At 42.1% G+C, this 72,089-nt stretch overlaps 1 protein-coding gene across 2 annotated transcripts; it reads left to right on the top strand.

The window, feature by feature from the left end:
- Positions 1-40,191: 40,191 nt before the first annotated feature.
- Positions 40,192-65,387, top strand: ARGLU1 (arginine and glutamate rich 1). 2 transcript variants are annotated; one of them, XR_009536646.1, is made up of 5 exons: positions 40,192-40,788; positions 48,806-49,031; positions 50,831-50,955; positions 51,314-51,397; positions 64,551-64,566. XR_009536646.1 is itself a non-coding variant. In XM_060128761.1 (4 exons), the coding sequence occupies exons 1-4, from the start codon at positions 40,442-40,444 to the stop codon at positions 64,713-64,715; spliced, it is 822 nt and encodes a 273-aa protein (XP_059984744.1). In that variant the 5' UTR covers positions 40,200-40,441; the 3' UTR covers positions 64,716-65,387. The 2 variants fall into 2 exon arrangements, 1 of the variants encoding a protein (XP_059984744.1); XM_060128761.1 differs by lacking the exon at positions 50,831-50,955 and having other exon boundaries at positions 40,200-40,788; positions 64,551-65,387.
- The last annotated feature ends 6,702 nt before the right edge of the window (positions 65,388-72,089 follow it).

The raw sequence follows: 72,089 nt of genomic DNA, 5'->3' as shown, positions 1-72,089 counted from the left end.
GGGAATTAAGACTTTCCCAGGAACCGGTCTTGATGGATCAGAGTAATGGCAGGTCTGGGCATGAGCAGGGCTGAGCAAACAAAGGCCAGCTGTCAAATTACAGGGTCGAGAAAAGCTGAGAGAACTCAGACTTGACTCGAGCCAGTGTCTCTATCCAAAGGGACACAATTCAGCTGTCCTTTCTGGGCTCCTCATTTGATATTTACAAATCCTGTGAGATTCACAAACCAGATACTGTGATCTTCAGCTTAGAGAGAGTTTTAAGTGACTCATCCAGGGCTGGTCCAAAGGCAGTGGCCAAAGTCAACAATAGGACGAATGCCACGGGAATGGGGAGACAGAGGGAAACACTCACCTTGGTTCAGTTGGTTTCACACACATTCACTGAGAATCAAGGAATCATTAGACCCAGTGCCAGAAAACAAGGGCCCAGAGTAGCAACAGAGAGGTGTCTCTCCCTGCTCCCAGGAAGAGGGAGCAGATGTGCGGGAATTTCGGGAGGGAAGTGAGCACAGGGTTCAGTGGGTGACCTGGAGTGGGAGTGACCGACCCAAGCCAGGGGGTCAAAGGAAACTGCACGGAACCACTGGCAACGTGGTAGAAATGTGAGGAATGCAAGAATTTCCAAGCAGAAAGTGGATGAGGGAAATGGAGACAATAGTGTGGTCAGTCTTTGAAAAGAAAGGAAAGAGCCACAGACCCTGAAAAACCATTCGTTTCTGCTAACTGGGGAGCAAGGCGGTAGAACCCAAGCTGTCATGGGAGCGGGGGGCCAGACGACAGAGGTTGCCTGCCTATCGCCTGCCCCAAGTGAGTGTTATCTGGGGGTCACAGGAGCCAAAGGTGAGTGATGGGCAAGGAGGTCCTGGGAGGCCAAACAGGGGAAACCAGAGAGGCTTCAAACATCTTGCATCGGACAGCGTTTCCTAGAAATGGGCAGAGCTCTCTAATTTGGAGCTCAAGGAAGGATCCTGCACTGGAGAGTAGCTTGGTTTTATAGCCATCTTAGTGACTCATTTCTGTAGCCTTTATTTCATCAGTCAGGCAATCAATTAGAAAATTTCGATCTGTGTTATTTGCTTTAGAATAATATGGTAGATTATCAATACCTCTTAGCATGTGTTTTAAACATCAACTATCCATAGTCCAGAAAAGTGCAAAATAAGTACTCTAAATTTTGCATTAATTTGCAAATCACCTTCTGAAAATATTATTTACCAATGATTTTGAAATACCTACAATGTGGTCTGTTTTATGCACGCGGGCTTTATCTTAGGGAATAATCTAGGTCATCTACTTTAAGCACCACAGTAGGAAATGTATAATTTGTATTTTATTGTTTTATTAATAAGTCTATTCTCCATAAATTGTTTGTTAGATCTTACAGTAAAGGGAAGTTGCGACAAGCATCATTTCTCACTGTTCTCTACCGACAACGTTTTAAGTCTTATTTCTCTCTACTATGATTAAAAATATACAAATGATTTCATTTATTGAAAAACAACTAAACTATGAAATCTAAATAAGTAAAAAACTTTCAATTATTATCATGCTAAGTCTGGCAAATATCAATCCCAATGTGACATCTATTACTCAGATTAATACGTTGTGTCTATTTCTGAAATTGTCTGTTGTATCAGATTATAATCAAGCAAATCTTTGAGAGAAAGGTTTGTGTGTGCTGTGTCTTCTCGATGAGAAAGGCCATTTCCCATGCTCCAGAGACTCACTTTGGGATGTTTTAGCAATGCAGTTTTTGCCATCCCATGAATGGGCTCATCCCATTCAGATGACCCCAGAGGCGCCCCTTTCTCCTGGGTGGCCTGGTGGCGTGCGGCTCAGTGCTCCTCCAGGAAAGACTTCCCGGGTGGACTGTGGAGAGTGTGGACAGCAGCCTGGAGACCTGCAGGACCCACTGCTGCTTCGACTGTGGCCCCGCTCCTGCAGTAGCCCTCAGCCAGTGGGCAAGCCCCCCACAGGGATACCAAGCCCCACTAGTAAGAAATCTTTGCTCCAGGGTTCCATACGTGTTAATATGTTTTCACTTCTTTCTTACCGCGAGTTTGTAAACTCCACGAAAACAGGAACCACGCCGATTTTATTCACCCGTTTTCACAGCAGGAGCACAGCTCTGGGCACCTAGCGAGTGTTATGGACTGAATGTTTGTGTCCCCGCCAACACATAAAAATTCATATGTTGAAGCCCTAGCCCCCGCTTCTGCCACAATGTGGTAGTATTTGGAGGTGAGGCCATTGGGAGGTGATTAGGTTCTGATGAGATCATGAGGGTGGGGCCTCCACAGTGGGATTAGTGCCCTTATAAAGCCTTTCCCTGTCCCTCTCCCTTTCCGCACACTTGCACCAGGGAAAGGCCTTATGGGACATAAAGAGGAAGAGGGATGGCACCAGAACCAAACCTTGTCTGCACTCTGATCTCGGACCTCTAGGCTCCAGGACCGTGAGAAATAAATTTTTGCTATTTAAGCCACCCTGTCTACGTCGTTCCAATAGCAGCCAGAGTGGACAGCTTCGCACTGGATCATCTGATGACTGTCACAGCTCCGTTGTGGTCTGCAGCTCTTCCTGCCCCACCCTGCTTGCCCCCTCTTACGTAAGTAACAGAGCTCACTGCAGTGCAGAGCCTGACTGTCCAACCCTGCACAAGTGGTGTCCCTCCCCCAATAAGCCTAACGGCACTTCTCACACCACCCTTGAAAATATTTCAGCAGCTTTTGGTCAGGATGACGATCAAAGTCAAAGCACGGCGGGGTCTGGCATCCCTGCCCTCCAGCCTCACCCCTCTCACCCCGTTTCTGTCTCTCTGTGCTGCTGTATGCGCCACCCGGTGTTGGCACACGTGACTCCTTCTCCTGCAGTCCTCTGCTTCTCGTCACTCTCTCTTTCTGCAGTTAAACTTTCACTCTCCCTTCAGAGCTCAGCTCAAATTATCCCCGCTCAAGAAAGCTCACCCTGACTTTGCTGATGAAGCAAATTCTCCTATTATTCATTCTCTTTCTTTAAAGTTTTTTTTTAACCTGTGTTAACTAATTTTGTTTAACTTTTTATTTTCTTTTGGAATATACCTGATTAACAGTGTTGTGATAGTTTCAGGTGTACAGCACAGTGATTCAGTTATACATTTTCCCACTTAGGTAGGTTGTTACAGAATACTGAGCAGAGTTCCCTGTGCTGTACACTAGGTCCTTGTTGGTTATGCATCTTAAATATAGCAGGGTGTACGTGTCGATCCCAGATGCCCTAACTACCCCTTCCCCCACACCCCCAACCATAAGTTTGTTCTCTAAGTCTGTGAGTCTGTTTCTGCTTTGTATCATTTCTTTTTAGATTCTGCATATAAAGGAACCAGTATCTCCTCTTAGAAACACTCCAGTTGTTACTTTGATGTTCATCATTACAATCGGTTCCCTTAGCGTTTGTTTCTCCCACTAAGTTGTAAGCTCCCAGAGGGCCAAGGGCAGGGCTCCTTGGTCCTGCCGTTGCTGGTTTGCTCACCATGTCGTCTCCAGTATGAGGAGCGATAGCTGACCCTAATTAAATGCTCAAACAGCATTTGCTGAATAAGTGAACGAATAAAATTGTATAATAATCATGAAAAGGCTGAGGTTCCTCCATGCCAAGTTCCATGATTAAAAGATGAGAAAATGTTGTTTGGTTTCCTTTCCGTGCTTTTGCAAGTCTTTTTCCCAGTTTCTCTTCCTGGAATCAGTTAATAAAATGAACGAGTATGAGAGCTGAACTCTGAGATCCAGCCCTAAACAAAGTGCAGTATTTGTAAACATTTAACCCAGGACACCATCCCAAAGAACCAACGTTGGCGTGAATCGCAGCCATGTGGTATGGACCTGTGGGGAGCTTCTTTGTGGGTTTTAATTGAATTGGGAGTTGGCGGTCCCTCCCTACCACAAATAGAAATGTTTTTAAACCTCCAGAAAACTTCCACGTTTGAACCAACTCTCAACTTTCACCCCTTCCTACTGCCAAGTTCAGAAGTGAGAAAGTGCCTCATGCTTGACTCCCAAAACTCAATTCTGTCCTAAGCCGGGCTTTTCTATCCAGTATGGTGGCTAAATAGGTCAGCCATTGACTTAAATTTCCCATCCCCAGGTCAGCAGTATTGAACTCATAAATCCGCTAGGAAGTATTAGCAATTCAGAAAGAATGAACCATTTCAACAGGAACGCATTTCAATGAGGAATCAGAAATGCCTAACATCAGCAGGGCTAGTGAGGCCTATAAGCCCATAACCTGCACATCTTTTCAACATATGAGGAGCATGTGATGTGAAGAAAAGGATGAAACTGTAAAGATCTTTATGGCTTCATGTCCCTAATAATAAGCTCCATGCAGGCAAATATTTTCACCTGGGTTATCCATAGCCTAAAACAGTTCCTGGCACATAACGCAACAAATATTTCTGGAATGATGAATGAGTGAATGGGCAAATGAATCAAACACTTAGTAAGTTCCAGACATTTTTTCTAAGTACCTGACATGTAGCAACTCACTTCATCCCGACGACCACTTTATAAGGTGGCCACTATTGCTCTGTCCGTTTTCGGATGAAGAAACCAGAGAGAGAGGGGAAATACCTTGTGCAAGGCCATCAAGCTTGAAGGTCGCTTTAAAGGGTGGGCCTGGTCCCCGCTATGGCCAGACCACAAAGCCAATGCTCTCCCAGGCAATGGGCCCAATTCACACCATCAATGACACCCTATGGCTCCAAGTCTATGTTTCCACGCCATTCTGACACCCAGTCCCATACGTCTTCCCAGATTTCTAGGCGTGGAGAACACTAGCCTGGCACATCCTACTACCACCCAGTGAAAGGAAAGGTTGTCTACTAATGTATTTTCTCTGCTGAGCTGAGTTACCCACCTGCGAAGAGTTCTATTATGCAGAGCAGGTAGGGGCGACAGGTCCTCGAGGCTGAAGGAGGAGCAGCTGCCTTTGCTGAGGTCTGTTTTACATATTTGTTGGCTTCACTAGGTTGTGCCTGTGAAACGGGATCACGGCTTCTTTTTAAGACCTGAGTAGTTATGGCAAAGCCCCGGGGCCTTCGTCCTGACCTTGCATCCATGCCATTGTCTCCGCTCTTCGGGATAAAGCATCTCCCAAAGACAAATGCCCTGCGTTACCCCACCGCTTCTTGTAAAAGGACTTCTGCCTTCCTAATCTCCCCAGCACAGATGACAGCAATGGTGACCTTTAACAAGAACGTACAGAAGGTTCACGGTCAGCAGAGAGACGGAACCATGTGTCACAGTCACTCCTGGAACTGGGCACTCAGACCTGCAGGCCCCACCGGACCTCAGCATTCCTGCCCAACCCGGGGTGCCCAGCTGAGGGCAGTCACTTCTACCTCCATCAGTGGAAACTTTGGTGGCTCCAAACCTCCGAGTCCCAGAGAGGTTTCGCTCTCCCAGTCTCAGGCTCTCCTCAGTGAGAGCAGCCACAGCTATTTCCCCCATGGTGGACCCCGTGGCCCCCCCGCTAGTGTCTAACTCAGAAGGTCTGTACCAAACAATGACAATAATTCACAGAGCAATACCCAAAGTCTGTCTGATTCAGTTTTAAATAACACCACGTGTGGGAACCCTCCAGCCCAATTCCAGAAACTGTGCTGAGCCCAGTTCCATGGTTTCCATGCCATACAAGGGGAGAAAACACCAGGCCTGCTGGTCTCTCACACCAGGGTCCAGTTTTCCAACGTACCACCTAAGTGCTTAGGGAAGAACTCTCTCTCTCTCTCTCTCTCTCTCTCTCTCTCTCTCTCTCTCTCTCTCTCTCACACACACACACACACACACACACCCTCTAAGAACAAGCAAGGATTTTCAGATATAGAGCACTTTAAATCATGGTTCAAGAGGCAGGAAGAACATTATATATGACTCTGCAACAACACAGTCTTGGTAAAGCCTACAACTGACATTACGCAGCAGAACAGTGATCCACCCGCACAACACACCTGCCTTCACCTTGTGCCGGGCGCTCAGCGCTGTCCAGATATCGCACCCCCTCCCCCTCCCAGCTCACTGGGCTCTCTGCTCTCTGACCTGTTTGGTGTACAGTGGTCTCTGAATTCCAGTTTGGCTTGGCCAGTGAGGAGTCCAGAGGGAGACTGGGAAGAAAGTTAAGATTTTTATCCCTCCAGCCCCCTCCCCATGGGGTCCCCTGGAGCTGGCTGTATCCCTCCATCCTCCAAAGGCTATTCTCTCTTCATGATTCTCCCAGGTCCCCATAACTACCCCTCCCCTTGTCCCTCTGGGTCCAGGGGTGGTGACAGATCTGTTTTATCAGCACTCCCAAACAACCCACCCACACCTTTGTAAATGGTCCCTTTAGTCGACCCTTCCTGAATCACCCTGACTTGAGATGCCAGCCATCTCCTGGCAGGACCACTGACTGACACAAGGGCTTTTCCGGAATAGAGCTGTATGACTGAAAGAGCTGGACATATTCAAGCAAACGACGAGTCTTCTAGTAGTTTCTGAAACTACCAAATGCTTTAAGTTCCTGGAGGGTAGCATTCCTACACCCTATCCTTTCTCCCCTTCTATCTCCACCCAACACTCTCTTCCTTGTGCTATAGCTCGGCTTTTGTTCCCAAACACAAGAAAGAAAAGTGTCTGAAAGTGAACAAGTCTTGGCACCTATAGGCAAAATATAGTATTATACTTGTTTTCCTATGAGCTGGAAAAGAAACAACATGAAAAGAAGAGGAATGTTATTATGAGCCGGACAACCTCCATCCTGGCCTTTCTAGGCTGATGTTTAGGACTTATTGCTTTACAGTTTCTGTTTCATAGAGAACATTGGCTACAGGCGTATTTCTTTCCTTTCTAACCACTTTCTTTTTATATATTATTAAACACTTACCCCTAGACCAAGGTTCTATTGCATTTTTAAATTTTAATATTTCTCAAGTGATTTGAAAATGTCCACTTAGAGCAATGTTAAAAGGGCCCATAGATATTATAATTATGGTACTCTTAACAAAGGAATGGTAATTGGCTATCTTATGAAATACCCTTTTGGGATTAGGGAGCTACATGCTGTATTGAGGAAATAGTCAAGAGAATCAGGAGTAAACAGTCAGATGGATGCAAAGCAGAAGTTTGGGACAGGGTTCGGGAAGGAGGGTTCTAGGCTCTCTGTGGGTCTGGTGATCTGCAAGCAGACTTGGGCTCGGTGTCTGGGATAACTGTCCGCTCTGAATGAACGTGGTCTGCAAGTATACATCTCCCCGTTTGTCTCTCGGTGGGAAGGGCAAGCTGGTGGTGGACACAGCGGGGAGGAGCCTTCTGCTTCCCTCTGGGGGTCTTCCGTTCTCCGGAGAAGGTTTATGCAGGTGAGTGTCCAGAGCGCCCAGGGCATTGATTTCCCACTGCCTGGAAACCATGTCTACCCTACTGTTTTCTGTGCTGATTGATTGGGTTCAATCATCAGAACGGCCTCAGAAGTCACTAACATGATCTTTGCCTCCTTAGTTTTCAAGAGACTGATATCACCTCACTCAGTGATAGGGTCCCTCAAATCTCCCGGTTCTACTGGGCCCTGTATGGGGCGGAGGTGGCATCAAAGCCTTCACCACCACCACTGCCACTTTCCCTTCCCACTAAGTCAGAGAAGCAGGGTGGGAGGCAGCAAGGAGGAGATGGAAATACTAGGATGGCAGGATGAAAAGAGATCTGGAGTGTTCATCCCACCGGATGGACTTGGAGAAGGGCCCTGGTTCCTAGTAAGAGGACCTAAGTTCAAGTCTGGAATACTTAAATTCTCCAGACTGTCTCTCAGTAGGAAAGTAAGAGACACTGTCGACATCCCCGGGCTGATGTGAAGAGTAAAAGCAAGAGGAGAAATACGCAGCGGCTGGTACAAGGACCAACAGGTAAGGAACGCGCTGAAATTTAATAGAATAATATTAGGGAGTGTGAATTTGAGTCTCACAATTCTTTCTTTTTCTTATTCCATGAAATGCCTATCATTTCCTCAACAGGAATTTTCTGGACGTTTGGTCTCGGAAGGAAAGGACTAGAATAGAGCACCCTCTGTGGACACCAATGCAGTTTCAGTGGCCAGTGATGTGGCTCCCAGGAAATGCTCCAGCTCTGCTCTCTGGCAACCGCCATGCATAAAAAAGGACGGAAATGCACTGGGCAAGACGAGAACGACTGGGAAGACGGAGAGGTCCCAAACCACAAAATATGAAAAACTGATGAAACATAGAGGCTAATTAGCCTGAAGAAAAGGAAACTCTAGAGGCAATTACTAGGCACCTTCGATAGTAACAATAATGATAATCCGTTACTGAGTCACCTCTGTATGTCTTATACACATTTCCTTGAATATTCACAACCACCCTGTAAGTCAGGTTTTATAATCAGCATTTCACGAAGAGGAGACCGACGGTCAGAGAGAATAGGACCCTGTCTGCCCACAAATCCTTCTCACTCTACCCACTGCCTCCCTCTGAGAGCTGACTGCTGTCATAGAATGGAAAATACGCCTGTTTCTTTTCAGGTCTGAGGCATATAACTAGGAACAATGGGTGGAAATTACAGGAAGACAGATTTCAGTTCGATAGCAGGAAGAACTCTGTAACCCTGGGGTTGTTCACAGGAGGAAGGCGCTGCCTTTGGAGACTCAATTTCCCATCGCTGGAGAAATCTGAGCATTGTTTGGAAGGGGGTTTCTGGAGAGGAGAATGGAGTAGCAAAAGCACATCTGCATTAGATGACTTTTAAGGATCCTTTCCACTCTCCAAAATGTGGTCAGCCCATGAAACAATCAATTCCCAAGATCAGAGGAGAGAGGGCATCTTTGCTTTCCCCGTCATGTTCTCTCACAATGACTGAGCATTAGCTCTGATATTCCAGGGCTCTGGGGAAGAGCTCCCCCATGTCCGCCGCCTCCAGCTCATCCCAGACACTGAAGTACCCTCGATTCATGAGATTTCAAGTCCTGAAACTGAGCCCACTATCTCAGCTCGTGTGTGATCTTAGCTGGGAGGTGTCCTGAGCCCTCAACCCCAAGAGCAGTTACCACCTTCCAGGCTCTTTAATCCTTACAATCATGCATTTGGGCCAAGTAATTTAATATTTCACAAAACCCTAGCAAAATAAGATGAAATATAACATGTAATATAGAACAACTTTCTTGCACACAAAGCTTTCTAAAGAAGGCCAGCAAATGTGTTCTAGACATCTCACAAAGTTCACATTGTATTGTGAAACTCTTTTGCGATACGTGGGCCTCTCACTGTTGTGGCCTCTCCCGTTGCGGAGCACGGGTTCCGGACGCGCAGGCTCAGCGGCCATGGCTCACGGGCCCAGCCGCTCCACGGCATGTGGGATCTTCCCGGACCAGGGCACGAACCCGTGTCCCCTGCATCGGCAGGCGGACTCTTAACCATTGCACCACCAGGGAAGCCCTGAAACTCTTTTTAATGAAGCTGTTATTATGCTACAAGAATGCAATAAAACATCTGAAACCTGAAATTTCCTATTTTTATCACTGCCTGTAAAATTTTCGAAAGGGCCAAAACGATTTGTTTCAAAATGTGTACAGAAATAATTGGATTGAGAGTTTTCATGCCAATTTTCCATTTGGAATGAAATCTAGAGACTGTTACTTCATAAACCACTGCAACTATGAGCACAAAATGAAAAGGGTAAAATATTATGGAACACACGTATAATCAAACGTAACATATCCTGGAACGAACCACTGATTTACCATCTCCCAGTGTGGGGTTCAGCACAGGGACCTCTTTTATATCACAAAGTGTTCACAAATAATTGGTTTTAATGGAATCCCCTAATTACTTCTGGAAAGAGAAATGCTATATACATGAACCTCTGTACGTGAACACATAATACTAAAAAAGTGCTAATCCTACATTGGTTAATTTTTAACCACAATAGCATTCTGGATTGTTCAAAAGGATGATATACCAGCACCCTTAATTTTCTCTTTGCAACACAAATCCTTATTCCCTTTTATAAAACTCTGGCAAAAATCTAATCCTTGGATGCCAAGCAAATACATTTTAGCGTACAAATTGAATATAAGAAGTTTATTTCAGATTGTGATTTGTTATAACAGTCCTGCCAAATGGCCAGAGATTAATCATGTGCCCAAACGTGTAAGTATTCAGGAAGATGTTACTTATCTCATGATTTCAGATTTAATTTTAATTTCAAACCTTTCTTAAAGCCATTCTTGAAGATCAGTCGCTTAGGAAACAGACAAACCCCCGCTCAATTGCAAATCAAGTCTCTGGTTTTGGTGGGAGTCCTTTCCAAAGCATTCATCTCTGTCAGTGTATCCAGTGCACTGTCTTTCATGAACCGCTTCCAGAATGAAGTAGAGCAATTCTGTTTACCATCTGGCTCTCTGAGCAGAAAAGTTTTTTTCTGTGTGAAAATATAAAACTGATCTGCCCCCTAGTCTAGACATATATCTTTCCCAGGGCATCATCCATCTTCACATCCATTCCAAATGGATAGAATTTTAGATGGACCAGTAATCAGAGGTGAAAGGAAGAGAATCTTATTTCATGTGTTTACTTAAGTTGTTTTCAAAGAACATAGGAATTGGAATCACTTTTTTTTTTTTTTTTTTTTTTTTGCGGTACGCGGGCCTCTCACTGTCGTGGCCTCTCCTGCTGTGGAGCACAGGCTCGGGATGCGCAGACTCAGCGGCCATGGCTCACGGGCCCAGCTGCTCCGCAGCATGTGGGATCTTCCCGGACCGGGGCACGAACCCGTGTCCCCTGCATCGGCAGGCGGACTCTCAACCACTGCGCCACCAGGGAAGCCCTGGAATCACTTTTTTAAGAGCACCACCATCCCTGGGAACCGGCCCAATATTTATTTTTTACTATGTGACAATTGAGCACATTTCCAGAAATACAGTAGAAAACACTGCATAGCGGAGGCGTCAAGGGTCTTATTTAGCTGTTGCAGATGTCGGTGGTTAAAACTACCCAGCTTTCACTGGCTGATCTGGAATTAGATCTCCTTCCCTTGGTAACAGTTCTAACCACACAGGTTTATGCTAACATGCTAGATAAAATCGCAGTTGGAAAAAAAAAAAAGCGCCTACAACAAGAGTGAGTTTGATCTCCCTTTAATTGCTCTTTTAATTCAATGGATTGTCGGCATGTACAAAGTGAGTGTGGGTTTCAGTCGTGGACTGGGTTTTTTCCTCCATCTTTCTTTGGTCCCCCCAGAACAATACGCTGTGCAGTGACAAGCACAGTCAAGGTCACAGAGCATGAGTCTTCCAGCTCCTACTGCTGTGAAATTTTTACATTGGTCATTTTTAAACACTTAAACCACCAAGAAAAAGCGTTCTTAAAGAAATCTTGCCTTTGTTCTACAAATAGTAATTGATAAAATTGGTGTCCATTGGGGGGTAAAGAGTATTCTTATCTCTATCACGCAAACTCAAAAAAATTGAGGCCACCCAGATTCCACCTAACTCATCTGCTCAGAATCCTGAAGGGTAAGGTAGAATTCTGTGTGCTAAATCAAGCTTCAGTGAGAGACTATCCTTTCAGGATTGACTGATAATCAATCAACGGGCCCTAAAAGGTCACGGTCGACCCACTGCGAGGATCTGATCGGCTCACGCTTCCGAAGCCCAGACGTGCGCTCCTCCAGCTGGAAGGGCAGCTCCAGAACGTGTGCTAAGGTGCCTCCCAGGCTGGAATCTGTCCCCCTGCTTACTCTAGGCAAGTCACTTAACCTCTCTGAGCCTCCGTTTATCTGTGCAGTGAATATTATAACAGTGCCTACCACGTAACGCTGTTGGGAGGATTTAGCGTTAACACTTGGGTAAATTAAAGAATAAACGTTCTTTCCTGAAAGACTTGGACTGCTGACATTTTGGAGAGAGAAATTTTCATAGAGACTCATGAAATAGAAACTTTTAAAAGTGGTGCCTGAGGACAGCTGAAGGGAAAGCTATGAGCTCCTATTCACCCCCTCTTTCCACCTCTTAAGAGGCTCCCCCAGCCTCTGTCCCCACTTCTGATTCTGTTCTCTAGTTTCCCCGAGGCATGAACATAGACCCAGCTCCTTACAGAACCCTTTCCCCACCTCTTCCCAGTGGCTCAGAGTTAGGCTTTTAGAGACTTAACAATGGAAAGGAAAAAGAGCTGATAATTCATTGATTCTAATGACATCTGCCTATTGATATGAGCGTTTGACTTTAGCTCAAGGTAAGTGTATCATTTCAGACCTCGCGACACAAGGTAAAACTTTTAGCCACAGAAGGGTCTTCCTAGCCTTCTTCATACCATACGGCTCACCCCACTTCTTAAGACTGTCAGCCTCAGAAATACAGACATAACCCTAGTGTTAACAGTTCTCTTTCAGTAAACTACCTGATTGCTCTCAAAAGGGCAGTCAGTGTGATCAATATCAGTCTTACAGAACCAAGTTCATTCACATCGCAATTCAGATATAAACGTTCAGACACAAATGTTTTTATTTTTCATCACTTGTGTTGAAAAAACACCTAAGAGGCTCCACTGTATAAGTTACAAAGTCTGATTTATACAGCTGTAATTTTTCGTGTGTTATTTTTGTATGTGTAATCAAACAATAAAGAACAAATATCTCACGATTTCCAACGGGACTGCCTGTCTGGTTCAAATAAAAGTTGGACCTCCTCTGAGTGGTAAATGTTTGTCTTTCTCTCGTTTCAGTATCTTTTCAGTCTGCCTTGGAGCAGGAGCTGTTGTAACCAGGGCTCGGTTACAAGCACGGGTGATTTACCGTGCTTGCCGCTAGGGGGAGCCGAAGGGAAGACAGTGACCAGGTCTGCGAAGGAGGGAGGTGAGCCGCAGGTGATGGAAGCTGTGCCCAAGCCAAGGGGAGAAGGGGCGGCGCCAGGAGGGGCAGGAGCCCCGGCCGGACATCAGGGGCACTTAGGGAATCGGTAATCCGTGTCTTCGGGTTAATGATCAGGTGCCCCCATAAGTAAGAAAAGCAAGGTTGCCAGGGCCTTCCGTTTCTGAGCCGAGGGGGAAATCTCTCTTCCCACTTTCATCCGTGCTGACCAGCGAGGGGCGCAGGGAAATGCGGTCACGGGCTCCTGATAAGAACGGGGATTTTCGAGCAATCATCAGCCGCGACGTGGAACCCGCCGAGAACATGCTTGGTTTCGTTTTGGTGGTGTTTAGTGTTCCTCCTTAGCACAGGTTCCTTCCATAGCCTCAGTGAGGTGGAACTGGGGACGGGGTGCCGGGCTGGGAGGGGACAAGGCTAAGTGCAGGGCTGCAAATCAGCCCCAGCAATGGGTTCAATAGGAACGAGACCTGCACCTGTGGCTTCAAACAAACGAACACAAAAATCTCTCCTCCCAAAGGTCATGTCCTAGTCAGCGTTTCCCCAAAATCACGGCAGAAGCTGCTGTTGAAAGGGATCGTTAACTGTCTGGGTTCAGTCATTGATATGAACAAACCCGCTGAGGCCAGCTGGGCTTTTGTCACTGTGGCTCACAAGGTACATTGTTCCAGCACAGGGGGTCCCAGGGGGATAAGGGAAGTCAGAGGAGACAGGGAAGGAGGAACCTAGGCAGCCGGCCGGGCCCTGCAGGAAAAGCCGACCCCAAACAACCAAGTCCAAGGGCAGGAAGACCGTCCTCCCCGCCGCACACCCCGGGGGGGGGGGCAGAACTTGTCTCCACGGAGTCTTTCGTGCCAAATTAGAATCTGAATCGTACCCATAACACAATGGGAGACCTTTGCTAGCTCGGCCATCATTCTATCACATTATTCTAATTCTTGGCATTGCATTTACTACTATCTCACATTGACTTATCGGTTCGCTCATTCCTTTATTCATTTCTGTGCCGTAATTGCCTGTATCTCCCCACTGAAATGTAAGCTCCACGAGAGCAGAAACTTTATTTGCACCACTCAACCATGGCAGCCCCAGAATATAATGTAGGCAGGACACTGCAAGTGTTCAGTAACTATTCCTGCATGAATCAAAATGTGTATTTGAGGAACTGTCCCCCAGCAGCAGTGTGGGTGATGGATGGTGATTTGGGGGATGGAAGGATGGAGCAAAATTGGAAACTGAGACAGGAAACATGCATGTAACGTACCCCATGTCCACTCCCAGGTGGGCTGAGACATCATGCTGGGAGGCGGAGCCTGGGTCCACAGCGTGCAGGGCAGGGAGGCACTTAAGGCCGAGTGGGGGGAGAATCAGGCAATGCAAAAAGTGGGCAGTCCAGAGGGGCCAGGTGCAAACAGAAGTATAAACCAGGGGGCAGGGAACCCTGGGGACCCAGGCACGGGGCTAGCTAAAGCCAGGGTGCTAGATGTCATGCATCTCCCCTTCCCCCAAAGAAATGTAAGTCAAAGAAGAAAAAGCCTGAGTGGAGCCTGGGGAGAAGCAATGCTTAATAAGGGCTGGACGGGTCAACAGACGTTTAAAAGGGGACAGTGGCGGCTACAGCGGTGCCGGGTCCCCCGCATCGCCCCCAGCTACTGGGAGTGTTGGTGGCTCTGGGCCCTCTGCCGAGTCCCTGCCTGGGAATTGGCCCCAGTGAAGGGAGCCGCCCTGCCCAGGCTCACGGCATCCAGTGACTGGTCCATGGAAGGAGATAGCGGCCTGGAGCTCCCTCGTGGTAGGCCAGTTCTAAAAGGCCGTCCCAGGGCTTCCCTGGTGGTGCAGTAGTTGAGAATCTGCCTGCTAATGCAGGGGACACGGGTTCGAGCCCTGGTCTGGGAGGATCCCACAATGCCGCGGAGCAACTAGGCCTGTGAGCCACAACTACTGAGCCTGCGCGTCTGGAGCCTGTGCTCCGCAACAAGAGAGGCCGCGATAGTGAGAGGCCCGCACACCGCGATGAAGAGTGGCCCCCGCTTGCCACAACTAGAGAAAGCCCTCGCACAGAAACGAAGATGCAACACAGCAAAAATTAATTAATTAATTAATTCCATAAAGACAGGAACCCTATCTATGCACTGTTCACAGTGGTATCTTTGTTACCTAGAACTGTGCTAGGGATTATCTATGAATGAGTAAAAATGGAGCCAAATTAATTACAGTTTATATTATTACCATGCTTTCATTCCAAGAAATAGGCCTTGTTTTGAATTCAAATAGTTAAATGAAAAAAAAATAAAGAAAAAAAGAAAAGGCTGTCCCAGCTCAGGCTCCAGTGGGACCGTCACCGGAGGCCCTGTTACAGCCACAGCTACAGCCACAGCAACAGTTCAACTTCTGCTGCTCAGGGTTACTTCTGTTATTCCTCTCTAGGCAAAGACACCACGGTCACTCCCCAGGAAACTTGTTTCACACAAATCTTCATCTCCACATCTGTTTCCCAGAGAACCTAACCTCAGAGAGTTGGTGCCAGGAGTAATCCAAGGAAATAAACTCTAAAACGGAATTGCAGCACTGGATCATCCACCTGCCAGCTGGAAACAAAGCCCCATCCCTGGAGGTGGGTGAGGCCCTGACAGTCCTCGGCTTGCTGGAGAAGCACCGCTGTTACAACCTTCACTGGTGATGTTGGTGATGAACTGGGAGACAGGTGTGAAACTGAATTGGCCATGACAATGGTGAAGCTGGGTAATGGGGACGAGGAGATGCATCTATGTATTCTCTATTTTGCATATATTTAAATTTTTTCCATAACAAAAAGTTAAAAAACAGAAAGGGAGTGGATATCAATGAATACTATTTAGGCAGCAAATATAGAAAACCAGGAAACCAACCTTTTCTGCTTTTCTCAGCAGCTCTGTCCGAGGCATTGGGGATGCAGCGTTGAACAAAACAGGTGAAAATCCTTGCCCTTATGAAGATTCCACTCTAGTGGGGGAAACAGACAATAAACAAAATAATTGGTACTGGGAAACTGTTTTTGTGCACCTCTGTGTTGACCCTGCTTTCTCTTCCCTCCCCTAAGGGCACAGGTTGTAGCCTTGAAAACAACATAACTGGTTCAGAGATCAAAGCAGTGCAGTGAAAATATTCTATGAAAGTACGAGGATCACAGATTACACAAATAAGTTCCTCTCTAGCCATGCTGTTATGTACCCCTTAACCCCTAAAGTAGAAATAGTTTCCTTCTCCTCAAATCTAGCAGTACTCACAGCCTGGAAAGAATCACCTGCAGGGAACCCAGTGCCAATGACGCATTCCACTGGGTTGATTTCTACTATAGCTCTACAAGAGGCAAAGTGACTACAGCAGCCCCACACCCTACAACCTCTGTCATTCAAGTTGGCTGCAAAGACCACAGTCTCTTTCCCCAGATGCTAAGCAAAAGCTCCATTCTGTGTCATCAGCTCTGACTGGGTCACGTACCCTAAACCAATGATTGGCATCTGATGAATAGAACGCACTGATTGACTTTAGCTGTCTTATGCTCCCTTCCCGAGCTGCGGGTGGAGCCTTGCTCTAGGACTAATCACACTACGAATGGCAGGGTTTGTTTTGACAGTTGCGTTGACAGGACTTGATGATGAGTTTTAAAGAAATAATAGAGCAGTGATTTTTCAATGGGGGTGCCACCACTCAGAAGGGAGTTTTAAAAATTTGTGGGAGTATTTCTGATTGTCACAATTATTAAAGGGAACTACTGGCATTTACTAGGCAAGAGCCAGGGATGTCAGATATCCTGCCTTGCACAGGGTAGTTTGCAAAAATAAGATAGCTCTGAATCCTGCATAATTTCCACGTATCTCAACCAAAATTATGCCTGACTATATGCTCTACAGCAACATGGGTTGCAAAGAGATTTGTTTTCTGTAACACTATCGCCACCCTGATCCATATCACAACAAAGAAAATTATTTTGTCCCAACACTTACAAATAGCAAATAGCGCTGAGTTCACTTATAAGATTACCATACTTCCTCATTTTTTCACTTTAACAGTCTGAGTCTGTAACTTGTCTTGACATGTTATCAACTTTCCCGGTTCAGTTTAGGATATTTCCCTCATCCTCTTATTTTATACCCTTGTGAGAAAAAGACTACAGACTATGAAGCCCCTCCAAGGTTTTCCCCGCGGTCATCAGGGAAGAAGGAGCCTCATACAATCGAATAGGGAAGACAGGACATACTGATTCCCAGCAGAGAAGGAAAAAATGCAGCTATAGTCAAAGGTTGGCACATATTTAAGGGGAAAATAATTATTTCAAAGTATTGATAATGTGCATTTTTAAAAGATTTTAGCATTTGTCCAGGAAAACATTTAGGTTCTATAAACAAACCACTGTGCTTTTCCAGGGAAGTAAAACATCAAGGATCTCATTGTTCATTAAGTTTTTAAACTTAGAATATATGGTATGATGATCACTTGGCTATAAAAGGGATGATTTTTGTCAACATTGGAGTCTTTCTGGTTTTCCTAAAACTAGTTTGTAATCTAACATTGGTTTTAATCGGTGTGTCCACTCACATCTCTGCTCTTTTCCACTCCTCAACTTTCCGTTCAGAACAACTTCTGATCTTACTTCTCTTAAATCCAAATGATTCCCTAGAAACAGATGCAAGCATCTGACCACATCATCATGGAGTGTTAGTTTCTACTAATGAGTAACTCATTACCCTGAAATTTAGTGGCTTAGAACACCATTTATTATTTCACATTTCTCTGGGTCAGGAGTACAGGTACAGCTCAGCCAGTTCCTCTGGCTCAGGGTCTCTGATAAGGCTGCAGTCAAGATATCTACTGGGGCTGCAGCCTCATGTGGAGGCTCAACTGGGGATGGATCCACTTCTAAGCTCACTCATGTAGTTGTTGCAGGATTCAGTTCCATGCAGGCTTTTGGACTGAGGGCCTCAGGTCCTCACTGGGAATGGGCCAGAGGTTGTATACATAATTTGTTTCAACACGGTCCGCTCTATATGGTTGCTTGCTTCATTAGAATAAGCAAAAACCAGAGAGAGCGAGAGAGAGAGGATGAAAGTCAAAGTTTTAGTAGTGCAATCTTGGAAGTAGCATCCCATCAGTTTGCTGTATTCCATTCATTAGAAGCAAGTCACTTGGTCCACCCCATGCTCAAGGGGAAGGGATGAAACAAAGGGATAATTTAACTGGAAGCCACTTAAGAAGCTACCTACCACACAGCCCAAGTATTGACATATAAAAATAAATGTCCCCATTATAATTGCATTCCTTTTATTTCTCTATTTTTTTATGGCTAACACATCTTATTAAGACTCTACTAGGTATAAGTTGTATTGTCAATGAATGCCATTGTTGAAGGGAAAGAGAGGACTGCAAAATATTTGCTATAAAAAGGGGGGATGTCGAGTCTGCCAGAGTTGGGAAACACTATCCCAGATTATGTATAGTTCTAACAGGAATGAAGCATTAGGCAGGGAGAGATTGACAATGGAGCAGAGAGAGGGAGCAGAAACCCCTGAGAAGACAGATGAGATGGGAATCAGAGCATGTTAAATGGGTTGGATTTTGATAAGTACAGAAAGATATGTGTCAAAGAAACTCAGAGGAAATAGGATGATTACTTTCAAATATCTGAATGGGCAACCTGTGGAAGAGGAGTTAGATGTTTAATATTGCCCTAATCGGTAGAATTTAGACCAGTGAATGGGAATGAGAAGGCACAACAATACATGAATAGAAAAGAAGTGATGTTTACCAATCAGAGCCATCCAGAGATCAACTAGGCTGCCAGAAAATGGCTTAACAAACCTTACTGCATGTTTGCATTGGATCCATGCCTATGCTGCCTCACCACATGATGGAAAGATTAGAATAGGAAGTGGCTGCAATAAATGTCCATTAAGATTTCTTCTAACCACAGGTTCTTGGACACTCTGAAGTGTCATTTGCTAAGAGACTGTTTTGTGAAGACATCTGTGCTAGGCCCTTTGTGCATTCTCAAGGAGCGTGTTGTTTAGAAGAAGAGAAGCTTTGTCTTTTTAGTTTATGTCCTGCTTCTATGGAAGCAGAAGTCAGCATCTACTCAACGTTCCAGATGTTAGAGGGCAGAAGATACTGACTAGCACAGCAACGATACGAGACAAATGGACTGAGTCCATCGGAGGCCTAAAGTAAGTGATTCCTTCATTCGAAGGTGTGTACTGAATACCTTCCATATGCCAGATCTGTGTTAATTTTTGGCCACTGTGCTAGAGGCTAGTTTCAATTTTCATAGCAAGCTATCCTCATCTGAGTGAAACTAGGTCAGGGAGACAGGAGGACCTACGCAGAACCTCTTAACTAGCTCCGAAAATATCAGACACACGACAGACTGGCATCTTGGCAAAGGTTAATTATGACAGTAGGGAAAGTCTCCTATTTGACACAGATGTGACAGCTTTCCTTTGAACATCCAGGGATGAGGCACGTTGGGCTGCTAGGAGCTGAGCCTGAGAAAGGATATCTGTTCAAGAAGTTTATTTAGAGCGTAACCTTGGGAGAAGGGTTAGGGTTAGTACAGGAAGCAGGACACAGCAGGAGGAAAAGCTAAGCAAGAATGTCCCTCCGCTGGAGATGAGCCCACAAGGAGGCTTAGCGGGTGGAGACACACACAGTCTGTCCTACCTTGAGGCCATTAATGCCCCTGTGTCGCTAGGTTAGGGGCCACAGTCCTTGTGGGTTTAGAAACAAGAATATCACTCATGACCTTAATCAAAGCAGGCTAGGTGGTGAGGTAGGAGCACAGACTTACTGAGTGTATTCAAGAAAGAGAACGGGAAGGGAGGAATTGCAGACAGTGGGGGTGGACAGCTCTTCCAAGAAGCACTACTGCAAATGGGAGCAGAGAAATGGAGTCGTAGCTGGACAGGTACACAGGGTCAAGGGGGTCTTTTTAATGGAAAAATTATGTCCTGTTCTATGCTGATAGGGATAGTCGAATAGAGTAGAACACATGAGGATGCCAAGAGAAAGGTGAGGTTGGAGGGAATCAAGGGAGGGGCAGCCAGAGCACAAGTGGAAGGTGTGGCCTTGGGGGTAATTCACCTCTGGGAACAGGGGAAAAGCTAGACCATAAGGGCATATATTCATATGAACAGGAGAGAAGGGATGGTGATGGGAGCCTCTGGAAGTTCTCTTATGATTGCTTTTAGTTTTCCCTGAACTAGAAACCACGGTCATGAAGGAAAGCGAGGAGGACAGAAAAGGTGTTGGAGGTTTGAGGAGAGAGGAGAAGGGGTGAGGCAGTCACCTGGAGAGTGAGAAAGTAAATCGGGTGAGGGAATTCACGGTTACTAAGTAACTTTACTAATTCAAGTCGTTTTTAGTCGATGACTTGAGATTCCCTAGGTATACAGTCTGAAATCACGACTTATTGTATTCTTTCCATAACACAGTATGTCCTTTATGTCTGTTCCGCCCTTGTTGTACTCGCCAGAACTTCCAAAACACAAAGTTCTCTTGGTTTTCATCTCCTAAGTGTCTCTCATTCTCCTCCCTTCTCTTCAACTCGACAACCGCCCCCTTAGGACAAGCTGACATGTCTCGCCTGGACACTACAGTAGCCTCTTAATTTACTCCTGACCTCTTCTCTGGCCCTCATTCAATGCATTCTCTGTCCCAAAGGCTGAGTGAGTTTTCCAGCACACAAATCTGACCCTGTCACCATCGCTGTCTCCCCACAATGGTTCCCACTGCTTTTTAGCTGAAGACCCTGAACCAGCTTCTCCTTCTCACGTCCCCAGCTTCATCCCACTCCTCTCCTCTCACTCTGTGAGCTTCAGCCACACCAGCCTTCTCTCAGCTTTCCTCAAGCAACCCCACGCCCTTCCTTCTGAAATACTCTTGCACCTTCCCAACTTTGCTCAGTTAATGCCGATGCATCTTTCGTTTCTTGTAAAACAGGAACGGGAAGTAAAGAGAAATGGGAAGGACACTGAGAAGATTAACATACGATGCATTAGAGTTTTATAAGTAATCGAGAGAGCAAGAGAGAAGAACAAGCAATGTTTGGAGATGGGTTAACTGAGAACTTTCCACAAAGACATCAGTGCATATGTTCCAGTATGCAGTAAATACCAACCATGGTAAAAAAAAAAAAAAAAAAGAAATCCAGACCTGGTCACGCTATAGAAAAACTGGAGAACACCAATAACCAAAAGAAAAACAGATTTCAAAAGAGGGAGAAAAACCAGACAAATAAAGACAGATCACCCTTAATGGAGTGGCAATTAGACTTGTAGGTGATTTCTCAACAGCAACAATGGAGACCAGAAGACAAAAGAATGATACTGTCAAATAAGAACCATCAACCTAAAATCGCAATCCAGTGAAACTATCTTTTAAGAACAGGGGCAAAGTAAAAGCATTTTCAAAGACTGAGAATTTGCCACTGGCAGTCCCTCAGGACAGGAAAGCCTAAAGGCAAAAGAAAGTGATTCAGATGAAACATCTGAGATAAAGAAGAAATGAAGAGCAAAGTGGTAATAAATAAGTGAATAGGAAAACTGGCAACGTAAAGCAACACTAGTGATGACAGATAGTTGGAAAAAGAGGTTAGAGAATGAATCTTCTCAGTCCTTATATTTAGCAGGTGTAGGATAAAGTTATTGATTAATTTTAGACTTTGACAATTTAAGCATGTAATTGACAATTTAAGCATTTAACTGGACTTCTAAAATTTCAATCTTTGTATTTTAACTGGAGCATTTGTCTCATTTGCATTTGAGTGATAAATTAAAGCTTAGGACTTCCCTGGTGGTGCAGTGGTTAAGAATCCACCTGCCAATGCAGGGGACATGAGTTCGAGCCCTGGTCTGGGAAGATCCCACAGGCCGCGGAGCAATTAAGCCCATGCGCCACAACTACTGAGCCTGCACTCTAGAGCCCGCGAGCCACAACTACTGAGCCCATGCGCTGCAGCTACTGAAGCCTGTGCGCTCTAGGGCCCCGTGCTGAAACTACTGAGCCTGCACACCTAGAGCCCGTGCTCCACAAGAGAAGCCACCTCAATGAGAAGCCCTCGCACTGCAATGAAGAGTAGCCCCCACTCCTCACAACTAGAGAAAGCCCGCACGCAGCAACGAAGACCCAACGCAGCCAAAAATAAATAAATTTAATTAAAGCTTAGCTGTGAAATGCAAAATTTTGAAACATTAAGGGAAATATGGAAGATGTTTATGACCTCGAGGTAAGCAAAGATTTTTTTAAAACAGGTAACAAAGACCTATCATAAAAGACATGATTGGTAAATTTGGTTATATTAAAATTAAGGACATTTGTGCATCAACAGATGCCACAAGGAAGGTAGAAATACAAGACATAAAGTGGCTGAAGTTATTTACAACACGTATAATACCATCAGCACCATAGGATATAAAGAAAAAACTCCCATTACTCAATAAGAAAAGACAAACAAAAAGATGTAAACAGGAATTTTACCAAAGAGGAAAGTCAAATGGTCAATAAACATTTTTAAAGGTGATTAACCTTATTAACAATATGGTAAATGCAAATTACAACCACAGTGAACCAGCATTTCATATTCAACAGCTGGAAAAATTAAGAAGTCTGATAATGCTAAGATTGTGAAGGGTATGACCACTGTCCTGTGGGGTAGGTAAGGGAATGTGGCTTAGAAGCATCACACAGGGGACTGCTGAGGTGCTAGACACAGATTTCTAAATATATCTTATATTTATATAGATAAAATATATAAATATACATATAAACAAACATTTGTTTTACATACTCTTGAATGCATGATATATTTCACAATATAGCTCACATTTTAAGAAGTGAAAAGTAGATACAAACTATCAATACGATATATAAAATAGATAAACAACAAGGTCCTATTGTATAGCACAGGGTACTATATTCAATATCTTGTAATAACTTATAATGAAAAAATATGAAAAAGAATATATATGTATAACTGAATCACTTTGCTGTACACCAGAAACTAACACAACACTGTAAATTGACCATACTTCAATTAAAAAAAAAGTTTTAAAAGTGAAAAGTAGGGCTTCCCTGGTGGCGCAGTGGTTGAGAGTCCGCCTGCCGATGCAGGGGACGCAGGTTTGTGCCCCCGTCCGGGAGGATCCCACATGCCGCGGAGCGGCTGGGCCCGTGAGCCATGGCTGCTGGGCCTGCGTGTCCGGAGCCTGTGCTCCGCAATGGGAGAGGCCACAGCAGTGAGAGGCCCGCATACTGAAAAAAAAAAAAAAAAAAAAAAAAAAAAGTGAAAAGTAAATAGCAACTGAGAAAGGTACAGCAATACATGTGGACAACATATTTGTTTCAAAAAGTTTTGCTATGAAACCACAGAGAAATGGCGTTGCAGCTAGAAGAGCATGACAGGTCCATAAACAGTCCTTTTAAAGTTGGGCAACAAAATAGCTAGTTTGAGTGCCCGTGGGAATGAGCCAGTAACACAGGAGAAACAGACGATGCAAAGCAGAGAGACAGAGTAACGGCAGAAATAAAAGCCTGGAACAGGCAGGAGTGGGTAGATGGTGCAGATCGTAAAGGAAAGAGCTTGCCTTTGAAAAACAGCAGCTGTGTCTCCCTCTTGTAACAGGATGCAGGGACAGATAGGCGTGTAGCTTTAGTGAAGGGAAGATGAGGGATTTCCCATCCATCCCGTAGCTTGGAAGTCAAGGTTGGAGGCTAAGAGAGAGGGAAGCAAAGAGGAGGGGGTGTAAGAATTTCAAGAAGAGCTGAAAAGTAGGAAACATTTTGGAGAATGTAGCAGAACCATGAGGGAGTGCTGAGGGCTCAAGCTGTGGGGCTTGTGGTCATGAATTTTCATTGAAACCCTTCCACGTGATATGTAATTTTCCCAGGTAACTTGGAGAGTTGGGTCCATGGCTTAACCAGGGTTGAGGGTGGCTGTAATCAGAGTCAGAAGTTTGTCATAAATTACAATAGAGGCAAAAGGATAAGAGAATCGAGCATGTTAGCAAGGGAAGAAGGAACTGAAAATGGAGTGATATGGGCGTGGGAAGGTCAAAGAAGGGGAGTTCTCATGTGGTGCGAAAATTGTTGAAGATGCCAGAGCAAGTGAGCTTGAAGAAGGTGAGGTGGTACATATGATGACTTAATGAATGAACCCATTGCAAACTGTCCTCTAGCTTGTAAGTTGCTAGAGGGGGTTGGTGAAGAGGCCCCACGATCACCCCATGAGAGAGCATCCTTAGGGATTATGTGCTAAACGGCCTCTGGGAGGCCAGAGACTCATCAGGAGAACTGCCAGGTGGGATAAGTCAAAGATGGGCCTCAGAGCTGCAGACGGAAGGACAGGGGAGGTGGCTAGAGCTCTGAGGAGCAGAGTCAAACAGTAGATGCAGAGTCCTGCTGAGGTTCACGCAGTAATGATGCCCGGGACGGAAACAGGAGGTGGAGCCAAAGGGGCAGGAGCTGAGCACACAAAGAACGAAGCAGATGCTCGGAAGGAAGGAGGGAATGCGGTAGGAGTCTGACATTTTACATGAAAGGTGTTGGATGCCTCTTACTGCAAGTGTCAGCCTAGGTGCAAGGCACAAGGTCAGCGTGAGCACTCATCCCCTCAAAGCAACTTCTACTGGAATCTTAAGACACTGAGAACTGCTCTGGAAAAGTAAGGTTTGGAAAAGGTAAATAGTAGCTCACCTAAAGTGGAAAAGGGGCATCTGTTCAGACGTGGGCAGAGGGGAGGATTCCCACGAGGGGCTTTGTGAAGGTCAGGGAGCATCTATGGCAAAAAAGAAAATAAGTCCTGATTTTTCTTCTTACTTTTCAGATTCAAAAAGAGTGAAAGAAGTTAATATTTATGATTTAGTAAAGTTGTAAAGCAATGAGCGTTTTTGTGTGTTTTTGCCACTGAAATCGATCTACATCAGTTAAAATTAATGGAGTAAGTCAAACAAGAAGCCAAAGGAAGTGTCATTTATACTCTGGGGCTCACTGCTGAGCCTTGTTTACTCCTGATGCTTGAGATCTGAAGGCTTTCGCAGGCTCAGTGACTCCCTGCCTTATCATCTTCTGCTCTCACTGTTCGTCTCCCCAGCCCTGTGTGCCCCCTCCAGTCCACAGCTCCCCTGGGTGGCCTCCTCCAAAGCTATGATCTTTGCTAACACCTGCCTCTTCACGATTCTTACATCCTAACTCCAGCCCCAGACTCACCCCTGAGTCCCAACCTCCTGTGTATTAAACTATCCACTGAAAATCTCCATTCATGTGTCCACCAAGCATCTCAGACTCACTCTGGCCCAAAGGAGGACCTTCACTTCCAACATCTCCCAAAGACTGCTCATGCATTTTTCTATCATTGTTCCTCGAGATCCCAACCCCCAGAGCCCAGCTCCCCAAACCCCTGAAGGCTTTTCCCCGCTCAACATCCTGTCATTCATCAAGGCTCAAGAATTTCTCTTACTTAACAGCTGATATTAATTTATTGAACATTAAAAAGTATTCACCCTCACTACTAATCAAAAATGCAAATCAATGGAGAAGGAAAAACAGACCACATTCTCATCACCCAGTTTGAAAACATGAAAAAGATAGTCTCTGACGTGGTTAACAGGCAGTGAAATGAACGCTTTCAAGTGCCACTGATGGGAAGGCAAACCCCTCACAGGGCCACCTGGCAAGTGCAGCACTAAATCTTTAAAAAACACACCCCTTCACTCAGTCACTTCACTTCTTGAAATCTACACCAAGGAAAGAAACTGGCAGAAAAATGTAAGTATTTAACTACAATTAGCTTTACTACATTTTTGAAACAGTAAAAACTTATAAATAGCATAAATGCCTAAACAGCCTAAATGAGGGATTTGTTAAATAAACTATTGTACATGTGTAATTTCTTCACAGCCATTAAGAATAATTATATAGGTGTGCTTTTTTTTTTTTTTTTTTTTGCGGTACGCGGGCCTCTCACTGTTGTGGCCTCTCCCATTGTGGAGCACAGGCTCACTGGGCCATGGCTCACGGGCCCAGCCGCTCCGCGGCATGTGGGATCTTCCTGGACCGGGGCACGAACCCGTGTCCCCTGAATCGGCAGGCGGACTCTCAACCACTGCGCCACCAGGGAAGCCCTGGAAGCAACTTTTATGAAACAAACTTAAGCAATGGAAAGAAAACTCAGTTATTTAAATATGAGCTGGAGTCCATATTCATTCAAACAAATAAGAGAATCATAGACTTAAATTTCTGGATGGCCTCAGGTTTTCCTCGACCTTCAGACGTCATGCAGGTGAACCTCTAAAGCAGTGTTTCCTGCCATGCGCCAGGCTTTCAAAGGCCCCTGATGCTGCCATTTTTATTCGGACCCTTCCTGCCTTTCTCCCTGACCCCATCCCGCAGCCTTCACTCCCTCTGCAAACACACATCCCATTCAGCAATACCAGAAAGAAGGTGCTGATGAGCCAACGGCATTGCTTTTAGTTGTTTTAGTGGTGATCGGAGATGTAAAGGCTGTTAAAACAAGGCAGGATTAGTATGAGAAGGGGTCTTGCAGAGATAGTTTCCAGGGGGTTGGACAAAAAAAAAAAACACTTTAATTTTTTTTGGAAAAGATGATGAACTTGAAGAAGGACTCTGGGATCCTCCAACTCTAGCCCCAAAATGGAACTCCCTAAGTAGAATGGCTTCTGAAGCCAGGCGCTTTGTCCTTCTTGTCATTGCTTTGTCTACAGGATCTAGTGCAGTGCAAGGCACATACATGTTTGTTGGGTAAATAAATAGAATTATTAAAGGAAAATGGCTCAATAACAATCCTGTACATGTACTCTGGAATATTATGCAGCATTTAAAAAATGTTAAATCTCTATATACTGAAAGGCAAAAACTCTAAGACATATGGTTGAGTCATTTAAAAAAGTAAACAAAATAATGTATTTGATAAGTATAGGAAAAAATCTAGAGGTACATGCAATAAATATTACAGATGTTATCCCTGGGAAAGAGAATACTAAGGGAGACTGTTTTATCCATATTATTTGAATATCTTCAACAAGAGCATATTTATGTATTACTTGCATAGATAAAAAATAAAGCAAATGTACCAATTAACCAACTGATAAGTTTTCTGAATTTTATTCATTTTTTATGTCTTGGGCACTTGTGGTAAATTTTCATATTTTTGTTTATCTTTTAAATGTCCTGTTTACATTTCACTTTTTTAATTTAAAAACTGTAAATTACTGCTTAGTAATTCCTATTTTTCCTATTGATAATACAATTTTTTATTGTAACAACAAGTTTATTTTTTAAGTTATGATCTCACATAATAAACATGTAAACAAACACACACTTATTAACAATTAACAAAAATTAAGCCATACTACTTTTCAACTGACATATTTTTTTACCATACATTAGATATTTCCATATGACTATTACACAACTACACCAGTATTCATAGTGATTTCATTCTATTCCTTTGTATGGATATATATCATAATCTTATAACCTCCTTCTTTTTGGATATTTATGCTATATTCCAATTTTTTTACTATTATAAACAACAATTCCAAGAAGTATAAAGTTGAGTTTGATTGGTTTGCATTTGTAATAAAGCTTTAGTAGTGCCAGTTACTATCCAGAAAGGTTGCACTATTTTAAACTTGTAGTGTGCAGGAATTCATTTCTCCCTACCAATACAAAAATTGACTTTAGTGTTTAAAAAAATCTTCATTATATGATAAGAGGAAAAATAGAATCATATTGTTTAAATGTACAAGTCTTTAATTATTAGTGAAAATGTTAATATTTGTCTTTAATTCTTTAGTGATGTATCTGTTCATGCCCTTTGTCTTTGCTTACTGGGATATTCACTTTTCTTATTGACTTATAAGCTCTCTTTATATATTAAGGCTATTTGGTCTTTACAACATGTGTTGAAATCTTTTTTACCAGGTCATTTAATTTTAAATATTGTTTCTAAAACTTTTTATCATGACCCTTTAAGTTCTTACTTATTAAAATTTAGTAATATTTTCTCTTACCACTTTTTCCTCAGGGTCATGTTTAAACAATCACCCAAAATATACATGTAAGAAAATATAAATCCTTAAAGCACTAGTATAGTTTCATTTTTTTACCATTAAAATATTTAAAATATAAGTAAAAAAGAAAACATGTGCCGAGGTGCACAAAACATAAAAACATTAAATTTAAAACTTTAATTCACATTTTATTTATTGATTTATTTATATGCAAACAGGTAGGACATGAAATTTATTTCTTCCCAAATGGTTAGTTAGCTAATTATCCCAATACCAATAAATAAATATCAACTATTTATCCACTGTTATATAATACCACCTTCATTATATAATATAATAAAATTGGAAATAAACATGGGTTTGTTTCTAAATTTTTATTCATTCATTCATTCAACCAACCTTAACTAAGTGAATACTATGCTCTGGGAACTGTTTAGCACTGAATGAGAGGGACATGGTCCCTGCTTTTTGCAGCTTTTGATGAAGTAGTAGGCACAGACACTGACCCAACTGTGATCAGCACAAAGCAGAGCAGCAGAGTGACAGCACGGAAAGAAGGAGGACAGGAGAGCTACTGTAGCAAAAGCGATCAGTGGAGGCATCTGGAAGGACTTGATAATTGAGCCAACACCTGAAAGAAGCAAAAGGAACATGAATACCACAAAGGAGCCCCAAATGGGGCTTTTCTGGTGGCAGAGTGGTTGAGAATCTGCCTGCTAATGCAGGGGACACGGGTTCGAGCCTTGGTCTGGGAGGATCCCACATGCCGCGGAGCAACTAGGCCCGTGAGCCACGACTACTGAGCCTGCACGTCTGGAGCCTGTGCTCCGCAACAAGAGAGGCCACGATAGTGAGAGGCCCGCGCACCGCGATGAAGAGTGGCCCCCGCTTGCCACAACTAGAGAAAGCCCTCGCACAGAAACGAAGACCTAACACAGCAAAAATAAATAAATATCCTTCTTTAAAAAAAAAAAAAAAGGAGCCCCAAATGTAGTAAGGAAATAAACTTGTGAAAGTTTAGGGGTAGAGAAACAGCAAGTGCAAAGACCCCAGGACAGGAACAGATTTACTGTTTGCGGGGGAAGAGCAAAAAGGCCAAAGCAGCTGGACCAAAATAAACGAGCAGAAGTTCAGAGATTTAGACGGGGCTCTTTGCAGGCCATGGATGAAGATTCTTTACTTAGGGAGTGTGGTCTGATTTACATCACTTAAATGAGCACCTTTGTAGCTGTGTGGAAAACTGACCACGTCAGTCTGTGACAGGACTAGGAGTCCAGGTACGAAGCACCTGGAGCCACATCCAAGAGAGACTAGGGTGGGAGGTACCAAGACAGCGAGAAGGGATCAGATTCAAGCTGACACTAAGTTAGAGCTCACAGGACTTGGTGATTTGCTGGACGTAAGGGAAAGGAAGGAATTTGGGGACGGCCCGAACAACTGAGATGGGAAAAACGGGAGGTGCAGAAATTTCCATAAGGAACATCGAGTGTTTTATTTTGAAAATGTTCAGGTTCAAATTCTTATGACCTATCCAAGTGGTGATATTAAGTGGGTGGCTGGATATACAAGTCTGGACCTCAGGGGGAAAGTTCAGGCTGGAAATACAAGTTTGGGAGAGTCAGTGGTATCCAGGCGGTGTGCAGGGCCTGCAGATCTCCTGGGGAGAGAGCGTGAGGGCAGATAATCAGAGGACCCAGGGGAAGAGAAGGAGAATGCGGAGGAATGACCAGTGAGGGAGGAGAGCACGTGGTGCCCTGAGATGGAGCCAGGACAGGGTTTTAAGAAGGATGGCGGGATCTGCTCCCTCAGGCTGCTGAGGGGTGACCAAGGTCAAGACTGCAAATGGACGGCTGCGTTGGGTGAGCTCAAGGTCATTGGCAACACAGACAAGAGCTGCTGCAGTGGAGGAGTACAGCTCCCAGCTGAAGAGAGTTAGGGGCAAAAAGAATAAGGGCGAAGTGCAGAAACAGAAATAGATGTTTGGAGGCTGCTTGGAGAAGTGTGTACAATCAGGGACTCACATTTTTTTTAATGGAAGCTAATTCAGCATGTTTTGCACACTGATGAAGTAACCCAGGAGAAAGAAAAAATTAACCATGAAGGTGAGGGGGATAAAGGCAGGAACAAGAGGAAAGAGAATCCAGACCCAGTTTGGGGGTCGAACTTTGTTTGGGCCAAGGATGGTTCTTCCATTCGTCTGTCTCACTAACCTTGGCCTAAACCCACTTAATTCTAGAAATCTATGGAGCATTTTAATGTCTGATAAAGCAAGGGACCTCTTGCTAACAGTTTTTATCCTTATTTTTAAAATTTATCATGGGCTTCCCTGGTGGCGCAGCGGTTGAGAGTCCGCCGGCCGATGCAGGGGACATGGGTTCGTGTCCCGGTCCGGGAGGATCCCACATGCCGTGGAGTGGCTGGGCCTGTGAGCCATGACCGCTGAGCCTGCGCGTCCCGAGCCTGTGCTCCGCAACGGGAGAGGCCACAGCAGTGAGAGGCCCGCGTACCGCAAAAAAAAAAAAAAAAAAAAATTTATCATGAGTAGTTGAGCACATATGTATTTCCAGCTGACCTAAGTTTTTCACATCAAGTTGTTTTCATTTGAAGTGATAATACTTTTATATGGTTCGAGATTCAAAAGTTACAAAAGGCATACAATGAAAAAAAATCTTCCTTTTACTAGTATTTCCCAAACAGGCATTTCCCCTACCTGAAGGCCAGTAATGTCACCATTTCCTGGATATTCTATCTGAGAATATTTTATGCACAAACACATTTATAGTTCTTTCTTTCCCCCTTTTTATACGATTAGTGACACAGCTCTGTTTTTTTTTTCACTTACAATATATCAGAGATTATTTGATATCTCTAAGTAACTAAGAAATATTCTCATTCTTAAAAAAAAAAAAAAAAGAAATCTAATAAGGAAAAAGCCTCTATGAAGAAAGACACCACAAGAGAAACATAAGGACGCAAGTTAGAAATAGCAAGATGAGACAAAAATAAAAGAAAAAAATCAGATAAAGAAAATAAATTGGAAGGCAAACAAGGGATAAGAGATACTGTTGAAACATAGTGAGGGAAGTAGAAGACAGAAATGAGAAAAAACGAACAATGGAAATTAAAAATTTAAAAGGATTAGAGGGAAGACAAAAGCTACCAGAGACTGCAAAGGCAAACAAGGTATGCATGGTTAAAATCTCCCACGTACAATGACAATAATAATATTATTAGCAATGGGATAGAACATATATTTAAATACATAATTAAAAGCAAACTTTCCTGACATAAAAGAAGACATGATTCTAAGTGAGAAAAGCACACACTATGTCTGAGAAACTGATCAGTATCATCAATGCAGATGCATATTCTAGTAAGGTTATCGGAACTTAAAGATAAAGAAAGACTCCTTTGGGCAGGTAGGCAAAAAGATCAGCCTGGCTTCTGATTCCCTCCCAGCAATAGTCAACCCCAGAAGACAATGGAGCAATAACTCTAAGATTAGAAACAAAGCAACAACCCCATGACCTAAGGATTTTATATCCAACCAAACTGTCCGTTAAACACAAAGGTGACAGAGAGTTTTGAAGTTGCACAAACTCAGGGGCCACAACTCCTGAGAGACGGTCTTGAGGAAGTCCCAGGGGGTGAACTTCAGTCAAGCAAAACCACCACAGAAGGACTAAAGGTGCTGTGGTGACGAATGGGAAGGAGAAGAGCGTAAAGGCCACCTACGCTGAGGATGCAGAGATGACACAAGTAACAAATGGGGGCAGTGGGAGAAAATGGCAGATAGGGTCCATCTGCCCATTGTCACAGTGAGAGGATGTGATCTAAAGCTGACACATCAAGTACGGGAAGTGTGAGCAGATTACCCTGCGCAAATAAAACTACCGGCTGGGGAGGAACAAACTATTGGGTATAAGATTGGCTCAAGGATGTATTGTGCAGCACGGGGAATATAACCAATAGTAATGACTGTAAATGGAAAGTAACCTTTAAAAATTGTGTAAAAATTTTAAAAATGTAAATACTGAGAAATATATTATTACTGATTAAAATCAGGTTATAGAAGAAAAAGAGGCCAGGGGAAGGATCTAATACCATCACTGCCATCTAAAAAAGTAAAGAGTAAAAGTAAGTGTAATATTATATTTATAAAAGTAGCCAATAAAACAAGAATATGTACATTAAATATAAAGACTCTATACAAAGAGCAAAGAAAACAGATCGTGTAAGTGAAAGACTTTTTAAAAATATTCTAGAAGTGGAAATCCAGCATAAAGTAATGTGACAGATAAACATCAGCTGTAAAATTCAAACTAGAACCTCTAACACGTCAATTGGTACAATTACTGGAAGAACTGTAAGACCACAGCTCTGCAAAGGAGCTGGGGACCCACCTAGTACAGCCCTTCATCCTGCAGTTGAGGAAAGTGAAGACTAAAGAGATGCAACATCTTACTCAAAATCAAACAGAAACTCAAGAGTCTCTTACACCTAGAATGCAGCACCATTTTCGTTACCTGTTCTCAGAAACATTTGTTCATAAAGGATATTGTGATGATTTTTAAACCCGCCTGCACATTCTGTGAACCCTCAGGAAGTGGTGGGGTCTGTCTCCTCCCCTAAAATGTGGGCCAGCCTTAGTGACTCACTGGTAACTAATAGAATGTAGCAGAAGTTCGTCACACAGCTTCCGGAGGCACATGAGAAAAGGCTGGGTAGTTTCTGTCTCACTTGTTTTCTTGCGTCACTCACATTTGGAGCACTGAGCTGCCCCGAGGCCACCATGTTGCGAGGAAGCCCAGGCCATGTGTAGATGATACAGCCGAGGTTCCAGACAATGGTCCCCTGGCCATTGAGTCATAGTTCCCCTTCTGCTTTCTGCCACTGAGTCTTCCTAGCTGCTTCCAGACACCGTGGAGCAGAGACAAGCCATTCCCACTGTACAGTGCCTGAATTCCTGACCCACAGAATCTCTGCACATAACAAAACGGTTGTTTTATGCCACTAAATTTTGGGGTGGTCTGTTACAGCAGCATGAAAATGCACACTATTTTTTCCCTACTACTAAGGACTTTTAAAAGGGGAGCCAAGAGGAAGGCCAACTAAAGCCAAAAGACCATACTTGATTTGAGAAAAGAAATAAAACTTGTTTCTGAATTTTAACTTTCTGCAACACAGATTTTTATTTTTTAAGGAACCAATGTAAGGCAATACCAAGAGGTTTTTCATTTTTAAATGTCATGAGATTTTTCAGATGATAAACACTTGCTTAGCAGTACAGCTCTGAAGCAAATATCTAGGCAATTAATCACATGTATACAGGATTTTTTTTTCCTGTGGAGAAATTTGTTGTTGTTGAAAAATAGAGCTTTATTTTAAAACTATTTGAAAACAAAAGCAAACCAGAGGCTTCTCTGCTGTAAAGTACAATATGGCTGATTTACTTTCATAATGTAAACATTATTCTTTTTTTCTAATTTTCTTAAGCCAAGTAAACAAAGGGTGTTGAGAGCTTGTGTTGGTATCAAGTGTGTGCCTGATGACAAGCCAGCCTGGCAGTTAGACACATTCAGACCTGGAAAACCAAAGTGTTGTATTAAGTGCTTCTATTAGTTTCCTATGGCTGCTGTAAACAAATTACCTCAAAATTGGAGGCTTAAAACAACAAAATTGTTTTGTTTCAGTTTTGGAGGTTAGAAGCCCTAAGTCAAGGGGTTAGCATAGCCACATCCTCTCTGAAGCCTCTAGGGAGAATCCTTCCCTGCCTTTGAGACAGGCTGGGACTTGGGACCTGGCACCCTTTGCTGCAATGCTTGCACCTGGACAAACGTGGCCTGGAGCTACAAAATACAGAGAAACTATAAGGGCCTAAAAATAACTGTGTGCATGCACAGTTGGGGCAAATTCTGCACAAAGAGACCAAAAAGCCCAACTGCCACTTCTGAAGAGCCCAGAGCAAAAGCAGGGAAGGGGGTCGGGAACAAAAGCAGGGTACTGCGCATGCCCCCTGCACACACCACCACTGACGGGGTGGGCAAATCACCTAAGCCACCCCTCCCGCCTGACCCCTGTACACACCCCTACCCTCAGCCCATGTAAGGAATCAGCTAATAGGGGAGCAAGGCTGCAAGGGAATCTGTTACTTATTCTCTCTCCCTCCTACGCAGCAGGGGGCCCAGCAAAGCCTTGCCTGAGTTTATTGTCTGGCCTCTGATCAATTTCCATTGATTAAGGAGGCCAAGAACCCTGAGGGGTAACACCGTTTCCAGCTTCCAGGGGTGGCTACCAACCCTTGGGGTGCCTCGGCTTGTGGCTGCATCTCTGCCTCAGTCTTCACAAGGCCTTGTCCTCTCTGTGTCTGTCACCCTCCTCTTCTTATAAGGACACCCGTCATACTGAATTTAGGGCCCCTACTCCAGTTTCATCCCATCTTAACCAGATTATATCTGTAAAGACCCTCTTCCAAATAAGGTCACACTCACCGGTACAGGGGTCAGGGTTAGGACTTGAATATATGTTTTGGGGGGACACAGTTCAACTAACAACAGTGTCCAAAACAGAGATCTAAATAAAGGGCTGTGATTGTGGGTAAGACGGGATACTTAACTGCAGGGATCCCTTTACCACTTCGTTTGAAGCCAAGAACCTGGATTTAAATACTGACTAGCTGTGAAGCTGTGCAAAAGCCCTTTCACCTCTCCAGTCTCAGAACACTTATCTGTGAGCGGGGATTAACTGAGGCAAGTGTGGTCATAGACCAGCAACCTGGGCATCACCCTGTGAGAAATGCTGACACTCAGGCCCGACCCTGGACCAACTGAGCCATAATTTGCATTTAAGTTGGAGCTCGAGCTGCTTCTGAGGCACATTAAAGCTTGAGGAGCACTTAGCACAGTCCTTGGGACATGATAATTTGCCAATAAATGCTAATCCCCCCTGCTCATAAACCCCACGAAGGCACTTAAATAAAAGAGCTGAGTTTACATTTAACTTAATAACTGTGGACTAAAATGAAAGAAGGGAGGAGTGTAGGCCGTTCTCAAAATCTCTCATTCAGAAAAACTTGGCTAACTAGCAACAGGCTGTTAGTGAAACACTTAACTTTTGGGACTCTTTGGAATATATCAACTTTTTTTTTTTAATTTAAGGAAAGATTGCTCACACTACATGGGGAAAAGAAATCCAGAGATGGGACACAGCTCACCCACAGTTTTTAAGGTTGTGTTATCTGAAATGGGTGAATTCACGGGTTACTGGTGTGTAATTCTTATGGAAATGAAAACAATTATTTAAGTGTAAAAACATAACAAAAAGCTTGGAAGTCATGCCTCCATCTCTCAGAAGGAGAAAAGAGCTGCACAAACTGAAAGTCAATGACTTTTCTTAGCTCCATGAGAGAACTGAGGTCCCAGGATAAACCACCACCCTGAAAACTGGAGAGACGGGTGAGAACAGAGAACACAGGACCACACGGCGGAAGCCTCTGCAGCCAGAAGCAGGTAGGGACACACCCATGGTACCTGCAGCAAGGTGCTGGCGGAAGCTGACGTTGGGCTGACAGTCTAAGCAAGGACCCCCATGTTTTCATGCAGTTTACCTCTGGCACTCCCACCAGGTTCTCATGGTGAAGATGGGAGAAAAAGCCCCTTGTCTGGCTGGGGTGAGGGGAGTAGCCGTTTCGAAATACGTCACAACAAATGCCAACCAACCCAGCAAGACGAAAGACCTCAGTAAATGAGAAACAAATCCTGACTTAGGAAGGGGGGGTTTTGTTCAAAGGGATGATTGCAAGGGGGAGAGGGAGAGGGGGGAGAGGGGGTGATGGAAACCATAAGATCTGCAAGCATCTCCAGACTTAGGCAAAAGGGGGGTTTCTTTTATAAAAGGGGTAAACAAGGCTAGGAGGACCCAGGTGTGGGGGGAGTCGGGGGAAAGGGGAACATGATCGGATAGGAGATCAGAGGATGTTCCACTCAGAGGCCAGCCTGTTCTCAGCAGGGGCTGTCTGTGGGCTCAGGCAGAGGATGGGCAAAGTTCAGGCCCCTGGGGCAGGATGGACGTTTAACCAAAGTTTTACTAACACACATTTTGTTCCCATTGATCAGTGGGGACATAATAGTTCAGCTCATTTCAGAGGTAAAGAATGGGAATTTAGAGGGACTGTGGGACTGTGTCTGGCCTTTTCATAAGTAATCAAGGGGCTCCTGTGAGTCTCGCCTAGTCATACGGGGCTGGGGCGGGGATGGGGAACGATGAGTCTTTTCTCTGAACACAAAGTGTGGGAGATCTCTTAACCTTCACTGTTTTCCAGGAGCATAGAGTTCGGGTAACAGTCAGCACTGTCAACAGTAAGGGCTTCCAGGACAATCTAAGACTCTTCACTTAGGGACTTCCCTGTTGGTCCAGTGGTTAAGACTGCGCCTTCTAATGCAAGGGGTGCAGGTTCGATATCTGGTTGGGGAGCTAAGATCCCACATGCCTTGCAGTCAAAAAACCAAAACAGAAAATAGAAGCAATATTGTAACAAATTCAATAGAGACTTTAAAAATGGTCCATGTCAAAAAAAAAGAGAGAGAAGAAAAAATAAGACTCTTCACTTATTTCTCCTCTGACTCTTCCTTTCTTTACTTTGATTTGAGCTTCTGACCCTTACCCTTGTCCTTCTCTGTGAAGAACTTTTAAATATTTCTTGCAAGGCAGGTCTACTGGTGACAAATTTTCTCAGTTTTTCTTTATCTGAGGAGGTCTGTATTTCTCCTTTACTTTCAAAGGATAATTGTGCTGGGTACAAAATTCTAGGTCAGTGTATTTTTTTCTTTCAAAACTCTGAACATTTCACACCACTGTCTTCTACCTTGCATGGCTTCTAGTGAGAAGTCTGATGTGATGCTGACCTTTGTTTCTCCACCGGTAAGTTCAGGCAGTGTGCAATGCCGAGACTTTTATAATTATAAAGTGGAGAAGTGAAGTGTGTGTGTCCCTCATTGTTTCAGTGCATCCTCAGAAATAATCCCCAGTAATTTGAGTGGCTTAGATGCACTTTTTTTTCCAGGTTTTTTTCCCCCCAGGGGCAGCAAAAATATATGGCTTGAGTGGGATAAATGCCATCTTCCTTTAAAAGTTCCATAATTATCTTAAAACCAACCCCAATATACATACAATCTAAATAAAACAGATTACTTGCTTTGTGAGCAACTTCAGACTAAATTCCCCAGCTTACTCCTTCAATTCTAGACCCTTCTATGTAATATGTAGCTATTGTTCAGAGATAAATATAAACACACAAATATGCTTTTAGAAACAAAAACGAGATTGCAACCTGCACACTCTTCTACAACTTTCTTTTCTCACGTAATGGCCATAATTATACTAAGGGCATATTTGCGAATCAGTCCATATAGATCTGTATTGTGCTACATTTGTGGATGCATCACAAACTTTTTGTTCTTTAACATTTAGATTGTTTTCAATTGCCTGCCATCCAAACAATACACAATGAATATTCTTGTACACTGTTATATCACATAGATTGTGCTGTTACATCCGTGGGACAAATTCTGGGAAGTAAGATTGCTGGGTCATGGGATATAACAGTTAAAATGCGGGTAGACATGGCCAAATTACACTCTAAAAAGGATGTAATAAACTATTACTGACAGTATATATGGGTGTTTGTCTTAACTCCTCTCCCCTTCATCTTAACACTTTATTAGTAATTGTTTAAATAATTGTCAGTCTTACAAGAAAACACACACACACTTGTTATTAAATTTAAATTTGCATTTCTCAAGTAATTAGAGAGATTTAGATTCTTTTACCAGTGTTTTTTTTTTGGATCAGTTGTATTTGTGCTGTATATTGCTTGTTTATATCCTTTGCTTATTTTTCTATTGAGTTGTCTTTCTCTTACTGATTATTAGAAACTCTTTCTATACTAGAGATATTAATGCCCTGCTTGCTAAATATTGCAAACATTTTCTCCCAAAGTTTTGTCTTTTATTTACGTACACATATATATTAACCTATTCATTTACACCACTGTTTCTCAAACTGTCGTTGATGGAGTGCCTGTAAGATAATCATGTGGGGTGCTCACTAAAAATGGAGATTCTGGGGCCCAAGCACTCTATGAGAATCTCTTGGAAAAGGACACAGGATTTTGTATTTAAAACAAATATCTAGATGGTAGAACTATTGTTTCATAGTCACTTATTTTTATGACTTAGATAATTATTAAATACATGACATTTTATGTTTTTGCATATATTTAGTCTTCAATCCATCTTAATTTGCTTCCTGTTATGATGCAAAAATCTAAATTAACTGTATTTTTTAATGTCTTTAATTATGCCAGCATTTATTAATAAACCATTCTTTTCCCACTAAATTAAAGCATCACCCTTATATTAGATTGTAGACTTCTCACATTTCCATACTTTTAAAAAGACACATCCCTTTATTCTTTTTGTAAAATATTATGTATTTATAATAGAGAATTCGTGACATGCAGAATAATAAGAAATTTTAAAAATCCAGCTGTAGTAGATTGAATAGTATCTCTCCAAATTCATGTCTACCTGCACATGTAACATTTGGAAATTGGGTCTTTGCAGATGTAATTAAGATGAGATCATACAGGATTAGGGTGGGTCCTAATTAAAGAATTAGTATCTATACAAGAAGAGGACAGATGGACAGTGAATGCCATGTGAAGACAGAGGCTGAGACTGGAAGCCACAGAACATCAAGGAAAGCCAAGGCTTACCCGCAACCACCAGAAGGTACGACAGGGGCATGGAACAGATCCTCCCTCAAAGCCTCCAAAAGAACCAACCTTGTCGCATCTTGATTTTGGACTGCTGGACCCCAGAGCTGCAAGTGAATAAGTTTCTGTTGTTTTATGCCATCAGTTTGTGGTGCTTTAGGAAAACAATATACCAACTAATCAGAAACAACTAGCTTTAACATTAGATGGTCCTCATTACAGATGTTGTGTACGTATGTGTATATACATGTGTACATGTAATAGATTGACAGAAATACTTCCAGTATAATGAGGTAATTCTGTACATTCTGCATTATTAAACATTATTTTACTTGAATTTATCTGAAGAAAAAGAATAGATTTGTCCTATTAGTCCAGTGATGGTTTTTCCTATTTCTGTGCTAATATCTTGGTGTTTAATTTTTTATAGGACAAACGCTTATCACTCTTCTTTTTCAAGGTCTTTTTTTTTTTTTTGGCCTCACCGCACAGCTTGTGGGATCTTAGTTCCCCGATCAGGGATCAAACCCAGGGCCCTGGGCAGTGAAAGCGTGGAGTCCTAACCACTGGACCGCCAAGGAGTTCCCTTCAAAGTTTTCTTCATCATTTACAACCATGTGATCTTCCCTTCAAAATTTAAAATTAGTCAGTTCTAATTTATCCTCAAGAGAATCTGGAATTCTGATGGGAATTGTGCTAATTTGGCTTGGGGAGAATTGGCATATTTTTGGTACTGATTTCTCATCCACAGATATGGCAGGTTTTTCTTTTTTTCTGGTCTTGTTTCCGCCTTTCAGCAAAGGGCAAGGGATTTCATCATCAGGATCTTGTAACTCGTTAAACTTTATTCCCAATTATTTTATAGTTTTTGACGCTGTTGCAGATAAAATATTTTTATTTTTAATAGGTTATTGCTTTTTCAAAAGGAAAATAGCTAGTTTTTCCTCTGCTTCAGACTCTCTTGAGTTTTAAGCCTTTTACTGAACTCAGATTTAAAACGGAGGCATGAGTTTTCGCACTTGGCCGCTGAAGCCCTACATAAGCACTGGCTTCCATGTATCTCAGTCCCCTTTGTACCCTGTGAGCTTCACAACCACGTCATAAAGCGTGGTGTCTGGTGTCTCCACTGCGCAAATGAGGGAGCTCAGCTCAGAGAGGCAAGTGATCTGCCCAGGGTCTCTCTCACACCATTTTGGCCTACCTGACAAAACCAGTTCCTAGGATACAATGCAGTCAGGAAGTTGGTACCGAGGCACGATTTCATTCGCACCAAAACGGGAAAGTTCCAGGCTTACGGTGTCAGCATCTTACCAGAAAGCAAAACTGCTCTGGTGAGGAGGCGAAGGACTCCCGCGCCCGCGCGGCAAGCCGGCTTGAGGCTGGCGGAAAAAGCCGAGCGCGTTCGGAAGCGCTCGCCACGCCTTCCGCAGGGAGCGTCAGGGGGCGGGGCTCGCGTGACGGCGCGTTGCGCGCGGGGCCTTGTGGGAGGGGCGGCCGGTGCAGCCGCGGCTGCCATCTTAGCAATTCCTGGCGTTGCGGCCTTGTCGTTGGCGGCGGCCTTCGTGGCGGCCGTCGGCCTCAGGGGGAGGCAGAAAGTCAGCTCGCTGATAGCTCTCCTTCCCCCAGCCTCGACAAGATTGCCAGCCCGCTTCCGGAAGCGGAGGCGAGGACAGCCGGGCACGTGCGGGGCCCGAAGCCAGCGGTTAGTCCCAGCGTCGCCTGGAAGGATGGGCCGGTCTCGGAGCCGGAGCTCGTCCCGCTCCAAACACACCAAGAGCAGCAAACACAACAAGAAGCGGAGCCGGTCCCGGTCGCGGTCTCGGGACAAGGAGCGCGTGCGAAAGCGCTCCAAGTCCCGGGAAAGTAAACGGAACCGGCGGCGGGAGTCGCGGTCCCGCTCGCGCTCCACCAACACGGCCGTGTCCCGGCGCGAGCGGGACCGGGAGCGCGCCTCGTCCCCGCCCGATCGCATCGACATCTTCGGGCGCACGGTGAGCAAGCGCAGCAGCCTGGACGAGAAGCAGAAGCGAGAGGAGGAGGAGAAGAAAGCAGAGTTCGAGCGGCAACGAAAAATGTGAGTGCCCGCGGGGGGAGGGGCCGGGAGCCGGGGAGGCGGCGGGTGCGGGGTGGCGGGGAGGGGGAGCTGATTGGCCCTGGGGCGAGTGAAGGAGGTTAGCGGGGTCGCAGGGACCGGCCCCGAGCGGCTGCAACCCTGGCCTATGGAAAGCCTGGGGCAGGACAGACCCACGAGTTGGCTGGGAAGGGCAGTAGTGGAGATGGAGCTGGAAGGGCTTGGAGCAGGGCAAGCATTTTGGCGCGAGAGGAGGAGGAGCGTCCCGGAAGTAGAGGGTGGAGTTCCGTGTGGGGTTGGAGCAGGCTGGCCCCGGAAAGTGGACGGAGGACGTTGGGGGGCCCCTGCAGAAGAGCGTTCTTGCCTTGCACCCTAAACGCGGGACAGGGATTCTCGGAGGTGAACCGCTTCAGGTGGTTGAAACGTACACGCACCCAATATAAGTCCTTATACTTTAGTGTACTTCTGCTGGTAGAGACGTCGCGGTCGCTTTTCCTGTCTTGGGCCTGCTCTTTTTGTTTTTTGAGGTGTAATAACAGAATGCGCGCAGCTTAGGTGTGCAGTGAGGTAAATGAATCTTGACGCTTGAGTTCACCTGTGTAACCAATCGAAGCCTGCTCCGTCTTTTCACTCTTTACTAGTTATGGGCTGTAGGTCTCCGTAGCACACTTCGGTGCAAGACTGTAACTCGTTTCCCTTTTTGGTGTATACGTGCTGTTCAGAAGATAGAATATTCGCTTTTACTTTTGCATTGATCATATGCAGAAGATTCACCTCTCAAGTACCTTTTGGTCTAAGAGTAGGTGCAAATGATTCCAAACGAATGAAATTTTGGTTTTAAAGTGTAGAGTTGTGTTTTGGTTCAAGACCCTGGTACTCTGATGCGCTGGGTATTCTTTCCCAAAGCCACGTTGAAAGGTAGAGAGATTTGCTAACTCTCCCTGTTTAACCAGCCATCTTCCTCAGTTCTTCAGTGCATGTTTAGAAAGTGCTCATAAGGCAGGAGAGTTACTGAATATAGAATTTTCCTGAGACAGATTTATGAGTGTTGAACCGTGTAGGCGTTTTCAGTCTCTGCAGTGTAGTTTGTGTTATGTTCCAGCAAAGCTTGTTTCTGAAAGGAAATCATTAAGAGGTAGGGGACTGGAAAACTAACTATTATTACTGGAGGAAGCAGTACCTGGAGATGTCTTTCACTGCGTTTCTTTAAAACATGCACAACGCTTGCATTTTTCCTTTACTTAGAACTATCGGTGGGAAGTATGAACACCGAGTACGAATAATTGTGTCACAAGAAACCGTGATTATATAGAATCCCGTTTTTTTGGTCTGGAACAAGATCCTTAACTGTGAAGATGTAGCTCTCAAATAACTGTCAACAGATGAACATTTTAAAAAATTAGCTAAGATAATTCTGAGATAGTATTTCCATGTGAAAACAAAGGATACCTCCAAACAGTAATGATTTGCCATTCATTAGAGAGCCGAAACTTACAGGGAAGAGTGAAAGGAAACTTGGTATCCAAGGAATAGATAGAAGCATTTAGCAAGCTACACACGAATAGCAGAGAAGAAATCCAGGGATGAAATGAGAAAATAGAGCAGTTACATTGTCCCAAGTTGATAGAGGAAGCACATGGCCGTTAGCATTTATGAAGGGAGGAGGGGGCAGAGCTAGCAGCCACCTGTTCACTGAATCCTTGCGTGTCGTGCAGTAGGCACTACTTAGTACGCTCTAATGCCTAATAATACAGAGGAGACGATTGAAAGATCTAGGTTTTGCAGTCATGGGAATGGGCAGAAGTAGTTGTTTATTTACAAATCCTGTTGGTTAGTTCATTCACCTGATACTTACGGAGCATCTTAATAAGTGCCAGACACTATGCTAGGAGCTGTTACTCTGAAGATGATTGACCCCTCCAAGGTCTCCATCTAGCTTGAAGACAGGTAGGTAGATAATAATACAGTGTGGTAAATTCAGTGATAGTGATGTGACTGTAAAAAGGAAGCATCCTGGATGGGTAAACACCTTAGTGCTCCTCAGGAGTGAGTGGCAGGTAAAAATAGGATTCTGTCAGGCTAAGCATAGGAGGATACTTGTGGACCAAGGGAGGGAGCCCCCTCCACCCCTGCCAGAATAAAGGGAGGGGTGCAGTATGTTCTTAGGTGGAGTAAAGAGGTGAATATTGACTGGCACATGCATTTCTGTAAGTATTCAAGTCATGGAGTGGCTGGAGAGGTAGATAGAGGCAGGGAATCATGAGAAGGGTCTTGCCATATTAAGGAGCTTGGATTTCATCATAGAAACCAGAAGGGTTTTAAGCAGGCAAATGGCGTGGGATTGTAGGTTTGGTTTTCAATGGAGCATGTACTGCTGTGTAGGATAGAAAGTTACAGTAAGTCCACATAGGAGTAGTGAGGGAGCAGTTGTTGGAATGGAAGAGAGGGGCAGATTTAAGAAGCATTTAGAGCAAACAAAATTGGATGTGAAACATAGGGGAAATAAAGCATTGTTTTGGCTCTCATGTTTATATTGTGGCTATTGCATCTCAGCCACCAAATGTTTAAGTGACTGCTGTGGGTCAATCACTAGTTAAAATGTCAGAAACCTGCACTTGGCACTTCCAATGTAAGCACTCGATTTTGGACATAGTGAGTTCATCCAAGGTTGACACGGGAGACTGAAGCCTGGGGGAAACCTTGAGAGTAGATAGAATGGCCCAGGCAGAGAGTGGAGGGAGAAGAGCAGTTGATTCATGGGACTGAAAGAACCTTAGGGAATGTCTGGATGTACAGTTGGACAAAGGGAGACAAGTGTGTGGTGTAGTAGACAGCAGAGAACGTAACAGAAGAACACGCACTGTCAAGTGTACCTTCTAGAGGTCCAGTGTGAGATGGAGAGAGACAGCAAAATTAAAATCTCTTGGGCTTAACCGATTAGAAAGTCTCCTTAAGGTTGGAAACCAGATGTTTTGCCGTTTACAATTCTGAGGCCTTGAATAAACTACCTGCCTGTGAGCTTGATTTCTTATCTGTAAAATGGAGATACCTGTCTCGCTTATTGTGAAGATTAAAAGTACTTAGGTGATACTTGGCATGTATGTAATGAGACTCAGTAAATAATGTTATTTAATGTAATTTTTTTACATGTAGGCAGATTGAACCTGGTGATTTTAAGAAGTGATCTTACAAGTTACGATCTTGATGCAGTAAAAGGCAGACCTTAAAATTAAAAAAAATTTTTTTTCCTCACTGTTGAAAAGTTCCTTCCTGTGGTTGAAAATTCAGTTCAAAAGATTTCCTTCTCCTTATGTCCCAGTCATTCAGTGTTGCTCTCTCTTTCCTCCTCTGCACCCTTATCATTTTTCCTATGTATTATTTTGAGACGCTTTATGCCTGTTGTGATAACTGTTGGAAAAAATGAGTGGCTGAAAATGACTTGCAGCAGATCAGGATAATATTAATGGCATAGTAACTTACTGTAGCCTGTGGTATCTAGGTTCGCATATACTTGATGTTCAATTGCATGGCATATCGAGAGCCTCCTAAATCCGAGTGTCTAAAGTGAACTGGGATCTGTATGAGTGATTCTTAGAAGAATGCTCATTGTGAGAGCAAATTCGCTATATTGGAACTACGTACCTCAGGGAGGTTAGGGCTTTGAGACAAAACATTAGGGCATAAGATCAAGCTGATGTTGGTAAGAATTTTATCAATTTTTTAGGTAATTATTTTGGTAGCTAAATTTTTGTGCATACCTTTGCCTTTAATGTTTGTCGTGGAGAAACAGTGCAGGGTAGTAGCATGCTTAAGATCGTTATCTTTGGAGTTGCCTAGGTTGAGGGTCACCTCTCAGTCACCTGTTTAGCCTCAGGAGCCATCAGAGATGCCATTATGCTGTGGAGTATAAAGCTTTTGGCAGTGTAGTTAGTTGGTGTCTATTCAGTACTGTTTGCTAATATTATGAAGCAGTTCCTAGAAGGACACTACTAGGGTTGAGTTTGTACATTTTAAAGACTTAAAAATAATATTAACCAATGCTCTGTACAAAGTCACACTCGCATTTAACGATGGGCCCTTGCTGTTTGTTTTAATAGTTGCCATTTTAAAGTTGATTGTGATTAGTGTTATGAGAGCATGGAGAAAATGAGGACCTACTCTTATCTATTGAAAAACTTCAGGGTTTTCATTCAACCCTTTCATCAGCGTCAGATTGTTTGTTTGGTTGCGTTGGGTCTTCGCTGCTGCACGTGGGCTTTCTCTAGTTGCGACGAGCAGGGGCCACTCTTCCTTGTGGCACGCAGGCTTCTCATTGCAGTGGACTCTCCCGTTGCGGAGCACGGGCTCCAGGCATGCGGGCTTCAGTAGTTGTGCCACGTGGGCTCAGTAGTTGTGGCGCACAGGCTGAGTTGCTCCGCGGCATGTGGGATCTTCCCGGAACAGGGCTCAAACCCGTGTTCCCTGCATTGGCAGGCGGACTCCCAACCACTGCACCATCAGAGAAGCCCTCACAGATTCTTAGCAAGGGGATGGATTCAGCAGAGGAGCCTGAGGAAAAGATTAGAGAGAGAAAAGAATATCAAGAGAGTGACAACTCCTATGGCAACAGTTTTAAGGAATGGCTAGGCAGTCATTTTAGGTGAAGGATCTTTCCTAAGATACTAATGGCAAAAATGGGTTGTTGGGTTTTTTTTCTTTTCTGAGAAAGTTTCAGGGCTTCTTAGGAAAGTTAGCCCAGTTGCTGCCTTATCATTGATTATGATAATAAGTTTGTCATCAATAAGAATGAACTTTTTAAAATTTTAAGAGCCACCTATCCCTCCCACCCTCCTTCGGCTAACTGGTAGAGGAAGGCTATGTTGTAGTAAGTTTCATTCAATTCTGTACCTTATATGTTTGTGCTTTTGTGGGAAAAGACAAGACAAATGAAGAAAAACACAGGAATACAGAGATTGCTGAGACATGCGGAGAATTTTTACTTATCATGTATGTTAATACTTACATTTAGCTGTAGAACAGAGTCGCAGAAGTATAGGCTCTATTAGTAGGTATTAGTGGGGTTCAGGTTTCTAGCACAGCATCTAGTGCATAGTGGGTTGTTCAATACAGACTTGTCGTATCTCTCAAGTGCTTAATTCTCTTGTTCGTGTGCCCTTGGTTTTCTGGATCCAAGTGTGTGGGGGGAAGGGGATTAAAGCAATATCCGGCTCTTAACTTTTTCAGCACTGGATCCAAAAATTGATTTAAATTTTTTTCTGAGTGCTGAAGTAGCAATTTTAACCTTACTGAAAATAACAGCGACAGCAAAAATTATATCCTTGATCATGCTTGTAGGGGAACAGCTCTGCTCTGGTGCCCTGACCTTGCCTGTCTCCTTGTGTAGGGCGCAGCAGCAAGGCTTAATTACAGTCCTGGGGGTGTGCCGTGGTGCCTTCAGGAACAAAGGGGGATGAGCAGCCTTGTAAGAAACTCCACTAGGCCATTTCTCATCCTCTGGGTTTCAGTTGAGCTTGGGAGTTTCCGCTTGCCCTCCCCTTTAGGCTGGAAAACTGCTGAGCTGTACTTAGAACGGACTCCTTAGCAGCAGCCACCTGTTGCCTACATTGCTTGTCACCCTGTATGGCCTGTCACCTGGCCTCTCTGGTTTGGTGTCCATCAGTGGGAGCAGAGACACAGGGAGCTGACAGCATGCTGATCTGGCTCCTGCTGTAAGGAACTGGATTGGTTTGAGCTCTTTTCTCCTTGCTGACCAGATCTGTGGAGGTGTGGTCCCACTGGCCATTGTGCCATATTGCTGTCCTCTAGGGACTGTTTGCCTGACAGAAACCCTGAGCATGTGTCAGGTCTCTTCCACCTTTACCAAATTCCTGAGTTAATTAGGCAGCTTTTCTACTGATAAACAAACCCAAAGCCTTATCCAATTCTTTTCCCTCATCTTTTACTTTGTGTGGAAAGTTTTAACTGGAACTTGGTTTACAGTGTTCTGCTTTAAGAGTTGTACCATTTTTGAAATTTTAAAATGAGGTTTCTTTGTAGACGTCGCTACATTTACTAATTTTATAAGAACCAACTAACCAACTAAGAAAGCGTGGGGCGGGGTGTGTACGCTTCTGAAACTTCGTGTCATGAAAGCTTTCCAATTCAGCAAAATAGGGTATTAATCCTCATACAGCTGTCATCCAGGTTCAGCAGTTGTTAGCTTGCTTGTTTCATTTCATATTTCTGTCTTTCTCTTTGGATGAAGTAGAGAAACAATATTTTTATGTTTGGAATGTAGTTTAATTTCCATTGAAATAGCTGCCTGATGGCTTTTAGGTATTCCTGGCCATTCTAGCGTTGGGGTGGATATCTCTTCTCTTTTACTAAGCTGCTATAGCTAAAGGCTTATTGAAACTACCCTAATACTATATTTCATTCAAAGTTAAAGAAGGAAAAGGAGTATAGATAGAGAGTACATGTTAGGCTTTTGTGGGGGGTTTTTCCCCCAGTGAAAATCACCAATAATTTAGTGTTGGGGAGGAGATATTTAAGAAACAAGAATGGTTATTGCAGATATCTAGAACCTAACAGAAATTATGACTTCTCAAGTAGTTGCTATCTCCCTGACAGAAGTATGTAGGGATTATAAATGCAGAAACAGATATGAATCAGAATATTAGATACATTGGTGTCAGTATGGTAACACTGTGAATAAATAACAGGAGTTGAGAATGAAAGCACTTCAGTGGGAATTGAATCACCCCCCAAAGTAGAGTTGGGTTGAAGTGGATTGGGTATTTAAAGGTCACTTAGAAACTGTAAAGCCTTTACTAAACAGATAAATTGAATGACTCATACATATGTATGAGTCATCAAAAGATGGAAGGGTTACAGATTTTGTTTAATTTTGTGGATTGTGAGAAATATGCAGCATTAATAGATTGACCTCTTAGGATTTAGGTATACTTTCAGAGTCTCTGCATTCATTCCAGCACAAATTATTGTCTCAAGTAATGCCGTTCAAGAGAAATACAGTGTGAGCCACATTAAAAAGGAACTAGTGAAATTAATTTTAATATATTCCCAGTCTGCCTCAAAATACTGTCATTTTAACATGTAATCAAATAAAAATACATGAGATCTTATATATCTTTTCTTCTTACTAATCTTCAATTCAAACCAGACACATCTGCCTAGTGGCTATCATATTGGAGATCATTGGTATAAAATGTGCAAGGTTTCCACCATAGTGCCATGATAAATGTCAATATCTTCACAGAATTTCATTTTGAGTGAATAAGTTCATTTATAATACCTAAATGGGGTTAAAATAATTAAATGATATCATGCTTCATTGAACTTTTTAGAAGTGATACTAATATATTTCATCCACTTTCCCATATCTAGAAGAGCTTTGAATTGAAAGTCAGTTAACAAAAGAAAAGGTGCAGTAAAGGGCAAAAGTTTAGAACCTGAATAAGTTTGCCTGTATTTTTGCTAAAAACCACAGTATGTTGCTTTAGCAGTCTGAATCTCTTTGAGTCTGCCTTTATTCTGATCTTGCTTGGGGTGGGGGAGGGGAGAATGAATTTAGCTGGTCTGAACTGCTTGCTACATAATAGTTTCTCCTGACTTGTCTGTAGCTCAACCCTTAGACTGAATGGATTGACAGAGGAGCAAATCATATATTTAATAGCTTGTCTTTTCCTTATGAAGCTGGTAACGAAAGTAGATTTCCTGTTTCAGATTCACTCTACAGTTCCTAAAACTACTGCATTAATAAGCTGTTTGTGTACACTAGTCTTTTTGTATTTACTTTAGAAAGTGACCAAAAAAACCATGATTTTATATTTATTTGAATTTCTGTATCACTTAATCTTTTGGTATCTATCATTTCCTTGAATGTTACATGAAAATGAGTTGTAAAATCTTAGAAATATGTAAGCAGACTCAGTGTTTTACAGACTCACAACTAGTTCTATTTCAGTTCTTAGGTTTATTTCTTACATTATCTAAGTCCTTTCCCCACTTTGTTTGCTAGTCGGCAGCAGGAAATAGAAGAAAAACTCATCGAGGAAGAAACGGCACGAAGAGTGGAAGAATTGGTGGCAAAAAGGGTGGAGGAAGAATTGGAGAAACGGAAGGACGAGATTGAGCGAGAAGTGCTCCGAAGGGTCGAGGAGGCCAAGCGCATCATGGAAAAGCAGTTGCTCGAAGAACTCGAGCGACAGAGACAAGCTGAGCTTGCAGCGCAAAAAGCCAGAGAGGTAACGCTCGGTCGTTTGGAAAGTAGAGACAGTCCATGGCAAAACTTTCAGTGTGGGTGTGCCTCCTGCGCAGTTCAGAAAGAGATGGAATGCAGACCAATTCCTTTCTCATCTAAACTTAACGTTGCTGCGAAAGTTAATTTTTTAGCCTATTCACATGTGCTGACTGATATTTAAAAGCTATTTTCATAAAACTATCCAAGGATACTTTTTGATTTAATGGAGCTGGCTTACATATTTGAGAAGTGTTTGAAACTTTTGCCATGGCTGCAGGACTTACATTCTTTTTTTGGGAGGGTGGGGGGAGACAGGGAGTGGTAAAGGGAAAAGGATAAAAATCCACCTGTGGTTACGTGTTCTTCTTTTCTGTTTATCTCTCTTATTGCCTAGACTGTGAGAGGCTTTTTGCCTTCAGTCAGATTAAAAAGAGCAGGGCCTAACATTGAGTGATAGCACCTGCTTTTGATAAGTAGGTTTTCTTGCTCTTCTTTTTTTCCTTCTTTTATCCCTCACCCCCTACCCCAAATCCTGCCTCAACACAACGGACTAATTCTAGCATTCTGATCATAAGGCCCTCCATTTTCCTAATGTGTTTCAAAGATCTTTTTAGGAAAAATGTCCAGATTATTCGTCCACTTTTTTAGTATCTACTAACAACTCCTTTTTTTCTCTAGAGAGTTATGAAGGAACAGGTTGTCCTTGTCTGGAGTCAAGCTAAACACATGATTTGTTTTATCAGCAGCTGGAGCAGAAGTTGAAAATGTCTTTCTGTGAGACAGTAATTTGCTACTGAAGCTTTATGGCTTATTTGCACTGATTACTCCAGGATCCTAAAACTTGTTGAAAGTCACTGGAACGCTCAAGGCAAATTACCTTACAGCACTGAGTGTCCCTCAACATAGTTTGCATAGTGACTGTGAATTCCATTGGTGTGTGCCATAGGAAATCCCGTGGTTATATTTTCTTGAACTTCAATGTTTGACTCAAAATATGTGACTCATTGTCATTTTTAATCTTGGCATTATTGTGGACAAGTTGACATCTTATTAAATCTCTTGTTTCCCAGTAAGCTTAGTTTTTCAAATGCATTTTCCCTTGTGCTGTCTAGATATACATGTCTATATTTGGTGGATATCCCAAACTCTGTGCCATTGAGTATATGAAATTTTTGTTAGTGCCTTTAATAATGAAGATACTTTTGGAGTAATGGTGCTGTCTTGTAGCGAGTTATTAATCATAGGAAGATTTTTTTCTCTTCATTTGCTTTTTGTTTCATATTAACAATTTTTTTTTTACACGGACACAACCCTCTGACAGTCTTTCCAAATAGTAAAATCATTTGAATATGTATGCTGTGATCTCAACACTGCCCAAACCATCAAGCAATCTTCATATAGCTTGCATTATAAAATCTCATGAAGTTCTCCAAGAAAAAATAAATTACAGAATTTTATTTCCTGACCATGCACCCCCTGGATTCCTGAATTTCAGTTCAGATTGTAGATGACAAGATAAGCTGCCTTTAGAAATTGTCAACATCTGAATGTTAAGTCCATTCTCCCCATGGAAGAAGCCCTTAGTTCCATGAAGTATGGATTACCATTTGTATTTTTCACTAACAGTAAATGTATTTTTCTTATTAATTGTTTGCCTTAGGAATGATGAATTACATTTTTTGTTCCTTCTTACCATAAACATCTGCATTCCTCAGCTCAGCCTTCCTTGTATGTTGTTTCTTTATAAATGGTTGAGCTGCTGATGCAGGTATTGCCAAGCTAACAGTACAAATCATTTTAAAGAGGAAGCTGGCGCGTATGGCAGCCGAGGAGCACACTCTGCAGGACACTGGACAAGACAGTAAATATTCAACTTTTAATGCTGATTAAAGGAGTATAGGTAAAGAATACGTAGGTATACATAATTGGTGAGACAAATATTCACTTTATTTATATTTTATATATTATTTTTTTAATTTGGTAAATACTATCCAGTTTTGTAGTTGTCCTTGTTGATTTGTGTGATATTAAAGTATTAGTAATAATTGCCAGGAAACTGTCATTAGGGAGGGTTTAGTTGGTTGCTGTTTGGACTGGGAGGGATGATTTAAATTTAGTACTAGAAACAAATTTTAGTGGCTGCACAGTTTATCATTTGTCAGACAGAAGGTAGCTATAAAGCTACCCTGTTTAGTCAGATCGAAATAATTCAGAGGAAGATTAGTGAATATTTTATCAATAAAAAAAATTTATTTTTCTAACATCTTAACATGTCCTCCCCTTTAGGAGGAAGAACGTGCAAAACGTGAGGAGCTAGAGCGAATACTAGAAGAGAATAACCGAAAAATTGCAGAAGCACAAGCCAAACTGGTATGTATGAAGCATTCATGAAAAACATTTTAGAGTTCTCGGGACTATTTTAAGGGATTTGAGGGAACAGTAGGAATAGTTGAGTAGATTTTAGCTGCTGTCTTCTAGAGGAATCTGTTTGGGGCAAGCCAGAAATTCTGATTAATCTGGAGAAAGTTCCAAAATTCACAGTGGTTTAAAACAGCTTTCCTAGGGGAAATTGTACTGTCCCCATCCCTAATTTCTTCTTCCTAAAAAGACAAAAACAAAAACTTGAAGGTTAAGTTCTTAATTAAGTCTACTAATACGCAGCATTTCACTTGGCATTAGTTGCTTTGTTACCAATTACTAGACAGAATAAGTAGAGAGTATATATTTGATACTAAGTGTACCAGATTAATAAATTTTTTTCATATTTCATGTTTATAATCTAACAAGGAATACAGAGACTTAAAGAATTACAATATGAGATACAGGTGTAAAAGGAGATACAATTTTTACATTTTAATAAAGAAGTCAGTATAAGAATATTGAAGTAAATTTTTTAAATAGAAAAATGAATACATATCACTTATATTTTTCTTTCCCATTCTGTATTTTAGTACTTCTATTTGTTTGTTTGTAGCATATGCTAACATTTAAAATAGAATTTAAAAATAGGTACAATTTTTGGTGTAGCAGGGTTTTCCCAATTAAGAGTATGAATATATTTTGAAGCATTCTCAGTATGATGTAAAAGAAAGCTAGAATTAAAGGACTATGGATATAAATAAATCAAAAAATGAAGAAGGATAGTCAGACATTATAAGGGAAAATTTTCTTTTCCTTATGAAGATGGCATATAGGGATTCTACTTCAAAGTAAGAATATAAATCAGAGATAGAGGGAAATTTACTTAGAATGAATGAGGATTAGTGGTATTTACTGCCCAGGAATGAAGACATGACCCTAGAGGGACTCTTGGTTTTAGACAAGTTTTGTCTAGTTAGAAATGTGTTGAGAATAATGCAGCCATAGGAAGACATTTGCTGCTAAGTCATACTCTTGACTGGGGGAGGAAGGCAAGATGGAAGCTCCAGTTAAGCGATTCAGAAAAAACAAATTCTGTGACTGTGTTTATAAAGGCACAGAAAAAGATCTGGGAGGATCTAAGTAATTAACAGTGAATCCCACTGGGGGGTTGGTGAAGGAGGACTGTAAATAACTGTTTTATAGTGAATAAGAATGTGAAAGTTAAAACCACCAGCAGTTGGTTCTAGAGTATGATCTTTTAAAAGATAATCTGCCCCAGATAAGAGCCAAACTAGAAATACCCTAAACAACTTACTGAACATGACACAAGGGATTCTTAATATCACTGTCCTGGTTACTGTGAAAGCCACAAGGAAAGGGGAAGACCTACTTGTGCTTTACCAATGAAAAGACCTTAAAATCTGCTTAGGTGGAAGAAGCACCATGAATATGAAGTGGGTGAGAAGTCATAATGAGATGTATCAATACATTGCTGATTAATACATATGTGATAACGCTTTTTTCTTTTAGTGATTCCACATAAGGAGAAAATCTCAGTGCAAGTGCGAGAGAAAGTAAGAGGGGAAGTGTGCATCTTAATTTTAGTTTTGAAGGTTGAGCTTTGAAAGGTAGATATAGTCTTGTTTGTAAGGCCATGGGTATTTGCAGGAGAGATGAACAGTATAGTTGGTGCTAGAAACATTGAAGCAAAATTACCCAGTACGTGGGATAGAATTCCTCTTAGAACGTGGTGTAAGAGACTGTATAGGGAGTTCAGTTTGCAGATGTCCTGAAAGGCCAGATTGTGACTTCTAGAGCAAAGGTTCTAAGCTTGGTGTACCCTGCCAAGGTCTTGATCCCTTCTGACCCTGGGGTAGCTGTCTGAGTGCCTGGGGACAGCTTGGCCTCCTTACGTTCCTCTAATAGCCTTCTTTGTTTACCCAAATGAACCATAAAAATAGGAGATTAGCAAAGCATATTCTAAAGCAGTGCTTTTCAAGTGGTGGTAAAGTTGCCCAGGTTTTGTTTTTGTCTTTTAATCCCAGTTTGTCTCAGACCTCTACTTTTGCAAAATACAGTTAAGATGAATTATTAGAAAAATGAGGTCAAATTGCTATAGAAGTTTCTAAAATGCTTATTCTTGGCTTCTGCATATCTTATTGTGGGTCAGTTACAGTTTACACTGTCGTTGGTCCATGGGCCATCCTTAGAGTAGCACTGCTCTAGAACCCTTGAGTTTGACTTCGTATTATTAGACTGCAGTGACGCTGCTCTGACTGCATGTTATCAATAAAACTTCAGTGAAAGGGTATCTTAGGGAAGAAGCAGCTTGAATTTGAGGAAAATTGGTAAAAATCTGGACATAACTAATTTGCTTCTTGTTTTCAGTAATGTTGGAAGCATAAAAAATTATTGTTCCTGTTGGAGAGAATTAATTTTTATTTGGTTCTGTTGGTGACCATGTCCTTGCAGGGAAAGTAGAGTACCCTTTGTGTAGGAAGAGACAAGAAAATGTTACTGTATAAACATGCAAGGCACACTATTGCAGTTTCTCTCATTTTTATCGTCCTTTCCCTTTCCTCTCAATTTTGAGCACAGTTCTTTAATCTTTATACACGTTTCTTAGTATTTACACTAGGAAATACTACATAGAATGTATTGAAAGTCTTGTTAAAATAATAGACATATGAATAAAAAGCAATTTGGAGATAAAAGTAGTCAGGATGTTAAGTTCTCTTAAAGGCATTAGTGTATTAATTGTGGAGACAAGGACAACTCCAAGAAAAGTCAGCTAATGATATGGAACTATTTGGTACGTGGTATGAGTTACATGAGGTAACTGACATAATTGCCCTTCCTGGAAGAGATACCACTGCTCTGGACCTTGATGGACAGTTAGAAATTGAATTTAGGGTGAGGACAAGAGGGTGAGGAAATGAAGTAGGGCAAAGACCTTTAGGGAAGTACAATTAGAAAAAAAGCAAGAATGTGTGGGATCTCTTGGGATAAGCAGTAGTAGTTGTAGTAAACCCACTTTATGTGTAGTCAGAAGTTCAGGTTTTGAAAGCAGATTAGACAGGTTGGAAAAGAGTGTACCCTGGGGGAGATTTCTTGTCTATAACCATGAAAGAATAACACAGTGATCTCTTGTAAATCAATAAAGGAGACCAACTTCCTGAAAGGGGTGGGGGGGACTACTTCGAGAGGTAAAAGAGGTAACTTCACACGAGTAAAATGAAAAGTAGCTGTAGTAAATTCCTGAAAATAAATCCCAGCCTTAATGGGAAAACAAAGAAATGCCCCCTCTCTTTTCCTTTTTCTCTAATACTATATACCAAATTTGAAAAGACTTTTTTTTCCCCGTTAGTAGCAAGTGTTGGCAAGAATATGGTATAAAGAGACCCTTTATATAGTGCACTATTCTGGGAGTTTAAATGGATGTGACCGTTTTAGAAAATAACAATAAATCAGTATATACCAGGAACCTTAAATTTTAATTCTGCGCCTAAGAACTTACCTAATGAAAACTGAACCCAGTACAAATCAATTCACACACAAAAATGTTTTCCCCTTATTTGAATAGTGAAAATTGCCCAGGTTTTTAGATAAATTATAACACATACATACAGGGGATTTTTCTGTAGTCAAAAAGCATCTGATAATACAGGGGAAGTATGATTTTCCTAATTTGAAATGTATATTTGTACATTTAATAGAAAAATATGCCAAAGTACTGAGAATAGTTATCTCTAATTGGTAAGCCTGTAAGTAATTTTATACTTTTCTCCAGTTTCTACTTTTTTTTTACAAGTAATGTGTATCACCATTATGATCAGGTAAGAATAACTAGTAAAGAAAGTAAATTTAAGCCACACTTAGACTAAGTTTTAAGTAAGCCCTCGTGACAAAACTTCAAAGATTGCTCCCAGTAATGTCTGTAGTAAGGAACCAGATTAGCTAAGCCATACGGACTCTCATATATGATACATGTTAAGTGGTCTAGACCAAGAGTAGTTTTTGCTCATTTTAGTTCCAAGTTGTTTATCAAGATACTTGATTTTATCTGTCCATAAGGAGGCAAGAAAATATTAACGAACATACGTATTTGATTTATAAAATCAAACAAAAACTAATCCAAAAGTGGATTAGCTTGACTTGGCTTTTTGGCAGATTGGTTCCTAGTTCTTGGGTTAGTATTGGCATTGCACAGCTATCATCAAACATTTGAAAGGCTGTTGTTAGTACGATGGAGAATTTTAAGTTTGAAATGTGTATGAATCTTATTTATTCAGAACAGGAAACAGACTAAGTGAAGGTGGTAGGTGTTGCCATGGAATGAAATGTTCTAGGAGGTTATGTCAGTAGGAAAAACGACCCCTCAAACTGTCTCCTGAAATTCTGGGTCTATAGTATATTTCCTCTCTTTAATATTGAAATGATTTTCCTCTTTTCCCTTGCCAGTTAGGGAGATTTAGCGTGCTCATTGTGCTGTATAACACGTGGTATCTCACCAGTTTGAGAGATGAAAAGATAGTACCATGTTTACAAGCTGACTATATATGAAATGTATTCCACATACTTAAGTTTCAAGTAAACCAGATCTCACTTTGCAACTAAGAGATAGCTCTGAAAAGAGTTCTTAGGGAGATGTAAGAAAGAATTTTTTAATGTTCGTGTAGTAGACAGAAAAATGTCTCCTGCCCCCCAAAAAAGATATCCATGTTCTAATCCCTAGAACCTGCGAGTGTTACCTTATATGACAGTTAAAGAGTCTACACAGATGTGAATAAGTTAAGGATCTTGAGGTGGGGAGTTTATCCTGGATTATTACTGTGCCCTAAATGCCTTTACATATATCCTTATAAGAGGGAGATGGAAGGAGATTCTACCACAAAACACAGACAGGAGAAGCCAAAGACAGAACAGAGAGAGATTTGAAGATACTGGCCTTGAAGACTGTAGTGATGTGGTCAGAAGGCAAGGAATCCTCTTAGCAGCCACCAGGAATTGGAAGAAGCGAGGAACAGACTCCCTTTAGATCCTTGAGAGGGAGCACACCCTGCTGACACCTTGATTTGGGCCCAGTAATCCTGATGTCGGACTTCCGGCTCTCAGACTAATCATGTGCTGTTTTGAGCCTACCTAGTTTGTGATAACTTGTTACCTAAAAATGTGCAAGTGTTTTTGGTATTGGACAGTGGGTAGAGGCTGGAAGAATTTTGAGGTACATGATAGAAAATGCCTAGACTGTTAGTAGGAATATGGGCTTTAAGTGCACTTCTGGGGACTTCTCTGGTGGTCCAGTGGTTAAGAATCCGCCTTGCAATGCAGGGGACGCGTGTTTGATCCCTGGTCGGGTAACTAACTAAGATCCACATGTCGCAGGGCAGCTAAGCCCACTCGCAGCAACTAGAGAGCCTGCGTGCCGCAACTACAGAGCCCTTGCAGTCTGGAGCCCATGTGCCACAACTAGAGAGGAGCCCGGGTGCTGCTACTAAGACCCAACACAGCCAAAAATAAAGAAAGAAATCCCTTTTTTAAAAAGGCACTTCTGGTTAGGGTTAGAAAGAAAATGAAAGCATGTTATGCAAACTGGAGGGAAGGAATTCCTTGTTATATAGTGGAAGAAAACCCAACTGAACTGTGACCTACAGTTGTGTGAAAGGGAGAACTTATCTAAGCGATGAAGCTCATGTACAGCTGAAGATATTTCTAAGTAAAGTGCAATCTGGTTTCTTCTGAATATTTATGTAAAATGCAAGAGGAGAGTAATTGAGGAAAGAATCAAGAAGTAAAATAAATGAGAACTTGATGTTTGGGGAAATATTTAGCCTATTTAGATTGCAAAAGATGCTAAAATTAGATTCACTATTAGAAAAACTTGTTCTGGAAAGAAGGCTAAGGGTATGATTGGACATCCTTTTGCTAATGCTGAAGAGTTTATGCCTGTGACTCATAGGTTACCTCAGCCATTTTAGCAAAAGCCAGGATTAGATGAGATTATCCAGAAAAGACCTGTGGAAGAGCCTGTTGTCTAGTGGCCTGATATACATGGGAGACTTACAGTGTTTTTGAGATGTTATATCAGCAGAAACACTGCCAACATGGACTGAAAGGGAGGGAAGACCTAATGATGAAAGGCTTTCAGACTTCACTAACATAGGAAAAGGTGAAGTGAAAACATAGGAAAAAGTGAAGTCAGAACAGAGATATGAAGGTACTGGCCGAAGGAATGTGGCCCTGGAATATCAGCACCTTGATTTTGTTGCAGTGATACTGATTTTGGACTTCTTGCCTTCAGAATAAACTTCTGCTGTTTTAAGCTATCCAGTTTGTGGTAATTTGTTACAGTGGCTACAGGAAACTAACATAGTTGGAAAGAGAATGGGGCATTTATGCTAGAGTGAGTGTATTATGTAAGTTGAAACAGCACAGTACTTAGGATGGCTCATAATGACATATTTGTACATTTTAAGAGATAGGAAAATATGGTATGCCATCAAATGTAAATGTCAATTAAATATTTTAATTTGAAAGAGTGGGCAAATTAGGTAAGGATTTTAAATCAGTGAGAGGCTTGTTCCCAGTTGATAAGGCAGAAGGTTGATTTAATGATGTTCATGTATTCTTGGCAACGATTTTTTAAAAACTTTCTGGACATTAATGTATTGCCGTCGTGTGGGGTGGTGTGAAGGATGGAGACTAGAAACGAGAAAGCCACTGAGGTCAGTGAAAAAGATGGGCAGTTGATCAGGTGGGAGTAGAAACAGTAACGAGAATAGTTGAACTTGGTGAGTGATAAGGGTGTACAGAGGGAGGGAGAAGAGGAAAAAGGAAGGAAAGTAAAAGTCTATTGTGGGAACCAGGGAAGACCTGATGTAATCGTGCTAAGAGCCAAGGATCACCAGGCATTGAAGGAGAGCTTTCACAAAAAGGAATGAATACTGAATAAGACAAACAAAAGAACTGAGTAAAAGAACAGAGAATTTAGGCTACAGAATATTAAAAGAACCACATCTAGAAGAGTGCAGTTTTTTGTTACGTTTATAGGACATGAATGGTAAAATCCTGAAGGTATCAGATTTCTCTTTTGGCAGTAACACAGAGCACTCTCTCCAGAGGTCTGGAAGGCAGTGAGTTTTGTACCCAATGTTTCTTTTCAAACCAAGCTCAACTATCAGTCAGTTCCTTCTTGAAGCAATTATTTGTACTTTAAGTAAAAGGGGGCTAGAAGGAGTGTGGTGGTATGATTTCTCTTTAGATGAGTAGCTAATGATATCCCGTAATGATAGTTAGTGTATATCCTAAGGAGGTAACTCTCAGAATAACTAAATTGCCATGGCCCCTGGAGGAAAAGAGGGAATTGCTTTTTTCAGTCCTTCTTTGTTATTTTCTTTTTTAAACCTTGTACATGAATAACATCATAATAGTTTGCTAAGGGTCAAAACTAATTACATTAAATTTCTTTTTATAATTTTTTTTTACTCATTGTTTATGTAAAAGGGGACATACATTATAGTTTTTATGGAGGGGAGGGTGCATTAAAGAAACAAAATTGCAGAATGGCAGAGTGAAACAGGAGGTATGTTTTGGGAGGTTAAAATGCAGAAATTCACATTTCCCAGTAGGGGCATGATTCCTAATTGTAAGATTTTTTTAGTTCTTCCCATCATCCCAGTAATCACTCCTGATAAATATTTCTATCTTTAGATTTTTGCAGTAGGACCTCTAGGTAAAGTGGGAGGGGAAGACAAAAGATACTGGGAAGGGGGTTACGTAGACCCTTCTACTATAATGGTATGTTTTGCTCTTGTGTATTTCATCTCAGCAGTCATTCTTTTTGCATGGGGTGCAGGGTTGAAAGCCTTTTTGAGACCAAACAGGGTCCTGGCTGTAGTGGCTGGGAAGGACTTCCCCACTGTAATGGCTCTAGTATGGTGGGTGTGTTACCTTTCTCTTTGGCCTCCCTGATGTCCACCACGTTAATCTTGTAGGAGAATTTAGTGGTGTTCACCTGCATCAATACGAATGTGCATACCCTCCCCCCACGTGGAATAATGTTTTCTTTTGCATACATTTGAAGCGAGGGGAGAGGAACAGGGTATATGCGCCAGCAGATGGGACCATCAGGAACAAAGCCGCCTTTCAGTCAGTTAACTGCAGAGGGAGGTGGGAGGCAAGGCTTTAGAAGAATACCTAGCAAGTAAGGTGTAGAGTCATATCACACTTACAGATGGATAGGCAGTTTTTCATCACTTGAAAGCCACTGTATTAAAATGAGAGACAGGTTTGGTTTTTCTCAACTAGCCTGTTTTTTCTTTTCTTTTTTTTTGCGGTACGCGGGCCTCTCACTGCTGCGGCCTCCCCCGCCGCAGAGCACAGGCTCAGCGGCCACAGCTCACGGGCCCAGCCGCTCTGCGGCACGCGGGATCCTCCCGGACCGGGGCACGAACCCGCGTCCCCTGCATGGCAGGCGGACTCCCAACCACTGCGCCACCAGGGAAGCCCATAGCCTGCTTTTCTTAATATATAATATTTACTTTTATTGTCAAGATTTATCAGTTTATCAAGATATTCATTAACTTCCAGTTGAAAAAGTTTTGTAACTTTCAGTTCAACATCGTTTTCTTATTTTATTTTTTATTTATTTATTTATTTTTGGCTGCATTGGGTCTTTGTTGCTGCGCGTGGGCTTCCTCTAGTTGCGGCAAGCGGGGGCTACTCTTTGTTGCGGTCCATGGGCTTCTCATTGCTGTGGCTTCTCTTGTTGCGGAGCACGGGCCCTAGGCGTGCGGGCTTCGGTAGTTGTGGCGCACGGGCTTAGTTGCTCCGCGGCATGTAGGATCTTCCCGGACTAGGGCTCAAACCCATGTCCCCTTCATTGGCAGGTGGATTCTTAACCATTGCACCACCATGGAAGCCCCAGTTTTCTTACTTTAGAGCTAAAATAATTGTTTTCCTTCTCTGGTCACTGTACTTAGGCCCTCAAATATTTTTTGTTTGGTTTAAAAGATAATTTCCAGCATTTTAAAGTATTGCACTTTACAGTGTGTTCTCTCATAATTATCTTATTTCATCTCATAATTACCCTGTCATAATTTCATGGTTATTGTCATTGCTGTTAGAGCCATTCTTTATATATATAGTAAGGGTCAAAAAAATAAGATTTTCCCAGGATTATTGAAGTACTGAAACTTAAAGACCAACTATGCATGTCATAAAATTCTTCTTTGTTTTACAAAAACCTTATGAGTGTTAGTTTTACAAATAGGGAGTCCTCCCCTGATGTATTAGAATTGTTGAAAACTTATTACAGGCCACATTTTAGGATACATGTTTTTTTTACATAAAGTAAATACACTTGTATCTGTATCATTCTTTTTATTTGAAAATGTCTTTTTGTTATTTCTGCAGTTTTATTGAGATATAATTGACATAACAGCACTGTATAGCATAAAGATTTAACATGATTACCATGATAAGTTTAGTGAAAATCCATCATCTTTTTTTTTTTCTTTGCCAAGGTGTAATTGAATATGCTTAGTTTAAAGCTGTAATAGAACAAAATACAAATATTTATACATAAAGACGGGAAGGACCTGCTTGGTTTCATTTTTTAAAACCATTCCATTGTCAGGTACTTGTAATAGGCATTATGTGCTTAAGCACTGGGGATAACACTGTTAGCTATCACTCCTGGTTAATTACAGCTCTCCCTCTGTACACACACACACACACACACACACACACACACACACACACACACACACACACACACACACACACACACACACACACACACACACACACACACACACACACACACACACACACACACACACACACGCTTTTGTCTCCTGTATTTGTAGACTTCAGTGAAACTGAACCTTTTCTTTCTCTTCACTCAAATCTAAAGATAATTTCAGTGCAGTAGAAATAGTATTTTCTGTCTGTGAAGGAAGTTACTTTTTAAATCTTGTTTAATTTTTTGATTAGGTAATATGATCACATGATTCAAGATTTAACAGCCACACAGTATTTTTTAAAATATATTTTCCATAACATATTTAATAGTCCATATTGATGAATATTGGGGTTTTTCCAGTCTTTTACAAACCACGTTGCAATAAACTTGTTCAGTTTTGCATGTATGCAAGTATGTTTATAGTATAAAATCTAGAAAATTAAATTGCTGGATATAAAAGTACTGCGAAATGTAGTTTGGGGTGGATAGTGCCAAAGTAGTTTTCATAAATTTCTCAAATGGGTTGAAGTTGTGATGTTCAAACCGGTTAGTCCCCAAGCTTCTTTCTAATCTGCTTTCCTAGGGGCTGAGTTAGAACCTTACGGAAAAGCGAGTCTGTGGTGTTTATCCTGGAAAGAGTTTCCAAAGCACAAGCGTGCCCCCTAAGAGTCTTTATTAAGTCTTGATTCAGTTGCATGTGCCATGCTCTGACCCCAATGTGGGATGATTTATTAAAACTGGATGAATTTGCATATGAATTTACTAATGGTGATCAGAAGCAGATGATTATTTCTCTTGTAATTATCACTGAAAGTCTAAACAAGAGAATGGTGATTTGCAATGGACTTTGACACACAGGTAGGATTGTCGTAGGAAAGAATGGCATGAGCTGAGCTGGTGGAGGGCAGATAGAAAGGATATGGAAAGTCACAAATAGTATGCTAATCTAGGAAGTTAGGCCATGTCTGTGCACAGTGGAAATCATTGGAAGGCTGAGGGCAGGAGAGCACAGTGCTCAGGAAAGGTGAAGCCAGCAGCATTGTGTAGGGTGGATTGAAGGGCAGAGACTGGAACCAAGACCATTTTAGGTCTGCGAGAGATCTGGGGCCCTGAACTGGCACGGAGGCAGAGGGAAGGGACAGAGCTCAGGGGAGAGAATATACAGGAAGAGAGGGATATAAGGGGGAATTGACAAACCTGAGGGCTGTTTGGTTGTGTCGAGGGAAGGGGGAGGAGGGGAAGGAAATAAGCCATACTAGATGCGTGGCAGGAGGGAGGCCAGAAAGGGCTGGTTCATTTTAGGGTTAGGCTTGAAGAATTTAAATCTTGAACATGTGGAGTTTTGAAGGTATTGAAGAGGTTTCCCAGTTGGATGTTCCTCAGCCAGCTGGAAATGTAGCTTAGGAGAAAGGTATGGGAGAAGTACTTCAGCTCTCTGTTGGGTTTCCACCTTATGAGAATATAAAGATACAGAAGTTTGTGAAAATCCACTTGCCCATCTTGCCTGCCCACCTAATTCCCACTCCTTCAGTTTTGGGTCTTCCTCACCTCTGACCGTACTTGGTAACAGTGGATTTGGCCCACTGTCTTCCACCTTTTAGGGTCATGATCCTTCTCCTTACTTGCTCCCCACCCCACCGGCCTCCATCTTAAAGTAAAACAAACCTCTTTCTGGTGTGACTTATGTATTTAAAAGTTGGTTTGTTTTTTTTTACCTACAAGATAAAATTTAAACGTTTTATTAAGTTGAATACTAGAACTTGTTACCTTTTCCATCTTCTGCCATAAAGCCTATAATTCAGTCACATTGACTTTTAGTATTCCTGAAAAGAAAAACCTATCCATGGAGGACCTTAGTCTTTTGAACCTTAGTGTTTCATTTATGGGAGGAGAGAAAATTTTTAAAAGACAAGTTCAAGTGAACAGAAGAATGAGTAAAGGGAAAGGCCACTAAACTTATTGTTAGTTTTTGACCATCTAAAAAACAATTTCAGTAGAATAATGGAGATGTAAGCAGTGAATTTTTAAAATTTGACTTTGAATGGAAATAAGGCATTCGAAGGATGCAGTGTGTATTTTAAGATCAGGGTCAGATGGGGAAAAAGGACAACTCAGTGATGATAGCTGAGATTTAAAAGTCAAGAGTTAGAGCAGGTTTCCTAAACCTTGGCACTGTTCATCTTTGGAGTTAGATAATTCTTTGTTGTTGGGGAGGGGGGCTGTCCTGTGCCTTGTAGGATGTCTGGTGGCCTGTTCTCTGCCCACTGGGTGCAAGGAGGGCCACCCACACACACGGCACACACACGCCACACGCCACACACACACCACACACATGAGACACACACGCCACACACGTGCCCATGCCCCACACACGAGACACATGACACACACATGCACACACGACACACTACATGCACTCACACACGACACACATGCACACAACACGGCACACACATCGACACACGACACGAGACACGTGGCACACATAACGCACGCACACGACACACACATGACACACAGCATGTGCGTGCGCACGGCACACATGCACGCACACGGCATGCGCGCGCGCACACACACACACACACACATTGTGACAACCAACCACACACTTCCTAATGTCCCCTGGGAGAGGAATAAAACTACAGCTGGTTGAGAATTACAGGAGTGGACATGAAATCTTTGGGGAGAGGGAGCAACTTGACGGAGCTCGTGAGAATGACCTGATTTTCTTGGTGCAGAGGGGAGTCTTCTGTAGAGAGCACAGGAAGGAAGTCGGTTGCTTGAGAGTGAAGGAGTTGTGAAGGAGTCAGAGGCATTGCAGGAATTTGATTGATATCTATTTGAAATTAGATGGCGTTTTATAGTTAGCCAGGTCAAAAGGTCTCATTTTTCTCTCCAGAAAAGAACTTACTATTTCATGGTTGTATATTGACAATATAATGTAGTTCTGTTGGGGATTTTTGTCTATAATTTTTGTATGCCTTTCTAATTATAAATTTAGTTATAGTAATTGGTAATAACATACTCTGAAAAATTCATGCCTTGATTCGTATTTGACAGTTTGTTTATCTGGTGCATCGAGGGTGTAGATAAAATAAAAATAAGTAATAGGACAAAAATGTATACTGATCTCGACATGATTTGTAGAAACTTCTTTTCATTTTCAAAATGTTCAAGTGCTTTCCTACAATTTGTTCATATATTTTTCATTAAAAAAAATCAGAAAATGTTGGAATAATTAATAAGGAGTTCTTTTCTAATTCCTAGGTATGTTTTCCTGATACTTTCTATGCGATCTTAGGCAAGATTTTTTAAACATACACTTTTGTGTGCCCCTGTTGATGAATTTGTCACCCAATTTCTGGAATATTACTAATAGAAGACATGAAATTCTAGTTTTTTACTTTTACCTTTCAGGCTGAAGAACAGTTGAGAATTGTTGAAGAACAAAGAAAGATTCATGAGGAAAGGATGAAACTAGAACAAGAGCGACAGCGTCAACAAAAAGAAGAACAAAAAATTATCCTGGGCAAGGGGAAGTCCAGGCCAAAACTGTCCTTCTCATTAAAAACCCAGGATTAAATTGCAAACTCTGAACTTTTTACAAAGAAAAATGGAAAAACTTTGTATGGTAGCTTCATGTTGAAGTGGTTTTTTTTTTTGTTTGTTTTGTTTTTTTTTAATTTGGAAAATCTGGAAAGTTAGCTTGTTCTAATAGGGGCTATGCTCTGCAATTCCTTTTTTTCCCCTCCACTCCTTTAATGTCCATTAAGTCAAACCCTTATCAGATCATTGTTACCTTCCACAAAGCGATATTTTTTCACCTGTTGGATTCTGTATTAGTGATCTGAAGAAGAGCAGATCACTTTGTAAACTATGGATGGTCTGATAAGGTTTTTACTGACCCACTGACTTCACCGTTATACTCTGTTTACTACATCATAATGCTGGTTTTGCTGACTTTTTGTTTTTTTATATATTTATAAAAAAAGAAAAAGTTGGTAATTGCATCGGAAGCGCCCAGGGTGTTGCCGGACCTTTGTGGTATATTGTTAACCAGTGTCCTCGTGGTACTGTTACTCTTGATGTTCCTGACACAGGTAAGGATACAGTTGGTCAGCTCTGATACAACATATACATACAGTTCAGTATTGTCTCTGTTCAACTTGTTTTTATTTCATTGATGAAATCAAACCAGCATTCCCCATTGTGTAAATAAATGATTTTGCTGAATAAAGTAAAGTCTTAAATTCATATGTTGAAGCAATTTTTTTTAAAGTTCTGTTAAGTCTTAAAAGAGGGTGGTTTACTTTTTGATGGTCAACAATCTAGAAATCCTAGGACTGTGCTGTATATTTCTTTTCACTTTTAACATAGGATTTATATGTACATTAAATATACTTGAGAATTAGTATTTAATGGCTATTTTACAGATACCTAATTTATGCTGATACAACAAATTATGACAACAGTATTACCGTTAAGAAAGACTAAGCACCCAGAAAAAGATTTAAATTCTCAATCCTGTGCCTCTATTTTAGGATATAAGTATTATTACCACAAATTATACTTAATAAAGACTAGAAGAATGATTCTAAAAAGTTATACTGTTTTAGATTATTTTCAAAGTGGGCCATCAGAAAGAACTTAGCTTTGTACTTTTATAGAAGGCTTAGGTAGTCAAATCATCTTCAGTGTAGGGTACCTGCACGTTTTTTGGGGGGACAAACACATTTAAACTTACAAGCTTTTGTTTTGTTTTTGCATGTTATATCTTATGGATGACTTTGCTACACTAAAATCTGCCTCATTTATCTTTACATATGTTTAAGTGAACTGGTATTAAAACATTTATTCAAGAAAAGGATATGGATATAAAAATGCTACCTGAGATGCATAGATATGTCATCAAAGTAGAGAAACTTTCCAGTATTTTTGAGACAGTTTTGATCAGTCTTTTAAACGTGAAAACATAACTTCATGAGATGACTAAATGGTAGATTATTTTGTTTGTGCATGCTAAGAAAAATGCTGTTGCTTTAGTTTGAGCTCTTCCATAAGTCTCATTGTGGTAAGGAACAATAAAATAAGTTTACATATCTTTAAAAATAGGATTTTAAATAGGCATGAACTCGTGAGAACTGACTTTTAGTAAACATGATACCTATTACTCGAAAACATTCACTTTATTTACCTGAAGAATTTAGGTTAGCTTTAATTATTTCATGATTCTTACACTTTTTTTTTTAATGTAACCTTTTTTTTTTGGTGCCAGATCCATTGTACCTAAGTTGTATATGCAAGTTTTTGGAAATGTTCATTTAAAAGTTGTTTTGGTATACAAGTGTTCTAAACATTGTATCTAAGAGAGTAGCCTGGACTTAAAAATATTAGAAATCAGCTTATGCCTGCCTTTTCGTTTTTAAAAAATTTCTTCCTGCCACATATAGTGTGAAATCACAGTAAGTTGCTTAGTAACGTGCTGCAGTATCTGCTTGCTGTTGGAGGCTCACATCAGATAATGGAACTGTTCCTGTGTCAGGCTGCAGGAAAGAGGATGTCATTGTTAATAAAACGCACCCAATCCTTTCTGTGCTACAGCAATGTGTAGTAATTTGTTTTCTTCATTTGTTTCCACTGGTTTTGTAAAAAGTTCAAATTCTTTCCCAAACTATTAGCAGTTCAGATGTTCCCTAATTTATTAAGTATGCCTTTATTCACAATTTGCTTTTTAAAGTTGCTCTTAATGCATTATAGAATTAACTAATGACTGTTTATTTTTATTACAGTATTTAATATATGTAGTTATTGCCATTTATATTGTGGAGTTTGCAGAATTAAATCAATTGTATAAACTAAACCTTTAAATTAGCTATGTGTGAGGACTCTTTAATGCTTGCAAAGAGGGGAAGGGGTTTGTAGTTAAAGGTTTACTGCTCCAGTTTCTCTTACGAAGATGTAGCAAATTAGGCTCTCTGTGTCCTCAGTTAATTTCTGAGTTAGTTGTGCTAGTAACGTATGTTCATAGCTTTTCTGTATGGCCACCAGTACTTCAAGAATTTCCCCCCAAAATAACAATAGTTTACAAAAAAAAAATTGCAAAAGGAAGTTTGTACTTTTTAATTTTCTGAGGTAAAATAAGTACAGAATCCTGGCCAATTGAACTCTGTATGTTGTTTCTAATGCCTCATTTTATATTCGGGTCCTTCTTAACTAAAATTTCTCCAAAGCTGTTAATAAAACCAGAGCTTCTGTTACCATTTGTCCCAATGTTCTGCTCCTTTACCCCAGAACCATCCATCTGCTTTGTATTGGCCATAAGAAATTCTGAAAACAGTATATCTTAATTTTTGAGACTTGCCAGTCCATCCAGGAGTCTTATAAACAAATACCAGAGTGTTATTAATTAGCAGAAGGACCACCGAAGGTAAAAAATCTAGGACGGGTGTTGAAGCCCAAGCAGGAGGCCCCATTCTTTCATTTGTTGAATTGCCAGTTTTGATTCTTCACCATCACCTTTGTTATTTGTAATGTTTCTTGTTTACTCTTATGTTTTGAGGGTGGGTTTGGTTTTTCTTTAACGTTCTGTTGTCCATAGGGAGTTGCCAGTGGTGCGGTAATTTGCTAATAACACTGCACTGTATGTTTTGTAGCAGATTTGCCATAGTTGGTTTTTAGATGATTAGATGGCATTGTCTGATCTATTATATATGTTGTATCTATAATTACTAGAGTAACTGACTTGCAGCTAGGAAGCAATGGAAGGGGGATACAGAGGGCCCAATAGAAATTAAAGTTGGTGTCTGTATGATTGAAATGCATTTTAAAAGAAGATTGTTCCTTCCTTGAGCCTCCAGTGGTTGACCAGAGGATGTTGGAACAGTCTTGTTTTTTATACATATTTGTTTATATTTCCACGTCTAAAGCCAGTAGGTTTCAGAGTAAAAGAGTAAAATCATCGTTCAGTAGTTTTACTGTCACTCAGGCAAAGGTGTGTGTGTGTTCAGTAGTGTCAGTATCTTCTAAGATTAATACAACTGCTGATCACTAAACCTGGTTTATTAGGGTTCGAATAAAATGGGCTTTTTGTTCTTTGTATACATTTGCATGATGATTGTTGCCTTCCTCATTTTCCAGGCTTTCACCATCAATTAAATTTATGACAACATGAATTAACAAAGGAATATATAATTGCAATTGGCTCTGTTGAATAGCTTATTGTAAGGTGGGATAAAGGAGCAAAAATGGTTTGATGGACCCATAATAGGAGTTGGGTTGTCTCCTTGTGACTGCTGTCAGTAATACCCCTTATATGCTGAGAGCAGAATTTAACTTTATTATAACATACAGTATGTGTATATCATATCAGTCCGCAAAGTGGGAGTCACAGAAATGCTAAAGTTAATGAGTGATAAAAGTGCACAGCTAGCTGTTTTGTTACCTGCGTGTTTATCTCCACCGAACTACCTAGGCGAATTTGGAATGGTGACTAGAAATAGCTGGCCCTCTCAACTTGTTGGATTACATATAAGGAAATGAGGTCTTGAGCCAGGTACCCTACCTAGTTGGAGCCAAACCTGTATTCTTTCCACATAGGCTGCTTTTGCATTAATAACGTTATAAAAGCAATGATAATTTGAGCTAGAGATTTAAATTACTGTAGTGGAAAATAATGGTTATTTTGATTCCATAAAGAATGGGTATGGTCTGTAAGGTATGAGTTAAGAAACTTGCCAAAGGGGAAAAATGATTCTTTTGACCAAGAGCCCCATGTAATGACTAATACTTTTCCTACCAAACTAATAGGTAGATACTAACGTGCTACAATGTGTAATAGGAATTTTAGAAGCAGATAGATGGACAGAAATGTATGGCGAAGTTGATCTAAAGAGTTTTACTCTTGAAAGGTCTTCCCGTGGAATAAACCAAGCAAAGTGTCATTTGTGGGAGAGTTCTAAAAATTTCAGTGACTTGTATGAGGTAAACTGCATGCAGTTTAGTAGAGTCTTCCAGCTATGTAGAAAGTTCATGGCTTGGACAAGATTTAATCAACATACATAAAGCAGAATAATCTTTCTGTAACGTTACATTTAGATAAGGCTTTTGTTCTTTGTTTTTATAGGAGTTAAAGATGTCTTTCGAAGTACATCTTAGAATCAGTGGATTACTGTACAAGGAATATGTAAGAAACAACTATAAGTTCTAAAGACCAAAGCTTGCATATGGATTCAAAAGGGGCAGAAACCTGACTAGTAAGGCACACTTACTTGGGCAAAATTCATTGCCCTCTTATTTTTTAATTTTTTTTTTCTTTTTTTTAGCGGTACACGGGCCTCTCACTGTTGTGGCCTCTCCCCTTGCAGAGCACAGGCTCCGGACGCGCAGGCTCAGCGGCCATGGCTCATAGGCCCAGCTCAGCGGCCATGGCTCATAGGCCCAGCTGCTCCGCGGCATGTGGGATCTTCCCAGACCGGGGCACGAACCCGTGTCCCCTGCATCGGCAGGCGGACTCTCAACCACTGCACCACCAGGGAAGCCCTGCCCTCTTATTTTTAAAACTGGAACTATCCAACTTTTATATTTGCCACTTCATTCGACATTTATTCAAATTTATATCCATCAACATTTATACTTGGCTATGTCTTTGAAATCCCCCCAATTTTTATTAATTAGGCTTTTAGAAATTTCTTCCTTAACTCTGGAAACAGTTGAAGTAACTTTCTTTGCTGAAATAAAATCTCATTTTTTGATGTCGGGTTAAATATGTGATGGTAGAATTACAGATTTGCAAAAATAACCACGTTTCTCCAACAATTGTAAAACAAAAGTCCAAATACAAAGAGGTATTCAACTGATGTGACAGGATTTAAAGTTTCAATGTCTTGTACACGCAGATGTTGCTGATTTTTTTTCCTCGCATGATATATGTACAATAAGATACAAGTGGCTTGAGGTGATGCTTTTAATTACTGAAATTACTCTCTAAAGAGCAGTGGAGTTGCTACTGCTGATACTTTTCACATAGTTTCTACAGCTAATTATATTTACTGAAAGTAAGTTAATACATATTCACACACTTAAGTTATACAATAGGAATCTTTGTGTAGGGATTTATTTTTTGGTCAAATACACACTTTGTTTTTAAAAAAAGGAAGCAGTTTAAACATGTACATTTACATTTTTCCCAAGGTAAAGGGCTTTGGATTTGAGAGTATCAGATTTACTAAAAATGGGAGCCAGGGTTATTTTCAGACAATGCAAATTTCCTTTATTTCCTCTAGTTTACTTGGCGAGAGAGCATGTAGGTGCTAAGAGTTCACAACTTAAATTTCACAATATAGGTTTGCTAAATGTGAAACAGTTACTGAGATACACTCAGTTTTAGTTCTTTTAAAAGAATATATTAAACTAGATTTATATTAAATTTCAAATGAATCCCTTAAATGTTGTAAGCTTATTAGAAAACGACTCTTTTGCCTTTGTGAAATAATACCGCCTGCTCCTTCCTGGTTTTTCAGTCCTCTGGGAATCTGACGATGACTTCGAATCGGTTTACTGTCTTTGAGCCTTTAAAGAAAAATGTTTCTTCAATGTGGAGGCTTTCATTTAAAACTAGAAACTGCAGAAAATAAAGTTGTTTTCTTCGTTCACATACTTGGAATAATATGAATGTATTCGGTGCCTCGCGTGCCTCAGTGTTTTCGGTCTTAACAAACTAGTCTTCACAAGTATGTAACACTCCCAGTTAAAATGTACATTAACGTTTAATGTTCAAAAAACGAATACTTAACTCACCCATAAAGCCCTACAAAAGTTATTACAAAGAAGAGTGAAAAGAAAACATAAGTATCTAAACGAGATGTTTTTACCATATATATTTTCTCTTTTAAATTTAAATTCGTGGATAATTTGCCTTAAAAACAAAAAGAATTTGTAGGAATACTGGCCGGTTCTTTGCTTTTAAAACATTAAGGATGAGAACTGTTACATTTGTACTGTGCCTGATTTGTGCCGAGCTCTCCCTGCTGTTGGTCAGGTCATTTCTGCCGACCCTCCTTCGGACCCTCTACGCGGTTAGCTGCGCGGGGTCTGGGTCCGGGTGGCCCGAAGAGTCGTGCTCTCGCCGGCAGAGCGCGCAGGCCGGCCGCTAGTGGGCGCTGTGGGTCCGCGGAAGCGGCGGCGCGGTGGCGCTCGTCCCAGAGGCTCTTAGGCAGGCGCTTCGCCGGGAATCCAATGGAAGAATTCCTGCCGCCTCCCTGTTTCGGCGCTATTCGTCACGGTCACCCCTAAATTCCCGGTCACTCTGGGGAGGTATGAGCGCGGCCCGGAGACTAATTAAGGAGAAGATCCCGCGGCGGGCGCGGGTGTGCCGCCGCGCACTCGGCGGAGAGGTGCTGCCTTCGCGGGAAGCGAGGTGCGGAGGGAGCGGGGCCCGGGCGGCCGCGCCCCGGGAGTCGGCTGCCTCGCCGGCGCCGCGTCCCCGGGAGTCGTTTTGCGTCTCCCGGCCCCACTGACTTAGCTCGGGCCCCAGCCGACGTTCGGTACCGAAACCAGGTGTGAAACACATCACTGAGAGGCCTGGTGGGCGCGGCGAAGGGCTGCGCAAGCGGGGTGTGAGCCAGTCTACGCAGAGGGCGCTCTGCAGTGAAGGAGGGAGACCCACGGGAAGCCCACTGCCTTCCGCTCCGCAGGGAAAGTTTCGCCCTCGACGTTGTACCTCTGCTGAAGTTTGGACACTTGCCGGGCAATGAGAGCGCGTGCTGGGCGCGGGGGCAGGTGCCCCGGGCTGTCCCGCTCCCCACTCGCCCGTCCCTACCATCTCGGGGGGCGCCGGGTGCACGCGCAGGCCCGTCTCCTTCGCGGGCTCCCCCGCGCGCCGCTTGCGCCGCCGCCCGGGACAGGGGGCGGGGCTCACCTGTCAGCCCGCGCCCCGCCTCGCGGCGCCCAATGTCGGGC

This window comes from Lagenorhynchus albirostris, chromosome 18, assembly GCF_949774975.1.
Source record: "Lagenorhynchus albirostris chromosome 18, mLagAlb1.1, whole genome shotgun sequence".
Taxonomy (NCBI): Eukaryota; Metazoa; Chordata; class Mammalia; order Artiodactyla; family Delphinidae; genus Lagenorhynchus; species Lagenorhynchus albirostris.
Note: the sequence above shows the minus strand (reverse complement) of the source record. Positions and strands in the feature narration are given on the sequence as shown.

Excerpts from the sequence above, each read along its gene's own strand:
- ARGLU1 (XM_060128761.1), top strand. The coding sequence starts at position 40,442 with ATGGGCCGGTCTCGGAGCCGGAGCTCGTCCCGCTCCAAACACACCAAG. Across the intron at positions 40,789-48,805 it reads TTCGAGCGGCAACGAAAAAT|TCGGCAGCAGGAAATAGAAG; the intron begins GTGAGTGCCCGC and ends TTTGTTTGCTAG. Across the intron at positions 49,032-51,313 it reads CAGCGCAAAAAGCCAGAGAG|GAGGAAGAACGTGCAAAACG; the intron begins GTAACGCTCGGT and ends CCTCCCCTTTAG.